The sequence below is a fragment of the Rana temporaria genome, chromosome 1 (genome assembly GCF_905171775.1).
Source record: "Rana temporaria chromosome 1, aRanTem1.1, whole genome shotgun sequence".
NCBI lineage: Eukaryota > Metazoa > Chordata > Amphibia > Anura > Ranidae > Rana > Rana temporaria.
The window spans coordinates 53,039,287-53,111,375 of NC_053489.1; the positions used below are offsets into that span (position 1 = coordinate 53,039,287).

General features: G+C 45.1%; 1 protein-coding gene across 1 annotated transcript; it reads right to left on the minus strand.

Moving 5' to 3' along the window:
- Positions 1–24,602: 24,602 nt before the first annotated feature.
- GOLPH3 (golgi phosphoprotein 3) lies at positions 24,603–55,670 on the minus strand. The gene is made up of 4 exons (XM_040337941.1): positions 55,277–55,670; positions 31,472–31,603; positions 27,745–27,859; positions 24,603–25,624 (listed from the first exon to the last, which is right to left on the minus strand). The coding sequence occupies exons 1-4, from the start codon at positions 55,469–55,471 to the stop codon at positions 25,200–25,202; spliced, it is 867 nt and encodes a 288-aa protein (XP_040193875.1). The 5' UTR covers positions 55,472–55,670; the 3' UTR covers positions 24,603–25,199.
- Between the last annotated feature and the right edge of the window lie 16,419 nt (positions 55,671–72,089).

The following is a 72,089-nucleotide window of genomic DNA, read 5'->3' on the forward strand; positions in this document are numbered from 1 at the left end:
ATCTGGCGGAACGGATCGGATGAATACGGACACACGGTCCGTATTCATTCGATTCCCCGTAGGGGAGAGCGGAGGAAAGACAGGGCGGTCTCTGCACAGTGTGCGGGGACCGCCCTGTCCGCCGACAGCTCAGCGGGGATTTACGGATGATCCCCGCTGAGCCGACAGACACACACGGGGCGGATCAATACGGATCCGCTCCGTGTGAAAGGGCCCTTATTGACAATTTGCATTTTTATTCTCGTGCGTGATTGTGTAGACAGGGCCCAGTGCACTATATTGCCCGGGGGCCTATAATGCTCTTAAGATGGCACTGGCTGGGAGAAAAGAAGAACTAGACCTTTGTATTCGTCAAAGTGTCAGGAAGGGAAGTGAGTCACACGCTCCTCCAATCAAAGAAGTACCATGGAAGTACCGCATTCTCAGCAGCTGAGTGGGAAGGAAAAACGAATACGTGCCATGAGATGACTTCTACAGGGCAGTGAAGAACAGGGGACCTACTCATTACACAGTGGTTTATCCAGCTGACACTAGAATCTGAAAAATGTATTTGGATAAAATAAATGTTTATATCGTTTTGGAAACTCTATGATTTTAATGAAAGTACCGTATTTATCGCGGTATAGCGCGCTCCCGCGTATACCGCGCACCCCTAAAGTTGCCCCGAATCCTGTGGAAAAAAAAGTTTTTTTTGTACTTACAGTTTTGGTGTCTTGCGCGGCGTCCATCGGCGGCCTCGTCTGGTCCGGCGTCCGTCTGCGGCTTCAGGTGTCCTCTTCGTCGGGTCCGGCGTCCTTCTGCGGCGTTTCCCGCGCCGAGTTTGAATACTGCGCCGACATATACAGAGCGCAGTACACTCGTGTATTGTCGGCAATGCGCTGCTACTCTCGCGCTGACGTCCAGGACGTCCAGGACGTCAGCGCAGAAGGAGCCGAGACTGCCCGACAATACACGATTGTACTGCGCTCGGTATATGTCGGCGCAGTATTCAAACTCGGCGCGGGAAAGCGGGTATCGGCGTATACCGCGCACCCACGATTTTGCCCTGATTTTCAGGGCAAAAAAGTGCGCGGTATACGCCGATAAATACGGTAATCAATAGGGAAATAGTTATTGAAATGCAGATTAGTGTAGTAGGAGGGCCCATTAATGGTTTTGCTCTGGCACCCTATAACACAAATGTATGGCTCTGGCTGCTGATATATGTGTGTGATTTGGTATATACAGTACTGTACATACCGCAAACAAATGAAATTCTAACTGAATGTGGTTTTCATTTGGGAAAAATCATACATATTGTAATGTGCATTTTCTAGGCACAATGAAACCTATTAATACATCTGAAATTCCATTTAAGGAGCAAGTCTGGATGAAAGCCCAAGGGGTTTCCATCAGAATGAGTTGACAGATCAAATGCAACAATGAACGATTTTTTTTTTTTTTAGAATTTCCGTATGAACAAAATTCCTATTTCTGCACATTTTTATTTTCAACGAGACTGAACTTCAGGGAAATACAAAACACACGTTTTAATCCAGCATTGTATTCATTAATAAATCATTGCATGTAGCTTGACCTGGCAGAGTGATTGTAAACTCCAAAACCACATTGAAGCCATTAATTTATCTACCAATGTTTGCCTTTCCTTTTGTTTTCCCAATCTGATTTTAAAGGAAAACACTTGTTGATTCTGCCAGTCACTCCATCTCCACAGTGGCATTGATCTCTGGGCTCTTGTATCCTTTGCAGCAGTGCCACCACATTGCACATACTCCATGGTGGCACTACTGCAGAGGGTACATGAGCAGAGTCTATCGCCTACATTGCATGACCCAGTTAGAGGGAGAGACCAAGCCACAGCACCCTGACTTTGCCACTGAACACTCCTACAGTCTGCCCTGCAGGTGATGGCAAAGACAGCAAAGCTCTATGAAGTCAATCAATGCCATTATTTGCCCCAATCAGGGGGTGCTGCTTGTGATGTAGGCAGCTGGGAACTGGATGGGTGATGTGCTGCTGGTTGGTCCTGCTGACCGTCTGGACCATGCAGAGCCTAGAGGGAGTGAAACGGTCACAGGACCATCAAAAAAAAAGAAGAAAGGAGCATTTCTTTACACAATGCTTTCATGTACATGGGGCTTTTAAAGTAGTTGTAAAGGCTGAAGGTTTTTTTTTTTTTTTTTTTACCTTCATGCATTATGCATGGAGGAAAAAAACATTCAGGCCCAGATTCACAAAGCACTTACGCCGACGTATAACACGTTACGCCAACGTAAGTGCCAATATGCGCCTGCGTATGTGTGCGGCAGACCCACGAACCAACATGCGCCTAAAAACAGGCTACACCCCGCCGACGTAGCTTGCACACGCCGGCGTAGGGTGGGCGCACATATGGGCTGGGCGCATGGTGCTGCTCCCATCGATTAGCCATTCAAACATGCAAATTAGAGAAATACGCAGATTCAGGAACGTGCGTGTGCCCGGCGCATGCTACGCGCGATGCGCGTAAGTTGTACGTCCGGGGTAAAGTTATTCCCCATAAATGAGGTGCAACCCGGCAACAGACATGCACAGGTCTGCACCAGGGAACACAAGCCGGTGTATTGTGCTTTGGACGTGTGTCTGGCTGGGCGTACGTTATGTTCACAGCGTACGCGGTGATCTGACATAGCTTAGGCAGTTGTGCCGGCGTGGTTGTGAGCAGGCGCAGGGGGGTGCTGTGTATGCGTCCACGTCATGGCGCATGCGCAGTTTGTGATACGTACCTGTCTGGCATTTGGCCCATCATTTGCATGGAGTCACGCCCACTTCCACCTACGCCGGCGTTTGCCTTCGAAACCTACGCCACGCTGGCGCAGCGTTGGGAGCACTGGCTGGCTGAATGCAATGCTTGCCTCTCTGCGCTACGTTGGCGTGGTGTACGATGTGTGCTCTACGGCGGCGTAATGTGCGCCTTGCTCTCTGTGAATCTGGGCCTCAGTGTGCAGCTGCCCCCCCCCCCCCCCCATGGAAAGCCATGGAAATAGCATGACAGCCAGGGAACTAGGATTTTTTTCAAAGTCAGCATTGGCACCCACATATTTGCATTATGACAGGAGCACTTTAAATGGTTTATAGACATTCTGAGATTTACCAGATTCCTTAGTATTTGGGAGCAGATCTGTTGCTAGGCAGCAAACGTGCATCGCTTTATATATATAACTTGTGAAACAGACCTTTCATCGACTAGTAATCAATATTTCAGTTGGATGTGACATTTACAGCTTTGGAACATCAAAGGAGAATGTCAAATGAATACTTTTTGCACTGGTCTAACATATCTGTCATGCTGCAGGACTGCAGAGGTCACATGGGGCAGAGAAGACCAATTCCAAGGCAGCGGCCCGTTTTCAAATGGGTCCCTAGTGTGCAATTCATCCTATATTTTGTTATATTAGAAAAAATATATTGTCATTGTTGAAACAATCAGTCCTCAACTTAAAAAACTGCAGATAAAAGCCTTTTATAGGCTTTCTTGTAACCCCCTCTTTTTTTTTTTTTTTATAAATAAATGTTTATTCATGTGCCTTTGAACTTACCAGAAGAATTGACAACTCCGGTGAAGTCACTTCCCAAGAAAAACCCTCCATTGTTACATCATACCCCTCTCCTCTTCTGGGAGTGTCTAATTATTCTCTGTGCTGACCCAGCTCCTTCGCCCTTTACCTATGTAATTGTTGGGGGAGGACTGAAACAAAAAAACTATAGAGCAACTTTTATCCAGCAGGGTTTCTCTGGAAGCCTGGGGATCCTCCATAGGCTGAACCTTTGATCACACTGATGTACACCAGTGCAAGACGTTACTTCTAAAACAGACCACGGCCACCACCAATGTAAGGGATCGCAATCATTTTCAGCTTTCTTCTCTCTGGGTCACAGGTCTGGATGTAGTTTTAACCGATTGCCGACCAGTGCACGATGATGTACGTCGGCACAATGCCACGGCTGCACAAATGGGCGTACCTATACATCCCCTATAAATCACAGGCCCGTGGACATGATGTCCGCCGGTGGCCCACGATCGTGACACGGAGAGGCAGAATGGGGAGATGCCTATGTAAACAAGGCATTTCCCTGTTCTGCCTAGCAACATGACAGGGATCTACTGCTCCCAGTGATCTCTGTCGTGTTCTAGTGAGACAATCCCCCCTAAAGTTAGAACACAGTGAGGGAACACGGTTAACCCCTTGATCGCCCCCCTTCCCTGCCAGTGACATTTACACAGTAATCAGTGCATTTTTAAAGCATTGATCGCTGTATAAATGTCACTGGTCCCAAAATAGTGTCAAAAGTGTCCGATATGTCTGCCGCAATGTTGCAGTCATGATAAAAATCACAGATCGCCGCCATTACTAATTAAAGCGGAGGTTCACCCTAATAACATGTATATCTGACCAACTTCCTTATATTCGTAACAAGTACAGTCCGCAATTTTTTTTTATGCTTTACGTACCTTGTAATCCATCTTTTCAATCTATTTCTCCCCGCGGGAGTAGGCGTTTCTATGCCTAGGGGGATTGTCATCTGGGAGGTCGCCCAGATGACGGACGTCTGTTCCCCCGGCGGATAAGGCCCTGCCCCCCGTATTGCGTAGGCGCGCACGAGTTGCAGGGTTTCCGAAAGAAGCCGAACATGCAGAGATGTGAGTCGGCTCTATACCGTGCCTGCGCTCTGAATGTTTGGCTTCTTTCGGAAACCCCGTAACTCGTGCGCGTCTACGCAATACGGGGGGCGGGGCCTTATCCGCCGAGGGGAACAGACGTCAGTCATCTGGGCGACCTCCCAGATGACAATCCTCCTAGGCATAGAAAGGCCTACTACTGCGGGGAGAAATAGATTAAAAAGATGGATTACAAGGTACGTAAAGCATAAAGAAAAAAAAAATAATTGCGGACTGTACTTGTTACGAATATAAGGAAGTTGGTCAGATATACATGTTATTAGGGTGAACCTCCGCTTTAAAAAAAAAGTTTAATAAAAATGACATAAATTGATCCCCTATTTTGTAGACGCGCTAACTTTTGCGCAAACCAATCGATATATGCTTATCGCGATTTTTTTTTTTACCAAAAATATGTAGAATACATATTGGCCTAAACTAAGGAAGAAATTTGTTTTTTTGTTATATTTTTTTGGGATATTTATTATAGCAAAAAATATTGTTTTTTTTTTTCCCAAATTGACTCTCTTTTTTTGTATATAGAGCAAAAAATAAAAACCGCAGAGGTGATCAAATACCACCAAAAGAAATCTCTATTTGTGGGGGGAAAAAAAAGAACATAAATTTTGTTTGGGTGCAACGTCACACGACCGCGCAATTGTCAGTTAAAACAACGCAGTGTCGAATCGCAAAAAGTGCTCTGGTCAGGAAGGGGGTAAATCCTTCCGGGGCTGAAGTGGTTAAAGGGGTGCAGAATAGGAGTTCAAAACTTCACCACCTTACCATTTTCTTCTCTCAAAACCAACCAAAAACTTGATTCATGAAATTTGAGCTGGGCAGATATATCTGTAGTGTTCTCTTCTCTCTCTTTAAAGCCCTTAGTCCTGTGGCTTTCTCCTGCTCCATTCTTCTGTTATCAGCATGATAACTTCTGACAAGTTCACAGTCAATTGTAATAAAACCAGCCTGAAATTTGTGTCAGGGTGGGTGCTAGAAATAGATTATCAGAAAGCTGGTCAATTCACAGCACAGCTCTGCAAGTCTCTGCCTATGAGGAGAGGGGTGTGTGCCTTCCTTCCAATCAGCTGTCTCACAGTGTATGGCAAGGCTCCCCTCCCCCTGCTGGAACAGGAAGAGAAATTTCTAACAGGTCATACACTTTCTAAACAGTATATAAAGCTGAAGACAGCAGATATACATATAAAACTTATGTAGGGAGATTTTTTTCATCTCTGTGTATAATACGAGGCTGTTCAGTTAACTGGGTATATGTGAGGGTTAACACCCCCCTTTAAAATTCAAAAATTTCACATGAAATCCACAAGGTCGGTAATTGGTTCCTGAGAGAGAATATCTTGTTTTCCATAGAGATCAAAGAAGCCAATCTGCATATTCTCAATTATCCACCTCATCAACGCTTCCTGTGCTTTGCAGTGGAAGGCAGACAATTACAGTTTATCGCACTGCACTTCAGCCTATCCTCTGCTTCCAAAGTACCTCTTCTTTTCCTTCTCCAGAACTCAAGGCATCCACAGCAAAGGTCATCTATACCAGCATTTCTTAACTCCAGTCCTCAAGGCGCCCCAACAGGTCATGTTTTCAGGCTCTCCATTATTTTGCACAGGTGATTTGACCAGTTTCACTGCCTTAGTAATTACCACAGCTGTTTCAGCTGAGGGAAATCCTGAAAACATGACCTGTTGGGGCGTCTTGAGGACTGGAGTTGAAAAACACTGTCCGATACAACCTCCTCCTAAAGGACTTATCACTCATTCAGCTGTCTACAGGACAAATCAAATGCACCAGACCATTGGTTGATCAGTTTCCAAAAATCTGTTATCCAGCCCTCTCTGCGCCTGGAACAGTCTGGTCCTGAACCTTCCTTCCAGAAGAGAAAATTCCCACGCTTGAAATTTGTAATCAAATGCATACCCCACAATGGAATTGTTCATGAGAGCCTCCATCAAGGCTATGCCATTCACCAAATTTCATTCAAGACCCCTTCAACACAACACCTTGTCAACCTAGAATAAACATGCGTCTTCTCTCAACCTACCCATGCTGCTGTCCAGTCATGCAAAACATTCCCTAACTTGGTGGATCTCCAGTTAAGGCCTTAAGGAAAGAAAAGACTTTCCTACTGTAATCAATGGAAAGTAAAAACAGAGGTCAGTCCGCCAGGTTGGGAAGGAGTGTTCTAGTTCTCAAAAAAAAAAATTAAAAACGATAATAATGTGGCTGTATAAGTGTGCACACACTCTTATAACTGGGGATGTAGCTGTTTTCAGAATTAAGAAATCACATTCAAACTCATGTTAAATAGGAGTCAGTCATCTAAAGTGCTTCTGATTAACCCCAAATAAAGTTCAGCTGTTCTAGTAGGTCTTTCCTGACATTTTCTTGGTTGCATCCTACAGCAAAAGCCATGGTCCACAGAGAGCTTCCAGATCAGAGGGATCTCACTGTTAGAAAGGTATCAGTCAGGAGAAGGGTACTAAAGAATTTCCAAGGCATTAGATATACCATGGAACATAGTGAGGACAGTCATCATCAAGTGGAGAAAATATGGCACAACAGTGACATTACCAAGAACTATACGTACCTCCAAAATTGATTAAAAGACAAGATAACTGGTCAGGGAGGCTGCCAAGAGGCCTACAGCAACATTAAAAGAGCTGCAGGAATATCTGGTAAGCACTGGCTGTGTGGTACATGTGACAACAATCTCCCAAATTCTTCATATGTCTGGGGTTATGGGGTAGAGTGGCAAGGTGGAAGCCTGTTCTTACGAAGAAAAACATCCAAGCCCGGCTAAATTTTGCAAAAACACATCTGAAGTCTTCCAAAACATATGGGAAACATGTTATGGTCTAATTAAACCAGTGTTTCTCAATTGCAGTCCTCAGGCCCCCGCAACAGGTCAGGTTTTCAGGATTTCCCTCAGATGAAAAGGCTGTGGTGATTACTAAGGCAATGAAACTGATCAAATCACCTGTGCAAAATAATGGAAATCCTGAAAACCTGACCTGTTGGGGGGGCCTGAAGACTGGAATTGAGAAACACCGAATTAAACCAAGGTTGAACTTTTTGGCCATAATTACAAAAGATATATGTTAGGCGCAATAACAACACTGCACATCACCAAAAGAACACCATACCCATTGTGAAGCATGGTGGTGGCAGTCTCATGCTTTGGGGCTGTTTTTCTTCAGCTGGAACAGGGGCCTTAGTCAAGGTAGAGGGAAGTATGAACAGTTCCAAATACCAATTAATATTGGTACAAAACCTTCAGGCTTTTCGCTTCTTATAGAAAGCTGAATATGAAGAGGAACTTCATATTTTAGAAGGGTTGCACCGATACTGGTATTGGTGCCGATACTAAGCATTTGCACGAGTATCGATATTCGTGCAAATGCACCGATACCTTCAGGTTCAGCTCCTTCATCTGTCGGAGTGAGCAAATATGTGCCATGCTGATAGACTCCTACCCAAAAAGACTGAGTGCTGTAATAAAATCAAAAGGTGCTTCTACAAAGCATTAGTTTAAGGGTGTGCACACTTATGCAACCATATTATTTTATTTTTACTTCCCTCCACCTAAAAGATTCCAGTTTGTTGTTCAATTGAGTTGCACAGTTTATAAGTCACATTAAAAGGTGGAAAAAGTTATGAAATGATTTATCTTTGTCTCATTTTTTACATCACAGAAACCTGACATTTTAACAGGAGTGTGTAGACTTGTCATGAGATTTGCAATTTCAAATCACACCAGTGTGCTTAAAGACAATCCAATTTGATCTTGTCAGCTAATAAAATTAACCTCTCATGAGAGATTTATATAAATAAAAAAATATATACCGTATAAATATATTTATATTATGCTTGACTTTTTAACCGCTTGCGGACCAGCCACTGCAGTTGTACTGCGGCAGGTTGGCTCCGCTGGGCGAACCACCGTAGAAAAAATTTGCAAAATTTAAAAAATAAAAAGCGTTCCTTTGTGTCGGCTGTAAAATTTTTCCAATAAGTAATATTTCTTCATACATTTTGACTAAAATTTATTCTGCTACATTTCTAGGGGGAAAATAACCCAAATCACTGCATATTATTTGGTCTGTGTGAACGTTACGCCTGGTACACACGAGTGTCGTCACATGCTCTAAGGTGAGCGCATATACGGAAGGAGGGGCACCAAGGTGGACACAATGACACGTTTTACTATTACCTGTTGCTTTGGATTGTTTTGAACTGTATATATTCTGCATGTAATTTTGTGAATCAAGCAAAATAGCACTTTGCACATAGCACTTTTGTATTGCATGGGAACACGTTTGTGAATATTTTGAGCACAAATATATTGGATGCATTTTATCACAGATGTTATTTGCGTATTAATTCATTTAATTTTTTTATTTGTCGCACAGAGTCACTTTATTTAACATTAACCACTTAAGACCCGGACCAAAATGCAGGTAAAGGACCCGGCCAGTTTTTGCGATTCGGCACTGCGTCGCTTTAACTGACAATTGCGTGGTCGTGCGACGTGGCTCCCAAACAAAATTGGTCTCCTTTTTTCCCACAAATAGAGCTTTTTTTTGGTGGTATTTGATCACCTCTGCGTTTTTTATTTTTTGCGCTATAAACAAAAATAGAGCGACAATTTTGAAAAAAATTCTATATTTTTTCCTTTTTGCTATAATAAATATCCCCCAAAAATATATAAAAAAACGTTTTTTTTCCCTCAGTTTAGGCCGATACGTATTCTACCCATTTTTGGTAAAAAAAAATTGCAATAAGCGTTAATCGATTGGTTTGAGCAAAATGTATAGTGTTTACAAAATAGGGGATAGTTTTATTCCATTTTTATTAATATATATTTTTTTTTACTACTAATGGCGGCGATCAGCGATTTTTTTCGTGACCGCGACATTATGGTGGACACAGACAATTCTGACACATTTTTGGGACAATTGTCATTTTCACAGCAAAAAAATGCTATAAAAATGCATTGTTTACTGTGAAAATGACAATTGCAGTTTGGGAGTTAACCACTAGGGGGCGATGAAGGGGTTAAGTGTGACCTTATATGTGTTTCTAACTGTAGGGGGGCGGGGCTGGACGTGTGACATCATTGATTGTGTTTCCCTATATCAGGGAACACACGATCAATGACAGCGCCACAGTAAAGAACAGGGAAGCTGTGTTTACACACAGCTCTCCTCGTTCTTCAGCTCCGGGGACCGATCGCGGGACTCCAGCGGCGATCGGGTCCCGCGGTCACAGAGCTTTGGACCGAGTCGCGGGCGCGCGCCCGTGAACCACGGCTGGGCACTTAAAGAGGACGTACAGGTACGTGCTTGTGCCCAGCCGTGCCATTCTGCCGACGTATATGTGCAGGAGGCGGTCCTTAAGTGGTTAAGTTGTGGCACTAATTAGCACTTTATGCATGTGATCTTCAAATCAGCAATTAATAGAGTGCGGATATATTGATAAGTAGAGAAACAAATTAATAGTTCACATGCTGCAGTAAAATTGAGCATAGTTACACTAATTTGAGTTAGTGGTGTCATTATATTGTTTCTTATGTGGTTTACTACAGACATAGTCTAACATGTGTAAAAGACACAAAGGCATTTTCTTTATCGTACACCATGGGACACAGAGCCTCTATTCATTACATAGTGGGTTGTATGGTCACCAGAGGCGATTGGACACTGGCACAACCAATAAAGACAAGTTGCCCTCCATATAACCCCTCCCCTACGGGAAGTACCGTATTTATCGCGGTATAACGCGCTCTGGCGTATACCGCGCACCCCCAAAGTGGCCCCCAATCCTGTGGAAAAAAAAGGTTTTTTGTTGTTTTGTACCTTCAGCTTTGATGTCTTGCGCGGCGTCCTTCTGCGGCCTCGTCGGGTGTCCTCTTCGGCGGGTCCGGCGTCCGTCTTCGGCGGGTCGGGCGTCCATCTTCGGCGGGTCGGGCGTCCATCTTCGGCGGGTCCGGTGTCCATCTTCGGCGGGTTCGGTGTCCATCTTAGGCGGGTCCGGCGTCCTTCGGCGGCGTCCTCCCGCTCGTTTCCCGCCACGACTTTGAATACTGTGCCCGCATATAGCGAGTGCAGTACACTCGTGAATCTTCGGGCAGGCTCGGGCGCCTCTCGCACTGACGTCCTGTACGCTCAGGACGTCAGGACGTCAGTACGAGAGGCGCCGAGACTGGCCGAAGATTCATGAGTGTACTGCGCTCGCTATATGCGGGCGCAGTATTCAAACTCATGGCGGGAAAGCGGGTATCGGCGTATATCGCGCACCCACGATTTTGCCCTGATTTTCAGGGCAAAATAGTGCGCGGTATACGCCGATAAATACGGTACCTCAGTTTTTTCACCAGTGTCTAAGGTATTGGACGAGAGTAGGATGTGCTTAAGGAAGCTCTGCCAAAGTAACCCTTGGGGGGGTAAAAGAGCTACACTTTCGGGTCCATCCAAGACGCCTACAATTTTAGGCCAAAACTGGATGGTTTCCGAGCCTCGTGGACGAGGTGTCGCCTGTAATGTCTCTATTCGGAGGACTGGACTCTAGGGTCCAGCACTTTCGCTACTATACGCTAAAAGTCCTGGCAGAGTCTTTTACAAGGCCCAGGGAAGAGGCCTCCTTTTAGTAGAAATCCATTTTCCTGAAGGTTGGCACACATACCCCGCCGTGATGTGGAAAGATTGGTTCTGCTTGGCAGAAAACCTGCGGCAGGTACAAGGTAAGCCAGGAAAGAGTCCTAAGTTTTAAACTTAGGGCCCTTACCTAATTTTGGAGTAGGTGTCATATTTCTGGTTACCACTGGAGGGAGTAAAGAGCTGAATTCCACTCACCATGCTCCAGAACGGTGTCAGTTTCTCCAGACAAGCACACTCCTTCAGTACATAGTTACTATGTAAGGCTGGGTTCACACTACGGTTTTCCCGTCCGTCAGCCGCATACGATTTCAGTATTGAAAACGTACGGGCCCGGACGGGAAAACGTATAGATAGAGAATGCATTGCAAATCGTATGCACTCAGATGCATCCGGGTGCGTACGATTTGCTGGCAAAACGTTTTTTAAACGTCCGCAAAACCGTGTTCAACCACGGTTTTGCGGTCGTTTTTAAAACAGTATGGCAAACGCATACGTTTTCCTTTAACATTAATGTTAATGGAAAACGCACATGTGTGCGGTTCCATACGTTCCCGTCCGTTTCAGCCGCATGCGGTTTTTCATATAAATCGTATGCGGCTGACGGACGGGAAAACCGTAGTGTGAACCCAGCCTAACTATGTAACTCCTTCCGCTGCTAAGCTCTGGCATGGATGGATGGATGCCTTTCACCTCCTCTCAGGCAAGTGTCTTCCTCATGTCTGAGCACCGCCATTACCCCTAGGTAGGGGGCGCGCTTTATGCTAGTTGGGGGGGGCGGCAGACGCCATTTTCCTATGGCAAATAATGCAGGAAGTAATAAAAAGAGCCTCACAGGCCTGGAGCTTCCTTGATAGGACACATCAGCGTAAGGGCACGCAAGATCTCCATGTGGTTGGCTGAGCACTCCCAAGATAGACACCTACTCTGGCATGAATATTCCTGCCAGAGCCAAAGATCAAGGTCAGGGCGAAAAAGTCCCAGTCACTTGGAAGGTGGTGTCTACGGCTACCAGCCTGTTAGGCTGGAGAGCAGTGTTAGAAGAAGCTTCAGCCCAGGGTACCTGGACCAGGGCCGAAGAGAGCCTGCCCATCAACATACTGGAGATTTGGGCAGTATACTTAGCCCTCAGAACCTGGACACACAGGTTACAGGGTCACCCCATTCGGATTGGATCCGACAACGCTACTGCAGTAGCTTATATGAATAACCAAGGAGGCATCCGGAGTCAGGGTGCCCAGAAGGAGGTGAATCGGATTTTGACAGGGGCAGAAGAACATTTTCCTTGTCTTTCTGCAATCTTCATTCCAGGGGTAGAGAACTGGCAAGCGGGCTATCTAAGTCACCAGCAACTGTCTCCAGGAGAGTGGTCTCTCCATCCAGATGTCTTTCAGGCAATATGCCAGAGATGGGGGACCCCAAGTGTAGACCTGTTAGCTTCCAGGCTCAACAGGAAGTTGGACAACTTTGTGTCTAGAATGAAAGATCTGTTGGCCTACGGAACGGATGCTCTGATAATTCCTTGGACTTCGTTTTCACTGGTCTGTGCATTCCCTCCGATCCCTCTCTTACAGAGATTGCTGTGCAAGATCAAGGAGGAGGGAATACCAGTACTCCTACTGGCCCCGGAGACCCTGGTACGCTGAGATCATAAAGATGGCAGTATGAAGACCTTGGGTTCTTCCACTAAGTCACGACCTGCTGTCACAGGGTCCAGTGTAGAGGTCGACCGATATGGGTTTTTCTCTGGCCGATGCCGATATTTAGAAATCTGGGCGGCCGATGGCCGATATATGATGCTGATTTTTGCGGTCGATATTTTAGGCCGATTTTTTTTTGTGGCACTGGATGGCACTAATTGGCACTGGAAGATGGCACTAGCAGAAGGCACCGATTGGCAGGTGGCACTTATTGGCACTGGCAGGGTGCACTGAAAGATGGTACTAGCAGATGGCACTGATTAGCAGGTGGCACTGATTGGAAGATGGCACTGGCAGATGGCACTAATTGGCAGGTGGCACTGACTGGCAGGTGGCACTAATTGGCACTGGCAGGTGGCACTGGATGGCAATAGTTAGCACTGGCAGATGGCACTGATGGCTTTAGTTGGCACTGGTAGGTGGCACTGGATGGAAGGTGGCACTAATTGGCACTGGCAGGTGGCACTGGATGGAAAAATGGCACTAATTGGCACTGGATGGTGGCACTGGTATTGGCACTGGATGGAAGGTGGCACTAATTGGCACTGGATGGCAAGTGGCACTGGTGCAAAAAAAAAATGGTGTCAGACCCCCTCTCCCTCCAGTATAGACATCCCCCCCTGCCCCCCGTAGTACAGACATCAGAGAGCAGTGTGTGTCCCACGAGCGCAAGCCCCTCCTCCTCTGTGGGTGTAAACAGAGAGGAGGGCCGCCACGCTGGGTGTACCAAGATGGCCACGGCTCCGGAGCTAGGCCGAAGCCGCGGCCTTTCCTGATGCTGTGACCGCGGCAGCAATCCATGTAAAATATCGGCCTAATTTGGATAAAAATCGGCCGATTCCGATTTCTCCAAAACCGCCAAATATCGGCCGATATATCAGTCGACCTCTAGTCCAGTGTTCCATCCTTCCTTACAAAGGCTAGATTTGACAGTCTGGCTACTGAGACCTACATCTTAAAGAAACAAGGCCTCTCAGGTCCAGTTCTTGCTACACTTATTAACGCTAGAAAGCCAGCATCCAGGCTTATCTACTACAGAGTCTGGAAGGCGTATGTTTCCTGGTGTGAATCCAGAGGGTGGAATTCTCAAAAGTATGCTATAAGTAGGATTCTCCCCTTTTGCCAATTAGGAATGGATATGAAATTAGCCCTGAGTACCATCAAGGGTCAAATATCCGCTCTATTAGTCTTTTTTCAGAGACCACTGGCATCTCATTCCCTAGTCCGGGCATTTATTCAGGAAGTACTGTGGATCAATCCACCAGTCAAATCACCCTTGTGTCCCTGGGATTTGAACTTCGTATTATCAGTCTTGCAAAAGCAACCTTTTGAACCTATCCGCCATATTCTTTTGAGCAGGAAATTGGCCTTTTTTGATTGCCATCTCTTCCGCTAGAAGAGTATCAGAGTTAGCAGCGCTTTCTTGTAAAGAGCCTAATTTTGTTTCTTCCAAAGGTGGTATCAGCATTTCATTTAAATCAAGACATTGTTTTTCCTTCCTTTTTTCCTGAGCCGCGGTCAGCGGGGGAGAAGTTATTGCACTCTTTAGATGTAGTGAGAGCAGTAAAAGTTTTTTTGCAGGCAACTGCCCAGATACGCAAAACAAATGTTTTGTTCATTGTGCCAGATGGTCCCAGGAAGGGCCAAGTGGCATCAAATTCCACAATTTCTCTCAAGATTCCTCCTTTTTCTGTTAAGGCGCACTCAACCAGGGCTATGAGTGCTTCATGGGCAGTGCATCACCAGGCTTCGATGACTCAGATCTGTAAAGCTGCTACTTGGTCTTTAGTTCATACATAACAAAAATGATATCAAATGTATGAGGATTCTGCCTTTGGGCGTAGCTTGCTACAGGCAGCAGTATAGGGCTTCTTGTCCGTGATCTGTGTCGCCCACCCTTCATTGAAGCATTGCTCTGGGACATCCCACTATATAATGAATAGAGGCTCTGTGTCCCATGGTGTACAATAAAGAAAATAGGAATTTTAACAACAGCTTACCTGTAAAAAAAAAAAAAAAAATCATTTTCTTGGAGTTCACCACAGATGCCCCCCTCCTTATGGGAACCTTACTGCTTTGCTACAAAACCCTTAGGGAAGGGGTTATATGGAGGGGAACTTGTCTTCATTGGTTATGCCAATCACCTCCGGTGACCATACAACCCACTATGTAATGAATAGAGGCTCTATGTCATGTGATGTACTCTAAGAAAGGGAGTATACAGGTAAGCAGTTATTAAAAATCCTATTTTTTTAGCGCAGCACTTTTTTCTATTAGTTTTATGCTGCATGCACAACCTTATGGGAAGAGATCAGTGCAAGCAGCTGATTATTTTAGCACTGACAATTTGTGTATGGTAGCTCGCAAGATCACCAGTGTTTAAACAGATGGCAATACCACATGTTAGAGCTGCACGATTCTGGCTAAAATGAGAATCATGATTTTTTTTTTTTTTTTCCGGTTTCATTTATTTTATTTTTAATTTGTTGAAGAGTATATTTTTCCCCAAAAATGTGTTTGAAAGACCGCTGGGCAAATGCAGTATGACATAAAATATTGCAACAATTGCTATTTTTATTCCCATGGGTCTCTGCTAAAATATATATAGTTTGGGGGTTCAGAGTAGTTTTGTAGCAAAAAAATAATATTGATTCTAACTTGAGAAACAAGTGTCAGAATTTTTTTTTAGACTTTAAGTGGATAAACTTCCTGCAATTACACACAGAAGTTAAAAAAACTTGACAGACTGCGTTTTTTGCGTTTTTTTTTTTTTTTACACACCTAAGGAGGAAGTGTTAGTGACAAGGTTTCCTGTTAAAAACTTGGCAGACTGCCCAGATATTTTCTTTTGACAGCTGAGTGAGCGGATAACTCTCCACTTGTTATATGAAAGAATTGGCAAACTCTGCCATAGAGATCTTTGTTTACAAAAATGTTTCACTTAGAACCCCCCAAACATACGTTTTTGTAGCAGAGGCCCTACCTAGAGAAGAAAATGCTGGGTTTTGCAAATTTCTATATCACACAGTATTTGCGCAGTAGTTTTTCAAAACGCAATTTTACACACCAATGCATAAATACTCTGTAACCACTCGCTGAATGCTCGCTGTCATTACACGGCGGCCATTTGAAGAGGAATACCCCAGTATCCTCTTCTTCAGTGGGCCGTTGATTAAAAGTGGTCTCGGTCACAGTTTCCCCATGAGATCACATTTTATTGCATTTAAGTGTAAATATGAGATCGGAGGTCTTTTTGACCCCAAATCTCCCATTAAATAGGTCCTGTCATGCAATTTTTTTTTTTTTTTAACATTCCTTGTAATAGGAATAAAAGTGACCAAATATTTTTTTTTAAACATAGTGTAAAAAAAAAAAAATTAAAGTAAAATAAGAAACAGCAAGAAGCTCACGCGAAGAAGCAAGCGCATATGCAAGTCACATCCCGCATATGAAAACTGTGTTTAAACCACACGTAAGGGTAGCACCGCATTTGTTGCAGCAAGAGAAATAATTCTAGCACTAGACGACCTCTGCAACTCAAAACTGGTAACCTGTAGACATTAACTACTTGTCCTGTCAGGGGGAGAAATGACTGTTCGCTGTTCATACAATGTATGAACAGCGATCTGTCATTTCCCCTAGTCAGTCCCAACCCCCCCCCCCTCCAGTTAGAACACACCAAGAAACATACTTGCCAGTGGCATTTTTATGGTAATCAATGCATTTTTATAGCACTGATCGCTATATAAATGCCAATGGTCCCAAAAATGTGTCAAAAGTGTCCGCCATAAAGTCGCAGTGCCGATAAAAATCGCTGATCCTCGCCATTACTAGTAAAAAAAAAAAATATTAAATAAAAATGCCATAAAACTATGCCCTATTTTGTAGACGCTATAACTTTTGCGAAATCCAATCAATAAACGCTTATTGCGATTTTTTTACGAAACATATGAAGAATACGTATCGGCCTAAACTGAGGTAAAAAAAAAATATATATTTTTGGGGATATTTATTAAGCAAAAAAATCTTTTTCGCTCTATTTTTGTTTATAGCGCAAAAAATAAAAACCGCATATGTGATCAAATACCACCAAAAGAAAGCTCTATTTGTGGGGAAAAAAAAGACGCCAATTTTGTTTGGAAGCCACGTCGCAGGACCGCGCAATTATCAGTTAAAGCGACGCAGTGCCGAATCCCAAAAAGTGGCCCGGTCATTGACCAGCAATATGGTCTGGGGCTGAAGTGGTTAAATGTCGCCTATGGAGATTTTAAAGGGCCAAAGTATGCCGCCATTGCACAAGCGGGCGAAATTTTGAAGCATGACATATTGGGCATCAATTTACTCAATGTAACATTATCTTTCACGATAAAAATAAAAAAAATAAAAAAAATTGGGCCAACTTTACTGTTGTCTTTTTTAATTAAAAAAAGTATCTTTTAAAAAAAAAAAAAGTGCTTGTGAGACGGCAGCGCAAATACGGTGTGACAAATTATTGCAATGGACGTAATCTTATTCTCTAGGGCAGGGGTGTCAAACTGGCGGCCCTCCAGCTGTTCCGAAACTACAAGTCCCATCATGTCTCTGCCTGTGGGAGTCATGCTTGTAACTGTTAGCCTTGCAATGCCTCATGGGACTTGTAGTTTTGCAACAGCTGGAGGGCCACCAGTTTGACACCCCTGCTCTAGGGTGTCTGAAAAAAAATGTGTGTATAATATATATATATATATATATATATATATATATATATATATATACACACACATATACATATACATATACACACACACACACACACACACACACACCCCGTGTTTCCCCGAAAATAAGACGTACTCCGAAAATAAGCCGTAGCGGGATTTCGACGCAGGTTCGAAATATAAGACATACCCCTCCGAAAATAAGACGTAGTGATGGCGTGTCGAATCCCCGATAATAAGACGTAGCGATGGCGTGTCGAATCCCCGAAAATAAGACGTAGCAATGGGCGTGTCGTATGCGGCACGGAGCGGTAAACAACACGTGATGCGGTAGTACTGTACTGGTGCGGATCTCAGAGCTGTAAAGTAGTGAGGAGAAGCTCTGTACCACCTCTGTCACCCCACACAAACACAAAAGCTGCTACTGAGCCCAAAGAGATCACCCCAGCTCCACTGTGCTCCACATCAGCTTTGCTGGCCTATCTTTCTGTACAGCCAAGATGAGTGCAAAAAGAAAGAGTTATTCTGTTGAGTACAAGAAAGGAATTGTGGAGGACTCCCGAGGCAAGAATCTTACGGCTTTTTGCAAAGAGAAGAAATTGGATATCCGAATGGTCCAAAAATGGCGTGCAGAATACGATAATCTCAGTCTACAGGTGGACAGAGGAAATTCCAAGAAGCGCAAGTGTGGTTCAGGTAGGCAACCTTTATTTTCTGAGCTGGAAGACATGATTAGTGAATGGGTTGCTGACAGGAGAGCAAAGGCTTTGGTTGTGCGCAGGGCTGATATTCAAACATTTGCCCGTGAAATGGCACCACAATTCGACATATCCCCAGAATTCAAAGCATCACAACATTGGCTAGATCGCTTCCTTCAGCGACATGAACTGTCTCTCAGAAAATCAACAACACTGTTTAAGTTGGAAGATGCTGAAGTTATTAAAGGGTCACTAAAGGAATTTTTTTTTTTTAGCTGAAATGACTGTTTACAGGGCATAGAGACATAATAGTTAACTGATTCCTTTTAAAAATTGATAAAAAAACAATCATATAATGTGCCTGCAGTGTAGTTTCGTTTTTGCTGTGGTTTGCTGGTTCTCTGATGTACAGAGAGCCACTAGAGGGCAGTCAGCCAATAGAGAGCAGTGATACTTTGTCTAAAACTCCTCAGCACCAATCCAGTTTCGTTTTACACACAGCTCCTTGATTAGTGACCACCGTGAGAAATCTCCCAGTACTGTGGTTATCAGGAAACAGGCAACCAGGAAGTGTCCAAAACAGAGAGGATTTACAGCAACATGAAAGCAAAAACGAACAATGAGGACATGAAACCAGGACTGCAGCAAGGTAAAGGAAGCTATTTAGCTAAAAAAAAAAATTCCTTTAGTGACCCTTTAAGCGAGCACTTGCATTCAAGTCCTTTGTTGATGGCATCGACTTTTCTAAATACCAACTTTGCAACATGATTGCTATGGATGAAATTGCAGTGTTTATGGGTCAAGGAGCCCAAACAACAATTGACCAGAGGGGTGCCTCCTCAATCTACGTTCCCTCCACTGGTTATGAAAGTGCACGTGTTACCTGTATCTTGGCAATTCGTCTTGATGGGACAAAAGTCACACCTGTTATCATCAGTAAGGGCAAGAAAGATAAGTTGGAACGTGTTTCTGGCATTTATGTTCTTGAAACCGAAAAAGTCTGGTGCACACAAGCAGTTATAAGGAAGTGGCTTGATTTAATGCTGCCACTTGTTTTGCGAGGTCTGCTTGTCTGGGATTCAGCCAGCACTCACCGTGCTAAAGACACGAAGAACTTCCTTGCAGAGAGAAGAATAAATCAAGTAATGATTCCTGCAGGAATGACTGCCTATCTGCAGACTCTTGATATTGCAATAAACAAGCCATTCAAAGACCATTTGCGTATGGAAATTAATGACTACATTGAAAATAGAATGACAAGAAATCAGCGTGGAAACTTTGTGAAACCTGGCCTGCAAGAGGTCGTGATTTGGGTGAAGAATTCATGGGAAAAAATCACTGACAGTGTTGTTGCCAATGCACTCCGAGCAGGTTACATGGATAAGAGCTGCTCATTTAATGAGAGCTCTATTGCTCGACATGAAAGATTGGGGCCAGAGGCGTAACTAGAAACTTCTGGGCCCGGGTGCAAGAAATCACAAAGGACCCCCCCCCCCCGAAAAAGCAGGATTTTGATACTTTTTTTTGAGGGGGTGGCAATGGCGGTAGTTGAGGGGGGGTGGCAGCTGTGTTACTTGAGGGGGAGGTGGCAGTGGTGGTGTTGAGGGGGGTGGCAGCAGTGGTACTTGAGGGGGGGTGGCTGTGGTGGTACTTGAGGGGGGGTGGCAGTGCCATCCTCTCCCTCCACCACCTGTGCCTCTTACTGATCCCATCCTCCCACGCACCACAGCCACCCCCCCCTCAAGTACCACCGCTACCACCCCTTTAAGTACCACAGCTGCCACCCCCCCCCCCCCCCTCAAGTATTACCGCTTCCACCCCCATCAAGTACCAGCGGTGGACTGGTAGTACTTGTTGGAGGTGGCAGCGGTGGTGCCATCCTCTCCCACCACCACCTGTGCCTCTTACTGAGCCCATCCCCCACCACTGATCTCATCCCTATCCCCCCATCACCTCTGTTGTAGAAGTAATGGGGGGATAGGGATGAGATCAGTGGTGGGGGGATGGGATCAGTAAGCGGCACAGCCAGGTGGTGGAGGAGGATTTTTATCAATTGCTGAGCTGAGTGATCTCTGAGACTCTGACTGTCACTTTTGATTGACTTACCGTCAGTCTATCCCCCACTTTCTGTTCTGTGGCCTGGGTCACTCTGTCACCTTCACTGTGCGCGGCTGTGCTGTGCCTTCTCCCGCCAGGATGCCTTGCCTCATGCCTGGGACACCGGGTAGGTACACGCGCGCACGCTGCTGCAGAGTCCGCCCCGCCTCCCTACATCTGTCTGTCTGTGTCTCTGGATAGGCGGGGGCGGGGACGGTCCACAATCTCAGTGAGACGCTGCCTCAGGCTCAGCGGCAAAAGCACGCCCCGCGGCTGAACGAACAGCACGCAGTGTGCATAGGGTTGCCACCTTTTCGTCAAGCCAAACCCGAACATTTTAGCGGCGTACAGCAATTTTTTTTGTAGTACACGCTATAGGATGGTAGGAGATTGGGGACACCTTTGAGGTACCCTAGGAGAGTAGTAAGGAGGCACGCATAGCGCAGTGGACGGTGTCAGCAGGGCAGTGGACGGTGTCAGCAGGGCAGTGGACGGTGTCAGCAGGGCAGTGGACTTTTAATTACCAAATAAAAACCCCAAAAAATCAAAGCAGATAGATAGATAAAGGCTACTGAGTGAGCACTGCACATACTGTGTGTGTCCGGGGCTCAGGCAGACGGATTCCCGTACACAGGATTCAAAACCCGTACCGTACGAGTGGCAACCCTGCGCACCGCATCAGCCAACAAACACTGTGAGTGACAGTCAGGTGGGCCCCCCGGACTTACAGGGCCCGGTCGCAGCTGCGACTATGAAAATTCCGCCACTGCCTGTAGGTATAAAGAATATCTCCTAAACCTGTAAGGTTTAGGAGATATTCCCCCCGCAATGCGCTGCTGACTGCAGCGGCACATGCGCAGCGGGGATCCTCGGCTAAAGGGCCGGCAGCCGCCGGACCTTGCCGGAGAGAAGTCTCGTGCGTGCGCGGGAGTGACGACATCGCCGCTCCAGCCAATCGCAGCGCTGGAGCGGCGATACCCGGAAGACACGCCTGAGGAAAGATGACATCTCCCTCGGCGTAGGCCAGGTTCGTTCCAAGGTAAGTATTTCATAATCAGCTAGTATGCGGTGCATACTAGCTGATTATGGCTTTTGCTTTTCAGGTTTAAAAAAAAAAAAAAAAGACAGTGGGTATACAACTGCTTTAACACACATACACACACACACATACAATAAATAGATAGTCATAAAAAAAAACGGCAGACATTTACCTTGGCTCTTCCTGCCGGGTACTGCACTCTAGGGGGAGACAAAGAGCACACACTACTTTCATGTGACGAGCTCCTTCCCTGCACAGTTCGGCTGACGATCGAGGAGCTCATCTCAGCCGCCCCTGCCGCTCATCTGCTGATCCTTCTATCGAAGAGTACAGGGGGCCCCTCAAGGGCCCCCTGCAGCAAGGGGCCCGGTCGCCATTGCGATCTCAGCGACCCCTATAATTCCGCCACTGATTGGGGCCAATGGTTCTAAAGGAACTGGAGTCGCAAGAAATTCAGGATGGAATTCCGAGTTTGGAAAGTTATGACGATGTTCCAGAAGAAGACGACTTAACTGTATTTGAATAAATGTACCGTAGATTGTTGTACCATACTGTTGTACCGTACCGGTAATAAATATAAGACACCCCCCGAAAATAAGCCATAGTGTGATTTTTTGAGGGAAAAAAAAATATAAGACGGTGTCTTATTTTCGGGGAAACACGCTATATATATCTATATATCTATCCTTAGCGCAAGCACCCGTTCTGAGCGACGTATGGGTATATCCACTCCGAACAGGAAAGCTCCCACCCGGCCAATGTAATGTACATAAATCGCCGAGTGGGAGCTTCCCCATTCTGAGTGGATGTACCAATACGTTGCTGAAAATGGGTGCCTGCGCACGGCTCCAAGGCCATGCAGTACGCCGATTTTTTGATGGCTGCACATCACAGATCGGAAACAGTTAAAGGGGTTGTAAAGAGAATAATTATATATATATATATATATATATATATATATATATATATATATATATATATATATATATATATATATATATATATATATATATATATATATATATATATATATATATATATATATATATAAAAAAATACACACAACATGTCATACTTGCCTCCACTGTGCAGTTCGTTTTGCACAGAGTGGCCCCCAATCCTGGTCTTCTGTGGCCGTCTCGGCTCTTCCCTGCAAGAGCTAACCGCTTTCTTGGGAAGCGCTCTCCCAAGGGGGTTAGCTTGCGGGCATACTCCCATGATACAGCCGGCGGCTATCACTCGGCCCCACCCCCTTAGTGCGCAGCGTCACTGATTTGATTGACGAGCCGCCTCAAGCTGGGGGAAACCATCACAGGAACAAGCCCACGGAGTTTCGTGGCTTAGGTAAGTAAAACGGGGGGGGGGGGGGGGGCTGGGGGGCCCGAGAGTGCAAGGTGTTTTTTCACCTTAATGCATCAAGGTGAAAAAACTAAAGCTTTACAACCCCTTTAAACAGAAATCAAAATACAGAATAGTCAGCAAGTAAAGCTGTGAAAGTCTACTTACAAATAACAAATTTATGTAATTGTTCATGGACATTTTGGAAACAAATTTAGCACAAGTTAAAACAAAAAAACTCCATGAACACCTATTTCAGGCACTTTAAAGATCATAGTTTATTAACCGTATAATAAAAAGCTAGTATACAGAGGGAATCTGATAACTGCAACGATTGTTACCACCTCATTTGTGTCGTTTTCATTTACCGTTCCACCTCTAACAAAGCTGCATGCCACGCCCCCTTACCTGCGCCGCTCCTGACACCATTGTGTGTACAGGTCTCACTTGCAGCAGGGGATGAGACTGCCCATAAAGCACCAATCCATTCTATGAACAACTATGGAAGCAATGTGAAAGGCAAACAGCGCTCAAACATTAATGTGCTTAGCCACATAATTTCACATACACATATTATAATTAAAAAAAGAAAGAAAAAAAGAAATTAGCGTTTTCCCGGTTTTGTTTCTTTGTTGCAGAAAACCTGTAGCTGCAAATGAGCACGTGCAACTATTGTTTTAGAGTGACAGTCTTAATTGCATTTAAGCCTATACAAAAGACAGTATCAGGGAAACGCGTTGACCTACGTGAAAACAAATTAATGGGTCGCTGCACCAAACACTGATATTTCGGTTACAGGTAGACTGATGGGCTTCATTGAATTTTGACCTCATCCTCCCTTGGGGGGGGGGGGGGGGGGGACTGCAGTGGCAACATTTTGTTGCTGAAGCTCCCACCTCCGTTGCGACAAGGTCTCCCCAAAAGGAGGAGCCCTCTCAATGCCTGTGCTTTACTTCCATAACGTATAGTTAGTAAATGAAAGATCAGGCAGCTTAAGGCTGGATTCACGCCTATGCAGCTTTAGTGCTTTTTGCATTACATTCCATTTTACATGGTTTCCTATGGAACACATTCTGTGGTGAAAATCTGAAAAATGCAAAAAGCACTAAAAATGCCTAGGTGTGAATCCAGCCTAACTGCAGAAATGTTTAATCCAGAGTTCCAGCATTAGTCCACACTGCCACAGTCTCACTCCTCCCGATTCAGAGGTAGAAATCCCTTTGCACTGCAGTCTCAATAACCCAAAAGGAAATAAATCGGGAAGAGTAAAACCCTCATTTCTTGCGGTAGTCGAGTGGAACTCTGAATTCATACAGAGAGCAAGCAGCCAAGAATTTTTGATTGAAGCAAACCTGCAGCAAAATGAAATATCAGTACTAGGTGAACTGATCCTTTAAGATAAATTATGTACCCAAGAATTGCAAAAAAATTTCACATAAAAAAAACAAAACAAAAAAACAAAAACACAATGGAGGACAACTGAGCCACGAGCACATGCCGAACATTTAAAAATAATGGTACATGTGCCACAACAAATGTGGGTCACAGTTCACTGCATGTTCTCACTTTTAGCCCTGAGAAAATCAGAGCCTGAAATGTGTTGGAGACCGGGGTTTGACGTCAGATATACCACCAAAATACTTAGGAATTTCTTCAACTATACAACTGGAACTATGTACACAATTTAATGGAATGTTTTCCCCATCCCAAAAATGGCTTCCAGAGACCATGGGATCATTTACACTAAATACGTAAAGATTTAAAATTTTGATTGACAAATTTACAAGAAAAAAAAAAAAGCATGAGCACAGCGGAATATTTTTTTTAAAATTAACAAAATTTCAGGTGTGTAAAAAGTAGAGAAATGGAGCTATTTGAACTTTGGTGACTGCAAGGCCCTTTCGTGACAATTCTAATTTGTAAACCATCTCGTGGGAATCTTCAGAGGAACTTGAGGCAAACCAAACCCAACGTACATCCCAGTGCGTCCATCTCCACCTCAACTGATCTAGGCCTTCTCCGTAACCTTAAGCCACGTTTTGAGATGCACAAATTTAAGGAGTAGTGTGATGCCAATATGGCAAGAAGTATTTGAAAACTCATCAAGCTGTCTTAAACCAGTCCAGGTCCTGCATACAATTCAACGTCTTTCTGCGACCAGTCAAAACAAGCAAAAAGGTAAAATTACTGAAAAAAAAAAAAGAAATGATGTCAAGCAGAGACAACTGGTTTGACGTAGAACGAACACTCCAGTCCACTAGGTTTATTTTGTGAAGGTGGCCACCACGGCCCATAGGATTTCATTAGCGTTTGGCTTTGCGGCCTCTACTTCTGGATCTAGGTCGAGCAGCTGCCGGACTCTCTTCATGGCCAGCTCGTACTGGTCGTCCAAGAGGGGGGCGAAGGCATTTTCGATGACGTCAGAAGAATGAGCTAAATAGATGAGGGCCAGCAAACGTTTATCCATGCGGTGAGGATCCTTCACCCACTTGTCAAGCACGGCTTCCTGTACCCTCTTGATAAGACGCTGCTTGATGTTGTTGTTGGTGAGTGGGTGCGTAGTCATGTCAAAAAGCAGGAAGTTTTGCTTCTCAGTTGTCAGGACACCCTTTTCTACAAGATTTTTAGCCAAGCGTTCTCGCACGTTTCGTAACTGGAAATGGAGCTTCAGGGGATTCCAGGTCTCACCTGAAATAAAAAAATATATATATATATATGCAAGATGAATCTTAAAAATCACAGGGCCATCCAATAGCATTCCCTTTCCTGCCTGACTGAAACCAAAATGGAATATTGTTGGAATAAAATGGGTACAAGCCTCTAAAACGAATAAAGCATATCCTTCTATAGTCCGTACTTCCAATTCAAAACACTTGATCGCGGTCTCCTCACTCATTCCTCGGCTATATGCATGAGGCACCCTGACAGGTGATGCAGACTACACTGGATCGAGGGAAAAAGGGCTCAAGCACACAGCATGTGTCTGAGAGCCACAGATATGCATGTTTCCTTACGAGAGGGAGTGTGCTCATTTCCTCCACTCGGGTCTCAGATTACATTCAGCTCTTCTCTCTGATGTACGTTCTGTGACATCAGATTTTCACTCCCCCGATTTTTGACAATTAGAAATACTTTGTAAAATATGTGCTTTAAAAAGGCTGTAGAGGAGAGAGAGGGCTGCAGATAAACAAGTGCAATTTACAGAGGAGGAATCGTTTTATTTCAGTGTATCACCTGAGGCCAGTCACTTTACTGTAAGGGCCCTTTCACACGGGCGGACCGTTTACGGACTTGTAATGTATCCCTATGGGATTGCAGACGTTAGCGGATGATGCATCCGCTAACGTCCGTAACGATCCGCGTCCGCAAATTTCCGCTTTTTCAGACGGAAGAAAACCCTATTTTTCTTCCGTCTGGCGGAACGGATCGGATGAATACAGACACACGGTCTGTATTCCTTCCGATTCCCCATAGGGGAGAGCAGAGCAAAGACAGGGCGGTCTCTGCACAGTGTGCAGGGACCGCCCTGTCCGCCGACAGCTCAGCGGGGATTAACAAAGGAATCCCCGCTGAGCCAAACGGGCTAACGGAGCAGATCAATACGGATCCGCTCTGTGTGAAAGAGCCCTAAGAGTTTACAACCACTTTGGTACAGGAATGTGTATTAAAGTGGATGTACACCCAAAATGTTTTATTTTATGTCACAATGTAGAGTATAAGATTTCCTATCATCTGTGCCCAGTCTTGCCACAGAGTTAATCCAGCTCTGAGCAATCCTCTTTTATTGTTCAGTGAAAATTAACAGACTTCCAGATAAAACCCTGTCTAAATAAAAAGTCCTTTCCTCTCTCCTTGCTTTGAGTGACAGGTTATTTACATATCTAGCTTGGATATGTTTATCATATGTTATGTTTATCATAATATGAGGTGATCCACAGTATAAAAAGTGAGAAATCCACCCTTCCCCCACATAACACATCCTGGTAACATACAATGACCTGTGATTCACCTCATATTATGATAAACATAACATAAGATACACATGTCCAAGCTAGATATGTAAATAACCTGTCACTCAAAGCAAGGAGAGAGGAAAGGACTTTTTATTTAGACAGGTTTTTATCTGGAAGTCTGTTAATTTTCACTGAACAATAAAAGAGGATTGCTCAGAGCTGGATTAACTCTGTGTGGCAAGACACCTTCCTAAATAAGCTGAGGGTAAAGGTGATGGACTGGCCAAGCATGTCTCCAGACCTAAAACCTATTGAGAATCCATGGGACATCCTTAAACAAAATGTGGAGGAGCGCAAGGTCTCTAACATCCATCAGCTCTGTGATGTCATCATGGAGGAGGGGAAGAGGACTCCAGTAGCAACCTGTGAAGCTCTGGTGAATTCCATGCCCAAGAGGGTTAAGGCAGTGCTGGAAAATAATGGTGGCCACACAAAATATTGACACTTTGTCCCAATTTGGACATTTTCACTTAGGGGTGTACTCGCTTTTGTTGCCAGCGGTTTAGACATTAATGGCTGTGTGTTGAGTTATTTTAAGGGGACAGCAAATTTACACTGATATACAAGCTGTACACTCACTACTTTACATTGTAGCAAAGTGTCATTTCTTCAGTGTCGTCACATGAAAAGATAGAATAAAATATTTACAAAAATGGGAGGGGTGTACTCACTTTTGTGAGATACTGTGTATATATTTTACACACGCGCACACATTCTTTATTCTAGGCTCACATTGGATTACAATGTGTTGTAGACATTTATTTAACCCCTGTAGGCGTGTTCAAACAAACATACCACTAAGAAGTTCAATCCAGCTCTGTACAGTCTCTGGGGTCGGCGTTTCCTTTATATGTTTTAAGGCTTCATCCAGCATGACATCCCCTGTCGGAGCATCAGATTTGTAAGTAACCTATTAAAATTAAGATGCATTTTGTTAACAGCCACAAGTACATCCCACAATATTTCCATTGCTTGTTTGATACCACTTTCTAAATGACAAATAAAAAAAGTCTTGTACCCTCTTTAATCCCCGGAAAAATGTACACACTTCCTGACCAGGCCATTTTTTGCGATACGGCACTGCGTTGCTTTAACCAACAATTGCGCGGTAATGCGACACTGTAGAAACACCAAAGTCATGTCCTTTCCCCCCCCCAAATAGAGCTTACTTTTGGTGGTATTTGATCACCTCTGCAGGTTTTATTTTATGCGCTATAAACAAAAGAACAGACCATTTTAAAAGAATATTTTTTACTTTTTACTATAATAAATATCCCAAAAATAAAATAAATGTCTTCATCAGCTTGAGCCAATATCTATTCTGCTACATATTTTAATCGTTTTAATAAAATCGCAGAAAGCATATATTGATTGGTTTGTGCAAAAAGTTATAGCATCTACAAAATAAGGGATATATTTATTTCATTTTTTTATGAGTAATGGCGGTGATCAGCAATCTTTAGCGGGACTGCGACATTGCGGCGGACAGATCGGACACTTATTTGGGACCATTGACATTTATACGGTGATCAAAGCTAAAAATAGCCACCGATTACTGTATAAATGTCACTGGCATGGAAGGGGTTTACACTAGGAGACGATCAAGGGGTTAAATGTGTCCTAGGGAGCGATTCTAGCTGCAGGGGCAGTGCCCGCTATAGCTCTTAAAGCGACCACCCTACAGCTACGGCGATTCGTGAAGCAGTGTCAACCTGGCAACCAGGGCTGTGGAGTCGGTAGATAAATGTTTTGACTCCTAAATGTTCCGATAATCTAAATTTAGGAGGAGTCGGTGCATTTTTTGCTGACTCCGAGTACCCAAAATTTCCTCTGACTCCACAGCCCTGCTGGCAACAGTGGCAAGCAGTTAATCACTTCAGCTCCAGGCCTTCTGACACTTTGTTAGAATCTGTGTTTTTTGCTTAGAACCCCCGAATGTGTGCGAATATATCTATCTATGTGTGTGTGTGTGTGTGTGTGTGTGTGTGTGTGTGTGTGTGTGTGTGTGTGTGTGTCTCTCTCTCTCTCTCTCTCTAAAAAAAAAAAAACAACACAATTTATTCTTAAATATCCATATGCAGTGGTAAATATAAATAACCGACTACAGTAATTGTAATGCCTTCCATTACCTCCACTTTCTCTGGGTTCAGATGCTGATCTTCCCTGCACAGAGTCTTTAAGGTGATTTTTTTTTTTTGGTAAACAAACTTGTTATACTTACCTGCTCTGTGTAATGGTTTTGCACAGAGCAGCCCAGATCCTCCACTTCTGGGGTCCCTCACTGATGCTTCTGGCTCCTCCTGCCTTCAGAGTGCCTCAATAGCAAGCTGCAAAGTATAGTATAGAGCGCCCGCTATAGCAAGGTAAAAAAAAACTTCTGCCTTTAGAACCACTAATTTCTGCCCAGGACTACATGTCCCATGAGGCATTGCTCCTCACGCTTTCACATTCACAAATTCTCAGGCACTTAGTGACATGTATGGATGGTGTACTGAGCTGTATGTGCTGCACTGTATTTCTGATATGTAAACAAATAATGCATTCTATATGCAGGCCAACTAATCAACTGGCCGATTAATCGATTATGAAAATAGTTGACAACTTTGCTGAAGAGGCTGCACTGATGCAGCGATCACAGAGCGCGAGAGTAACCTCCAAGTTCCCCAGATCTTAAATCGAACATCTGAGAGATGTGCTGGAAAAACACATTCGATTCATGGAGACAGGACTTAAAGTGTCTGTAAACCTCAGACATGAAATATAAACAAACAAAGCATACCCCTCTATAGTGTGTACTTGTCTCAATTAAGAGCACCAAGTGTAATTCCTGGTTGCTGCTTCGTTCCTTTGCTCATCACGCTTAATCACTTCTGACAAGTTTTCCTGCCAGCAACTAAAATGTAGGTGACAGGGGAGGGACCTCCAGCATATTGAAAGCCTCAGCTCTGTTCAAATGTGCGGGGGTCTTTTCACTTCAAGCAGCTTCCAGAGCTCTCCTCACTGAACTCTGCAGTGTTTAAATTCAGCTCTCTGCCCGCTTTATTTTTTTAAACTCTCAAACAAGCTTTACTAATTCAGCACTTTGAAAGGATGAAGAAGGGAGAAGACTGCAGATAACTTATATAACAACTTATGTAGGAGGATTTGTTTAATCTCTGTACCACCTGAGCCCAGTCACTTCACTGGGGATATGTAATGAATTACAACAAGTTTAACCGCTTCCGCCCTGGAAGATTTTACTCCCTCTTCCTGACCAGAGCACTTTTTACAAATCGGCACTACGTCGCTTTAACTGACAATTGCGCGGTCATGCGACGCTGTACCCAAACACAATTTGCGTCCTTTTTTCCCCCACAAATAGAGCTTTCTTTTGGTGGTATTTCATTACCTCTTCATTTTTTTGTTTTGTTTTTACACAAAACAAAAAGGACAATTTTGAAGAAAAAAAAATCCCAAATCACAATTAGGTAGATTCAGAGAGATTGCCGCAATTTTGCGGCGGCGTAGCTTAGCGTGTTTAGGCTACGCCGCCGTAAGTTAGCGAGGCAAGTACTTGATTCTCAAAGTACTTGCCTGCTAAGTTACGGCGGCGTAGCCTAAAGCAGGCGGGCCGTAAGGGCGCCCAATTCAAATTCGTCTGAGGGGGCGTGTTTTATGATAATGAGGCTTGACCCGACGTGATTGATGTTTTGTTTGAACTGCGCATGGCGCCTACATTTCCTAGTGTGCATTGCGGCTAAGTCCGCCGCACGGGCCTATTGATTTTGACGTGGACGTAAACGACGTAAATCCCTATTCACGAACGACTTACGCAAACGACGTAAAATTTTCGAATTTCGAAGCGGGAACGGCGGCCATACTTTAACATTGGCTACGCCACCTACGCCGGCCTAACTCCCTCTGAATCTAGCTAAATATCTTTTACTTTTTGTTAAAATAAATATCTTATAAAAAAATAAACAGTTTCCTCAGTTTACACCGCTGTGTATTCTACATGTTTTGGGTAAAAAATAAATAAAATTGATCACAATAAGTGTATATTAATTGGTTTGCGCAAAAGTTATAGCATCTACAAAATAGGGGATGGAATTATGAAATTTTTATTATTCTTAATTTTCTTTTACTAGTAATGGCGATGATCTGTGCTGCATTGATAACTTTAAAAATGTCACTGGCAGGGAAGGGGGTCAACACTAGGGGGCGCTCAAGGGGTTAACTGTGTTCCCTCTGCACGTTCTAACTGAAGGGGGGGGGGGTGAGACTTGTTAGGGGAAATGACAGATCGCTGTTCATACATTGCATGATCAGTCATTTCTTCCCTAAGAGAACCGGATCTATGCGTTTACACACAGATCCCGCTTCTCGCCACGAGTGATCGCGGCTGCCCGGCAGTTATCGCGCATCGGCTCCGGGGGAGAGCACTGCACTATAAAGATGTAGAATTAGAATTGCTTAGGGCTTGTTGGGAAAAGAAATACGGCTAATACACTATAAGAGTTTAAAACAGAAAAGTATTTTATACCTTCCTTGACAAGAGACTTTTACGCCTCATTCCACCGGCTTCCAGGGAAATTCTACCTCGAAAGGCTAGTTCAATTAGCATGCACCCACGCAGCCCAGCAGAGATGCAGTCATTCCAGAAGGACGTGTAACCCTGAAAAAAAATAAAAGGTTACAAATTATGGTCATTTTCTCTTGAAAGTGAAGGAGATCATGCAATGTTCAGCAGTAGCCAACGATTGACTATAGCAGATTAACAGGTTACAATTTTTCTTTTATAACCAATGTCACTCGGCTATAAAAAACAAAAAAACACTTCACAAATCTGAATCATTTAAAAGTGAGGGGTCCTTGAGCACATATTCAACTCGAATATATATATATATATATATATATATATATATATATATATATATATATATATATATATATATATATATATATATAATTCTTAATTTTCTGTCATCGCTGGCTGTAGTACCACCCGACCTAAAGCCTAAAAATATGGGTGTTCCCATGATTGGGGGGGGGGGGGGGGGAGCAGTTACAGTCAGCACCGAGCTGCACCCCCTCTCCATTCTGCAGCATCTGCCTCCTCAGTACACAGAGTCTGAACCTGCGTTGTGTTATTCAGGGTGCAGACTGTGGATATGGTCAGATTGTGTAGTAAAATGACTACAACTCTTTCATTCACAAAAACACAAGCTGACAACAGTACACTCCAGCTACTACACTAGTCCAAGATAGCCTAGGGTAGTACCAGTGGGCACTTTTATGGTAAATGAAAGCGCTCTTTGGGAGCTGCAATCAAACAAGCAGAGCGTTTCCACTCTCTTGAGCCCTGAACAGGCTGCAAGTCTGGATTCTGTGCAAACAAGTGGCATCACTAGGGTTGGTGTCAATCAGTGTGGTAAAACACGGCGTCACCCCCGCCAACTATAGTCGCTCCTCAGTACAGACCCCCCCCCCCCCCAAAAACCTCAGTTCAGACCCTCCACCAAGTATAGTCTCCCTGTAGGTAAAATTAATTTCTCCTAAACCTCTAAGGTTTAGGAGATAATCACGTTGCATGCAGCTGATGTCAGCATTGCATGTGCGGTTAATGCCCAGCAGACGCTCCCGGGAAGAAGATCCCCGTGCGCATGCGCGGTAGTGACATCACCGCGGCTCCGGCCACTCACAGAGCCGAAGCTGCGACCCTGGAAGACACACCGAGGGCAAAATGTCAGCTCCCTCGGCGTGGACCGGGATTAGATACTGACGCCTTGTTCTAAGGCAAGTATTTCATAATGAGCTGCATACTAGCTGTGCCCTTGCCTTACAGGTTTTTTTACATTTTTTTTTCTGCGGGTATACAACCGCTTTAAGTGGTGAGGGAGGGCAAGTTCAAACACCACTATTTCTGCAGTCTATAAATTCGTTTTTTTTTTTCTTCATTCAGCCAGCAGGTTTAAATAAATAAAAAGGAATAAAAAAAAAAAAAAAAATCCTCCCTGCTGAGCCATTATATTTCGCCACCATTACATACTGATACCAACTACCAGCGATGGGTTCAGGTGTGTTCGGATCGAACCCACCACTGAACACTGCCAATCATAGACAGTGTGTGTATGGGCAGCTGCGGGCTGGGAAATGCCTCACTGCCTATGATTGGTGGTGTGCGTTTGATCTGAAAACGCCCAAACCCATCTTTACTGACTAGTATTCCAGCATTTCTCCTCTCCCTCAATTTCTAAGTGTGCTAAGAGGGGAAGGGGAGGGGAGGGGCATTTTGCCAAGGCCCCCCCACCAAGAAACCTGACGGTACCCTGGTTGGAAAAGGCTGTTCTAAGCTGACAGAATGTTGCCGTTTCCTCATTTCTTCTCTGTAGTTTACACCAGTGGCGTCGCTAGAGGGGGGGGGGGGGGGGGGGTGCAGCCCACACCTGGGTGACACCATCCCGAGGGTGGCGGAGGGTCCTGGGTCCCTCTTTTCAGCTGGAACATGCTGGGGCCACACTAGCCCTGAGTGAGACTCAGGTTCTGAAAATCTGCAAAGCAAGCTTTTAAACCAGAGCAAGTTTTGCACACACCATCTACATGACATTACAGTAAAATGGAAGTTGTTCATTATAAATCAGTATTGTCAGGTTTTCAGGTAAGGCCCGCTTTATTAATTTCCTCTGGGAGCACGCCGCAAATACCTGGCAGAGCCCTGTGGTGCATCTGCACTGGATTTGTAAAGATGGCGCCGCAGAAGAAGGGAAGAGAGGCGATAGTAAAGTTCTGCTTGAAGCCCAGTCCCAAAGTTACCATGAATATGAAGAGAGAAACTCACCAAGGCTGCATTTACACCTGAGCATTCCATGAACGGGCATCAATTGCGGGTGTCATTCATTGGTAGAAAGAAAAAAAAAAGCAACAGATGTGTTTTTATGCGCAACAATCTGGAGTTAAAAAATAAAATATAAAATGTGCAAAGCTCAACATCCAAAATAGCACATGAGCTTCTTTGGTGAGTTTGCAACGCATAGGACAGCCCACGGATAACGAGGACAGCCTTATGTGCAAAAATGCACACTCACGAGGGCACTAGGTTATATTGAAGTAATTGTCATCAGAGCACAGCGACACTTGTCACAATAGCCTGGTGCCTTGACAACCCAATCTGCCATTAAGTGTCATTATACTTGGTCATGCTGACCCTGTATGACTAGTGATCTACCATAGGACATGCTGTAGCCAAAATATGTGGATGTGTTGTGTAAGATTCCTGCAGGAGACAAATTATTGCTAAATAACATAGTGAAAGATACAAAGTTTGTATTTAAAAATAATCCATTGTTTATGCCCAGCATTCCAGCTTGTTCAATGGCCGCTTATTCTCATGGGGGCCGAATACACTTCTGCATCTATTTACGTATACAGTGGGGAAAATTAGGGGTGCACCGAATGGAAATTTTGGTGGCGAAAACCGAAACCAAAAATGCAGCATGTACTTTGCTGAAAACCGTAACCAAAAATATATATTTTTATACATAAAACTATTCTATTCGACTTAATATCAATTTCAATTAATATGAATTTATTCTTGCCCATTATTGACACCACCCCCATTTTCGGCTCCATTATCAGATTTTTTCTCCTTTCGGCTGCATGCCAAAAACAGTTTACGCCCAATGATTTTCGGTGGCCGAAATTTCATGTACCAGTAAAAAAAATTATTTATTCCCCTGTGGATTTGGTAAGTTTGCCCACTTACAAAGAAATGAAGGGTCTATCAATTTTTATCATAAGTGTTTTTTTTTTTTTTAACTGATAGAATATCAATCAAAAATCCAAATAAAAAACAACACATGATAGAAAGGTTATAATTGGAGTTGCAATTCAGCGAGTAAAATAAATATTTGATCCCCTACCAACTAACAATCAATTATTGCTCCCACAGACTGGCTACCGTCCCGTTCTATTCAATAGAACCGTTCTAATAGGAGCGACGCAAGTCGTTCCGACTTAGAAAAAGGTTCTTGTACGACTTTGGGGGCGACTTGCATTGACTTCTATACAGAAGTCATTTTGCAAGTCGCCTCTGAAATTGTCTTCAGGTCGCCTTGCCGAGTCGCCCCCAAAGTCGTGCCGCCCCAGTGTGAACCGGGTCTTAAGAAGGTGCTCCCAACAACAACTCATGTGTATAAACAAAACAAAAAAAAAACACACACACACACACACACACACACACACACCTGTCCACAGAATCTCTACCACTTAAACCTACCATGATGGGCAAAACAAAAAAATGCTTTTAAAAGGATGTCAGAGACAAGACTGTAGACATGCACAAGGCTGAAATGGGTTATAAAACAATCAAGAAGCTTGCATCACTTTCCCCGCTGCACTGTCTGTGATGCAAATTAATGCCCGTCGAGCCCAGGTGAATGATGCATGCGGGCAGAACACGGGAACATTCAGCGGGCGGGACAGTCCCCAGATGAGCGGGCTTGCTGGCCAATCAGCAGGCGGGGGAGCAGAGATGACATCACTGCCCGCCCTGCATGACTGCAGTTCCGCCCCCACTGCGCGGGCAGCAGAGAGATTACATTCATCTCTCTACTGCCTGCCTTTACCCTGGTACACAGCAAGTGGAAATTCGCTTTGTGTGGCAGGTGACGTCATGGCAAGTGACAATCCACAATGTGTGACAGGCGACGTGGCAAGTGACAATCCGCTATGTGTGGCAAGTTACAATCTGCTACGTGTGACATCGTGGCAAGTGACAATCCGCAATGTGTGGCAGGTGACAATCCGCATCTAGTGACAGGTGACGTGGCAAGTGACAATCCGCATCTGACGTTGGCAAGTGACACGCTCGGGGCTCCCACTGATTCTGCATTATGGCGAGTTGAACCATTTTATTTTGTATAACAATGTAATAATATAAATAATGCACTTCAAGCATTATTATTATTTTTTTTTTTTACTAGTAATGGCAGTGATCTGCGATTTTTTTTGCGAGACTGCGACATTGCGGTGGACAAGTCGGACACATTTTGATTGTCCGATTGGCCTAGTGAGTGTAAGCTTACCTGGGTCCAATCCTGGTAAGCCTCTTAATTTTTTCAGAGGTGGATCTTCTATAAATCTTCTTCATATAGCCACTTTAATATGGGTCTATTCACCTAAAGTTTGGAATGTTCCACGGACTTTTTGTTAGATGTTCATATTTTTGTTATCAGTCACTAGATACACTTTGGATGAAGGAACACATGGGGCACCTTTGGACAGCAGCAGTAAGCACTATAAGCTTATGGTCATTGGTTGCCATGCACAGCTGCTCCACATTCTGGTTGCTCCAGTTTTGATCAATTTCCCGTTACAGCCTAAAGTACATTTTCACCATTTCTCTATTTTTTTTTTTTTTTTAACAAGTATTTTCGAATGGCAACTATGACAACATTCTGGTCATTTCCTGCAGTCTTAAGAACAGCTGCACACCAGACAAACACAGAAGCCGAAGACCCCGAGGTTACATAGCTAAATAAAAACATCAGGACTTGTTCAGACAATAAGGATAGATCTGGAGGGGTGTCTAAATCTGCCTCTCCTCTGACGCCTGATCTGCGCTCGGATCGAGCCTCAGAAGTGACTGGCAGGCAGTGAGGTGGCAATGCAAAGCCTCCCCCCCCCAGCTGTTTTTATCCAATTTTGGCCAACAAATGCAGGGCGTTTGTGACACATGTAGGTGAACGGGGATCTGTGCATTCGGCGGACATGTCACCTGCTGATCACTAGATTTTGGGTAGATTTTGCTATGAAGAAAAACATTGCAACATTAACATGTAAAAACCCCTGCCTACTGCAGCTTAATGGGGCTCAACCATGTTTTGTTTTTACCACCCCTGTCCCCCAAACGCATGTCTAAATTTAGCCAAATTAAAGGGTCACTAAAAGAAAAAATTTATTTTGCTGAAATGACTGTTTATTTGGTATAGAGACATAAAAGTTAACAGATTCCTTTTAAAAATGATTAAAAATTGAATTTAATCTATCATATAATGTGCCTCTAGTTTCACTTTCGGTTTTAAAGGTACATACATGAAGTTCCGGGTGAGAGGTGAGTCGGGAAGACTCACAGAACAAAAACAAACAAATCCAGGGCAGTGTTTTGTTTTTAAAATGAATCTGATTGGTTCTGAGGAGTTTTAGACACACAGTAATGACAGCTTAGACCACCGTGAAAATCTCCCAGTGTGATGGTTATAAGGAAACAGACAAGCAGGAAGTGTGGAGATCACAGCAGAATTACAGCTACTTCAAAGCAAAAACGAGCAATGAGGACATGAAACCAGTACTGCAGTAAGGTAAAGGAAGCTATTTAGCTAAAAAAAAAAAAAATTCCTTTAGTGATCCTTTAAGTTTTCACCAAGCTGAGCACAGGGGGGAAATGTCAAACGGGAAATGGAGAGGGAAGATTATCAAATATTTCTCTTTGTAACTAAATTTAAAATTAGTGGATTTTAATTACAGGCTCAAACACTCCTAACTTCCTAAAATAGAGCAGCCTTGAAATGTTTATTATATCTATAACAAAGAAAATGTGTGATCCTAGTCCTAAACTGTCTGAATGGGAGAGAGGTGGTCATATTGATTTTATTTTTTCTGCAGGCTGAACAAAAACATCTCCATCCACGCTATACAGTCCGGATGGACAAACCTCCTGCAGTGAAAATACGGCCCGGACTCCCGGAAGTGGGAAAGGATACCTGTCCCTCCTCCCCCAGAAACCAAAAATACACACACACACACACACACACACACCCGTGTAGAAGAAAAAATGAAGCGGTATTGAACCCAACCCAAAAATGTTATATTGTTTTATATTTGTAGTCTTATGTTTTCACCCGGTGATATGGCCAGTAACACACCTCCTGTATTGGGAGTGCCTACACTTTGGATGAAGGAACACAGGGGGCACCTTTGGACAGCAGCAGTATGGGGGGGGGGGGGGGGGGCTGACAATGCTCCTGGGATGTAGAACATAATTTGCTCAGGCCTGGGAGTAACTTAAGAATTGTAGTTAAAAAAAAAAAACATACTTTCCTGTATTTACCAATGTTGGAAGCGTAGGGATATAATATTTATTGTTGTTTATTTTCTAAAATGTTGTTCTATCTAAAGTGGAACTCCCGCTGATCGGAACCCTCCCCCCCTCCGGTGTCACATTTGACACCTTTCAGGGGGAGGGGGGTGCAGATACCTGTCTAAAGACAAGTATTTGCACCCACTTCCGGCCACACAGTTTCGGGTTTTCTGCGGGCAGAACGTCACCTCCCGTTGTATGCTGGGAACACTCGGCTCCCAGAGCACAGCGGGAGCCAATCAGCGGCGCAGCGCAACTCGCGCATGCGCCGTAGGGAACCGCGTAGTGAAGCGGGAGCGCTTTACTTCCTGCTTCCCTCACTGAGGATGGCGGGGGGAGCAGCAGAGTGACGAGCGATCGCTTGTCCTCTGCTGCGGACGGCGCAGGACTCCAGGACAGGTAAGTGTCCTAATATTAAAAGTCAGCAGCTGCAGTATTTGTAGCTGCTGGCTTTTAATATTTTTTTTTTAGTGGCACATCCGCTTTAACAGCATTCTGTTGATTTACAAGCAGTTTTAAGTTACCAGGACCTCCCTGGATTTTGTATGTGGTTTTATAATCTCCAGATGCTTATTTAGCATCCCTAGTTTGCTCAATACTTTAACGCTTAAAGCTGTGTTATTAAAATTAAAGTCAGCAGCTACATATACTGCAGCTGGGGGGTTGTATCCGATGAGCGGAAGTTCTACTTTTGGGTGGAACTCCGCTTTAACTTACACACATACTGCACGACCCTCTTCTCTGCATTAAAGTCATTGTAAAGTCTGCTCCCCCCCCCCCCCCAATAAAAATAACAAACATGTTATACTTACCTGCTCTGTTGCAGTGGATTTTCACAGAGAAGCCCGGATCCTCCTTTTCTCAGGTCCCTCTTTGGCTCTCTTGCCCCCCCCCTCCTGTTCAGTGCCCCCACAGCAAGCAGCTTGCTCTTTGTTCCCTGCAAAGTAAAAGCATAATGGGCTAGTATGCATCCCATTATGGGCCACTTACCTGCAGAAGATCGCGATGTCAGCGATGTCCCCTCTCTCTCATCCATCTTATATCACTCTTCCTTCCGGGGCCGTGGACTCTGCTACTGGCCAGAGTCGCGGGAGCAGGCGGTCACGGCACAAGCACTATAGAAACGACACGTGCCCTTTCTTCAGTGCGCATGAGCCGATTATGTCGGCGCTGGCTTCTATGGCGAAAATCTCCTAAACCATAGAGGTTTAGGAGATATTTCCAGTACATACAGGTAAGCCTTATTATAGGCTTACCTGAAGGGAAAAGTGGTTGTACAGGGTGTACAGACACTTTTAGTACCAATTACTTCATCGGTTTTTTGTTGCCCTATCCCAATTCTTTTGCGAAGTATTGCAGCCATCATTTTCAAAATGATCTTATTTTTTCGTCAGTTGAAACATTTGATAGGTTTTCTAGTATGAATAAAACATTGGTTTATGACAATTGCAAATCATTCCATTCTGTTTTTGTGTAGATTTTATACCGCGTCCCAACTTTTTTGGAATTGGGGTTGTACTTTGAAGCTGAACTCTATTGCATAGTTGCATTGGTCCAGCATTAACCAATGTAAGTGTGCATATCTCATACTTGAGCGATCGCTGTAGAAGCTGCCAATACAGGGATAGCAGCAATCTATAGGGTCCCATGTCAATCTGCTTTCCTCTTGCATAGTTACCACAAAAAGTTGCTCATTTGGCAGAGCCATTTTTCTGAATGGATGAAGAGGTAGAGATTGCGCCTTTCCACCTTATCCAATAAGAGAATGACTTGCTTTCAATAAAATACAAAAACACAACTTAAAGTGGTTGTAAACTCCACTAAAGCACTTTCACCTAGAGGTAAGCCTAGATTAAGGCTTACCTGTAGGTGTTTGCAATATCTCCTAAACCTCCACGGTTTAGAAGATATATGCAGAAAGGAAGGCGCCGTAGAGAATGGCGCAGGCACACTGACCGTGCAGGGCTTGTGGCCTGTAGATGCCGGGAATAATGCCGGAATCCCGCGCATGCACTGGGATCTGCCGGTCCGGCGCGCATGCGCGGGAGTGACGTCATCGCCACTCCGGCCAATCACAGCGCCGGAGCAGGTAGGAAGCTCAGAGAGGACATGGCGGCGGTGGTGGACGGGACCGAGGAGGACTTTGGGGGCTTCGTTCTCAGGTAAGTGACACATAATGAGCTAGTATGCTGTGCATACTAGCTCATTATGCCTTTCTCTTGCAGGGGCTTTTAAAAAAAAAAAAAAATTGTGAGGGTTTACTTCCTCTTTAAGGCATTTTGTGAATGATGGTAATGCCGAATGCCAAGTTAGCAAATTACAGCCATATTTAGCAACCCATCCAAAAGGTCTGTGGGTGAGAATGTAGTCAATAGTCACATAATGACATGCTATAAAAACAAAATGTGTTTTACCCAAGTGGGAGTAAAAACATGGCCTATAATTTAAAAAAAACTAAAAAAAGAGAATGTTCTAGCTTTATAAAGTTTTTTTTTTTTTTTTTTTGCTGTGCCTTTTGCTTGGGAACTTTCCCTATACTTACTGTGTGGTCTATAAAACAGTAAACAAGCAAAATCTCTAAAATTAAAGGGGTGTTTCAGTCATTTTTAATGTTTATGAAAAGTCAGCAGCTACAAAAAGTGTAGCTGCTGGCTTTTAATAAACATACACTCACCTGCTCCACGTTCCAGCGGTGCGAAGGCCGGGGCTCCGCTCTTCTTCCCCCTCTCCGGCCCGCGTCTTCATTCTAAGTGTGGGCACCCGGCCGTGACAGCTTTCGGCTTCACGGCCAGGCACCCACTGCGCATGCGCAAGTGGCGCAGCGCCATCCGATTGGACAGGCGATCGCCTGGGACCTGTCACGTCTCCCAGGCGATCGCCTACAGGGAGGGGCTGCCAAAAGGCGATTAGACTCCTTCCGCCTTAGCAGCCCCTCGGCGGAAGGAGGAAGTCCCACTCCTCCTGAAGCCCTCACTCCCCCCTAAAAAAATTACTACGGCCGCCAGCTGTATCACGGGAGCGAGCCCGCAAGAACTAACCCCTATGGGAGAGAGCTCACATGAAGGGGTTAGTTCTTGTGTGAAGGAGCCGAGACAGCCCCCGAGGGACACCAGAAGACCAGGTTCGGGGCCACTCTGTGTAAAACAAGCTGCAAAGTGGAGGTAAGTTTTTTTTTTTTTTAAATAGTTATCTTTAGAGCCGGTTCACACTGGGGCGACTCGTCAGGCGTCCCATTCAATGCAATAGAACCGTTCTAATAGGAGCGACGCAAGTCGCTCCGACTTAGAAAAAGGTTCTTGTACGACATTGGGGGTGATTTGCATTGACTTCTATACAGAAGTAATTTTGCTAATCGCCTCTGAAGTCGTGTTCAGGACGAAATGCAGAGTTGCCCCCGAAGTCGTGCCGCCGCAGTGTGAACCGGCTCTGACAACCCCTTTGACTTCCTATCTTGTGGATCCAATAGAAAATATTTTTCTATTGTGAGAGAAATCCCCATTTAGACAATTATTACAGGAGCAATTGGATTCCCTCTAGTCTTGTTCTAGTGGCAACTCACAGTTTTGGATTTACCCATCACTTTCATTCCCAGAGACTTAAAGGGTCACTAAAGGAATTTTTTTTTTTTGCTGAAATGACTGTTTACAGGGTATAGAGACATAAAAGTTAACTGATTCCTTTTAAAAATGATTACAAATAGATAAAAAAAATCAATCCTATAATGTGCCTGTAGGTTAGTTTCACTTTTAAACTGTTTTCATGTTCCTGTGAACTAGAGAGACACACAGAACAAAAACAAACAAATCCAGGACAGTGTTTTGTTTTTAAAATGAATCTGATTGGTTCTGTTAAGTTTTAGACACACAGTAATGACAGCTTAGACCTACAGTGAAAAGCTCCCAGTACGATGGTTATAAGGAAACAGGCAACCAGGAAGTGTGGAGATCACAGCAGAATTATAGCAACTTCAAAGCAAAAACGAACAATAAGGACATGAAACCAGTACTGCAGTAAGGTAAAGGAAGCTATTTAGCTAAAAAAAAAAATCCTTTAGTGATCCTTTAAAGGTTTAAGACAATTAGACAGAATGATTCACTCCAATTGGCGATTTTCCATATTCCATCATACACATTCCTGCAATAGACTTTAAAGTAATGAGTGCTGCAGCAAACACCAGCTGGAGACTGGAACATGCATAGTACAGTAAATATCTGCCAGCACACCACAAATCTTCAGAATAAGTCAGGTTGTTTTTTTATTGAAGAAAGATCACAAACAGAAGAGTGCAACATTCCAGAGCCGTGCAGGACTTTTGTCACACGCCTGTCAAACTCTATGAGAAGCGGACAGCTGCTATGCCTGGACTTTGCCCATAGCGGTATGGATGTTAAAGTGTTACTAATCGCAGGACTCTGCATTCACTATATCTGGTCTCCCACAGTACACAGAACATGGAAATGCCATAGTTTTAATAAATATAAACTGTTAAAATACCCCCTCTCATCAGCAGTATATAGCAGTCTTGTGAATTTAATATTATGAAAGATAATGTTACGCCGAGTAAATTGATACCCAACATGTCACGCTTCAAAATTACGTCCGCTCGTGGAATGCCGACAAACTTTTACCCTTTAAAATCTTCATAGGCAACGTTTAAAAAAATCTACAGGTTGCATGTTTTGAGTTACAGAGGAGGTCTAGGGCTAGAATTATTGCTCTCGCTCTACCAATCGCGGCGATATCTCATATCTGTGGTTTGAACACCGTTTTCATATGCGGGCGCTGCTCACGTACGTGTTCGTTTCTGCGCGCAAGCTCGTCGGGACAGGGCGCGTTTTCTGGCTCCTAACTTTTTTAGCTGGCTCCTAGATTCCAAGCAAATTTGTCAAACCCTGGTCTACACATACTCAGTTTGGTGTGTATTGCTAGAGTGCCCACAAGGCTTTGTACTGTCAGGAGATGGATTGTGGCCTGTGGAAAAAGGGGAGGATTAGAGAGGACAGGATCAAACAGCCTTTTTACACAATGCAGAGGGTTCCACATGCAGTATAACAAGCATGTTCTACTGCATATACAGATTGATTGTACGGTTTTGGGTTTAGTAACACTTTAAAGGGCAGTATGTACCCAGGAACCAATGCCTAGAAGGTGCCATAGGCACTGTGGCCAAACTCCCAGTGTGAATGAGGCCTCAAACAGTGAAAGCAAAAATGACTAAAATCTATATTCATTCCCACAATCTTCTGCACATAAAAAAATAAATCAAGCCAATACTGTGAGCCAGCTGGGCTCTATTACAAGTGATGGCAATCTAAAAACATGTCAGCCACTAAGGAATAGAAGGGGGTGTTAGTTACAAAAGGGAATAGGAGAGAGGACGGCACTTTGAGATATGCATCCAAAAGGCAGACTTTACGTCACCAGGAAGCTACAGGTGAGGTCCGTGTGGCTCCATAATGTGGCTCAACATAACAGAATAACTTTAGGCATATATGAATTTCAACTAGATCTTTAAATATTTTTTCAGAGCTCTATTTTAAGCACGCAAGGCGATGACAAGGTACACAAGGTACATGTATTTCTATTTTTAAAGGTCTGAAGGTTAGGCGCTGAATGCATTGTGTGTACATTGCCTACACATTTCTTCATCCATATTATGGGATTATTTATAGAAAATCGAAATATTCAATGTGTGTGTTTTTTTTTTGCTGTCTATGTCCGTTAGGTGACATTTCCCTTCACATCTTGCCCCTAAGGCTGTATTCACACCTGAGCGTTTTGTCGCCTGAAGCTCAAATACGCTAGAGGGGAAAAAATACATTACTCCCTATGGAGATGGTTCACATCTGCACGCCAATACGCCTGACACCGAACGCCTGAAGCTCAAACAAGTTCCGGACCCTTTTTTGTCGCGCGTATCGGGCCGTTTGGGCGTATTTGAGCGTTTCCATTTCCCATAGAAAGTAATGGAAACGCTGGATTCAAGCGGCTAGCGCGACAACGAGCCTTTGCTACGGGCGTTTCGTCGCTTTAATCAATAGAACATTTCACCCAGGCAGAAGATTAAAAATATCTACCAACATAGCAACAAGTGATGAAAAGATGATAATTTTTCCTATTGGCTAAAATAAAAAACGTTGAAGTACAAAAACGTCGGACGACGCTGTATGCAAACGCGCAAATAAGCATGTATACGCACGACAAATGCCGGAAAAAAACGACCGACGCTCAGGTGTGAATGCAGCCTAAGACAACAGCAAATGAGAAAAAAAATCACTTCAAACTATTTGATTTCCCATTTTTTGCTGGTCACAAAGATGACTGAACAGGTAAGCATTGTGCGTATGGAAATACTTTCACATTTGTAAAATGAAAAGCAGGAGGATGTTACTGTGTAGGTAGACAAATGGCAGGAATCAGCATGCCTAAACAAATTAAAGCAACCAATTGTAGCAGAACTTGTTTTGCTGAGCTTCTCCTATGGGTCACAGAAGTTCAATTCGTATTGCACTCCTGTGATCCAGTTGTTAGTAGAGAGCAGACTGAAGTCCACTCTCTGGAATCAGTCCAGGCAATACATCATTGCGACAATGAAAGTCGGGATCTGCCAGGTGCCTGCACTGACATCCGTCTCAGCCTCTTAGCGAGCCACCGAGAGCCTGAGACGGCCGCTCCCCACCCCTCCACAGTCCCTTACCCCTGTGAGCAGCACTCGGGGAGCTGTGAGAACCGAGTGATCGGCCATGTTCGACCGCTCAGTTCTCAGTGCAGAGCTGCTGGGGGACAGATGCAGCATCAGACCGATGCTGCATTCACCCAGATAAGTATGATGGGGGGGGGACCCCAACACCATACTACTCTTTTAAAGCAGAACTTCACCTAACCTTAGGTTCACACCTATGCAGTTCTGTGAGCTGCGTGTAGCACGAGCACAGCAGCCCATTCAGGTCCACACACCATTTATGGAGTCGCAGCCCACTCAAGAACAACAAGTGCACTACAGTTCCCAGTGCGTGCAATTAGGATTAATGGCACTTGCAAGCATCTCCTGCGTTTCACGGTGTGTGGTTGCAGGTAAGAGGCAGAGAATAGCAGAAGTTGCCCCACCCCACAAACTCCCTGCCTGCAACCTCCTGGAATACCACCACACATTCTAGGAGGCTGCGGGACCAATCTGAAATCGCAGCATGTCTTTCACAGCTGGCTCCCCACTACACATGTGTAATAGACTGCACTGGAAATGGCTGCCAGCATAACCCCCAACACATCTGGTGGAACAAGCTCTCTTACACTGGACTGCCCAGCTCTCGAGTTCTGCGGAAATTTCTCCTGTGCATACAAGTCACGTACACAACTATGATTTTCCACCAATATAGGACAAGGGTGCATAAAATGTAAAGCTGCGGATGGGTGAGAAAAAGCATGAAATTTGCATATGGAAACATTAAGTTAACTGCTTGCCGACCAGCCGCCGTCGTTTAACGGCGGCAAGTCGGCTCCCCTGTGTGAGAGCCCGAAGCTATACGTCGGCTCTTGCGCAGGCCACTAGGGGCTCCCGTGCCCGGCGGGCGTGATCGCCGCCGGGCACACGTGATCGCTCGTTACAGAGCGAGGACCGGGATCCTGTCAGGGAGAGAAATGCTGATCTTCTGTTCATACAATGTATGAACAGAAGATCAGTCATTTCCCCATGTCAGTCCACCCCCCCCCCTACAGTTAGAACACACCCAGGGAACATACTTAACCCCTTCCCCGCCCCCTAGTGTTAACCCCTTCCCTGCCAGTGGCATTTTTATAGTAATCCAATGCATTTTTATAGCACTGATCGCTATAAAAATGCCAATGGTCCCAAAAATGTGTCAAAAGTGTCCGAAGTGTCCGCCATAATGTTGCAGTACCAAAAAAAAAAAAAAAAACGCTGATCGCCGCCATTACTAGTAAAAAAAAAATTAAAAAAAGCCATAAAAATACCCCCTATTTTGTAAACGCTATAACTTTTGCGCAAACCAAACGCTTATTGCGATTTTTTTTTTTACGAAAAATATGTAGAAGAATACATATCGGCCTAAACTGAGGAAAAAATATGTTTTTTTATATATTTTTGGGGGAAATTTATTATAGCAAAAAGTAAAAAAACATTGATTTTTTTCAAAATTGTCGCTCTATTTTTGTTTATAGCGCAAAAACTAAAAACCAGAGGTGATCAAATACCTCCAAAAGAAAGCTCTATTTGTGGGGAAAAAAAGACGCCAATTTTGATTGGGAGCCACGTCGCATGACCGCGCAATTGTCAGTTAAAGCGACACAGTGCTGAATCGCAAAAAGTGCTCTGGTCTTTGACCAGCAATATGGTCCGGGGATTAAGTGGTTAAAAAGTCATTAAAAAAAACGTTATAACAATTCAATAGGAAACAAATATTTGTCAACCGCTCAAATGTGTATTCATCCATAATACTAGGTGACCTTGCATCCTGGTAGTATGGAAAGTTAGGCAATACTACAGAAACAAGCCGAGACTGAATTCTTGCATATTCATACAGTACATACGGCACTAAAAGCAAATAGAAAAGAGAATGAATAGCAAAAATAGCAGCAAGTTAAAAAAAAAATCCAAAAGAAAAAGAAAAAGTTTAGCAATACCCACTGGAGGACTGTTTTTTACTAAAGCAAAATGAACGTAGGTTTTCTGACTAGAGCTACTTTGGCGACGGTGCAAATTTAACTGCTCAATGGCAACCAATTCATTTCCAGTACACAGACTTTTAGGGGCACCTGGTTTTTTTTTTTCCCTGCCTCTAAATGTCCCTGCATGTGTCCATTCACACATCAGCTTGTAGTAGCTAAACGTGCATTTAGCGCTTGAGTGTTATTTCACTGGCCAGAATACATTTTTATTCTGGCCAATTATATGAATTACCGTCCAAGCTTTTGACAACTTTATGCACGCCTAAATGAGTTGCATGCTTTCACAAGCGTTAGGCATTTTTTATTTTCTACCAAAACACTGCTGCCAGCAGGAAAGCCTTTTAGAAGCATTTGCAAAAGGCCCTGTTATTGTTATTTTTTTACCTTAATACATTCACCCCCTTATACTTGGCGAGTCCAACCTTGATCCAGCGATGTGCCCGAGTGCTCTCTCTTTCTCACAGGACTCAGCGAGAGCAGTGGAAGCCACTGACTCCTGCTGCTGTCAATAAAATCCTGTGAAGAGGAAGCAGTGGGCAGAGCAGTGGGCAGAGCTGTGCCACAGGTCCGTCTATGAATGCACACAGCCAGGCATGGGCACGAGGCTACAGGTGTGCCACCATAGGAAGTGGCTTCCTATGGTGGTACATGGCGAAGAGAAGAAGCCGAGAACGCAGGCAGGGACCCAAGAGAAAGTTCAGGGTGAGTATGTGTGTTATTTAAAAATTAAAGCCTCCCCCACCTTAATTTTCTTACGCTTGCTTAACGTGGATTGTATGTCTCTCACCTGTTGTATTTAAACTAGGAATGCACCGAAATTTCGGCTACCGAAACATATATCGGCCGAAAATTGCGTTTTCGGCACATTGCCAAAAGAAAAACTCAGATAATGGAGCCGATAATGGGAAGTGCACCGCATGGACATTTTTCCAATACTATTAGCAATGTGTTATATAAAAAATGTATACATTTTATTTAAAATATTAAAAAAAATTATATATATATATATATATATACACACACACACAACAGTCATTACCGGTATCGGTTTTTGGTCTATTCTTAGTTTTCGGTACCAAAATATCCATTCGTTGCACTCCCAATTTAAAAACTTTATTTTTCTAAAACTTAAATGCAATACTGGCAATCTTTAACTTATTTTTTGTCCTACATCAGGGGTAGCCAACCAGTGGCCCGCGGAGCCCTCTGATGTGGCCCTCGACCTCCTGCTCTGGAATGGCAGGATGGCAAGCCCAGGTTGCAGACCCGCCATACCGCAGCATCAGTGTTGTAAATGAAGTTGGTGGTAGAGGAAGAAAGCAGCTGCGGAGCCCCATAAGCCGATGTATCCTCTACAGCGCCGGCTTTTGCCACAGGCGGAGTCTATGGCAAAGTTCAGCTAACCCGCAGTATAGACACAGGTGCACTACGCTGCACCCGCGGTGTGGGTAAACCACAGCACATCGGTGTGAAAGCAGTCTTAGGCCCTTTTCACACGATCAGCCCAACCAAATGGGATCCTCAAAAGGAAGAGAATTCGTCCCCTTCCATCTGGGCGGTTCAGATGGCCAGATGGAAGGGGATTTGAACTGCGGTTCAGATGGCCTATAGCAGTGATGGCGAACCTTTTTGAGCCCGAGTGCCCAAACCGCGACGCAAAACCAACGTATTTCTTTCAAAGTGCCAACACAGAATTAAACCCACCAGCGGCTCTGTACAGAGGATGGGACTGATTATCCTTCTCTGAATGAGCCCTAAGAGGTAAAAAACTTAAGATTCTGCCAGATTCGCTCAGAATGCAGGATTCAGGAATGCATTGTGCTTAGAATGCACTGTGCAACATACACTGACCTACCTTACACATGCACTGACCTACCTAATGAGGCACAATGTTTCCCAATGACACCAATAATGAGGCACAATGACACCAATGAGGGGGGTAAAATGTTTCCCAATTACACGAATAATGAGGCCAAATAACAGCAATGATGGGGCACAAGGTTTCCAAATGAGGCACAATGACACCAATGAGGGGGTAAAATGTTTCCCAATGACACTAAGAATGAGGCCAAATAACAGCAATGATGGGGCACACGGTTTCCAAATGAGGCACAATGACACCAATGAGGGGGTAAAATGTTTCCCAATGACACTAAGAATGAGGCCAAATAACAGCAATGATGGGGCATATGGTTTCCAAATGAGGCACAATGACACCAATGAGGGGGGTAAAATGTTTCCCAATTACACTAATAATGAGGCCAAATAACAGCAATGATGGGGCACAAGGTTTCCAAATGACACCTATAATAAGGCACAATGTCCCAATGACACGAAGAATGAGTCCAAATAACAGCAATGATGGGGCACAAGGTTTCCAAATGAGGCACAATGACACCAATGAGGGGGGTAAAATGTTTCCCAATTACACTAATAATGAGGCCCAATGATGGGGTACAAGGTTTCCCAATGATACCAATAATGAGGCCCAATGACATCAATGATGGGGTACAAGGATTCACAATGATACCAATAATAACGGGGCACAATTCCCAGGGCTGCTGTTTAAAAATGTATATATATATATATATATATTTTTTCCAATGAAGAAAAACGATAATTTCACCCAACAAAGTGTATGACAAGCAAGTGTATTGGCAAAGAGAAAATCTGCAAAGGCACTTTCTGGAGAGATTCCCAGGAAATCTTTTATTTTGGGGGTTAATCTGGATCCTAGACACAGGGCCAGGATGAAGGAGGTGAAACCAGACAGGAAGGAGTTGAAGTTGAAGGGGAAGGTACCTCCAGCAGTTGGTATGGTTAGCATGGCTCCGGTCAGCAGGATGTACATTAGGAGCTTAAACCTCGGCCTCTAAGAAGCAGGACTCCACAAACAGAACTGATCTACACATGATGTCCACATCTCACCTGTCTCCAGTGTCTGTGTCTCCCAATCCGACAGCGCGTTCCCGCCCGCACATCACCCCTGATTCCAGCCGCATGGGAGCCATGTTCTCTGTCACACCCACCCCAGACACATCACCGCTGGCCCCAGAGACTTGTGGGAGCCGGGTCTTATCATTCACGCCCACCTCAGACACGTCATTGCTTGCCCTAGAGACCTGTGGGATGTGTAGTTTGATGGGGGCCGAATAAGTTTCTATTGTCCGAGGATTTTTTACAACACCGGTCGGTGTTTGCTTTTCTCCTGGCGTGCCCACAGAGAGGGCTTGACGTGCCAGGTGTGGCACACGTGCCACGCGTTCGCCATCACTGGCCTATAGAGTAGCTGTGACCTGTCACCTGCCCACTCCGCTCATTGTGGCCCACGTGGTTACCAAGTTGCTTAAAGCGGTTGTAAACCGCATAAACTTTTTTTTTTTCCCCCCCAAACCTGCAATGCAAAAGGCATAATAGGCTAGTATGCATCGCATACTAGCCTATTATGAAATACTTACCTCGGAACGAGGTGTGTACCACTTACCTGGTCCACGCCGAGCAGGATGTCATCTTGCTCCGGCGTGTCTTCCGGGTAACGCCGCTCCAGCGCTGTGATTGGCTGGAGCGGCGATGACGTCACTCCCGCGCGTGCGCGCGGGAGATTTAAAATCGGCAGGGTCCGGCGATGCCGGTCCTTCAGCCGTGGAGTCCCCCCTGCGCATGCGCCGCCCGCATTGCGGGGGTAATATCTCCTAAACCGTGCAGGTTTAGGAGATATTATCCTTACCTACAGGTAAGCCATGTTGTAGGCTTACCTGTAGGTAAAAGTCCAAATAGTGGGTTTACAACCACTTTAAGTGGCCCTCGCTCTTCAAAAGGTTGGGCACCCCTGTCCTACATTGTATGTGGTAATGTAGAGGGAATGTCTAATGCTGGGACCAATGTAATTTATACAGAAGCCCTTATCGGCTATATTCTTTTCTCAAAAAAAAAAAAAAGATAAAACGGCTTATGATTAAATCATGTGATCAGCTGTCATTGGCTGAGAGCTGATCACATGGCAAACAGTGATTGGCCCTTTACCCCGATCTGGGACTCTGCGATGAGAGCGCCCCGCAGGGGGCGGGCAGCACAAGGACATCCATGGACAGCATGAATTGGTTAAGGGAGCTCTATATCTCAATACAAACAGCAGTGATATTTGACAATCCAATATAAGCGTAAGTCTCACAGGTTGCAGGAAAGAAATTCGCTTGATTTTCCCCATCAACACTGAGCAGTGATAACTGCAAGAGAATCTGTCAGGCTGGTTGTACCCAAGTTGATTGATCAACTTGGTACATTCAGCCTGCCCATTAATAGTTCGAACCTTGCAAGCAATTCAGTCATTAAATGCTGTGGGTTAGATCCTACCCCTCTGTACTTAATAGATATTTTCTTACACTTTTTATACATCAGAATTGGAATATTGGCAGAATGTCTAAATATGAGGTTTCAAGTTTAGCACTTAGGCTTTAGTCTTGTGCAGAGGAATATTATATTCTGTGCTCAGGTTCAAGTGTGCAGCTGACACTTCAACAAATTCCTTACACAAAGAAGAGCCTGTTGCCTCTCCATACTTTATTCATAACATGACATCCATATAAGCCATCTTGTTGCCAACAACTCTACACTGGTTCTTGTTCTACAATTCTACCTGAAAGATCTGCCAAGTCTGTGGTGTACATTAAAAAAACCTACTTTGTTCTATAAAACCGAGAACATGCTTAAACCGGCTTATAGCGAAATGACGTTTGACATAAAAAGTACTGCAGACGCAAAGCCAAAATGCATTCAAATGAAATCTTTTAAATGTTCGAATAGAGGGTAAAGAGTGGAATGCCCGCAGGGCTTAAAGAGGTGGTCCAGGCCCCCACAATTAAAAGTCAGCAGCTACTGACTTAATATCAGCCGATCTTTGGATCCGCCGTCAGGGACAGCCATTCCTGGTAAGGGACCACAGCAGTGTAGCCTTTCGGCTTCACCGCCAGTTCCCTACTGTGCATGTGCGAAGCGTGCCGTGTTTTCTAATTGGTCCAACAGCAGAGGAAGGCCGAACTTTCAAGAGACAGGGCCCCGTCTCCAGGAAAGGAAGAACGGGTACCTGTCAAAAACAGGTACCCTTTCCCCCCTCCTCCATTAACCACTTCCATACCAGGCACTTACGCACCTTCCTGCCCAAGCCAATTTTCAGCTTTCAGCACTGTCGCAATTTGAATGACAATTGCGCAGTCATGCTACGCTGTACCCAAATGAAATTTTCATCATTTTGTTCCCACAAATAGAGCTTTCTTTTGGTGGTATTTGATCACCTCTGCGATTTTTATTTCTTGCGCAACAACTAAAAAAAGACCGACATTTTTGAAAAAAATTACGTTTTTATTTTTTTCTATCATTTTTTTTGTAAATAAGTACGTTTTCTTCTTCAATTATGGGCATTGATATGGCGGCACTGATGGGCACTGATGAGGTGGCACAGATGGGCACTGGGCATAGATGGGCACTAATGGACACTGGGTGGCATCATTTCAGCCAGTGCCCATGTTGCCAGTCAGTGCCCATTTGTGGGCACTGATTGGCATCGATGGTGTTTTTTTGCACTGGGGGACACTCCCTGGTGGTCCAGTGTTGGCATCCGAGGGGGGGCTGCGCTGATAAACAATCAGTGCGAACCCCCCGTCAGGAGAGCCGCCGATCGGCTCTCCTCTACTCGCGTCTGTCAGACGCTAGTGAGGAAGAGCTGATCAACGGCTCTTCCTGTTTACATCGTGATCAGCCGTGGTTGGACACGACTGATCACATGGTAAAGAGCATCTGCCGGAGGCTCTTTACCAAGATCGGAGATGTAGGGTGTCAGACTGACACCCCGCATCACCGATCGCCGGCATGAAATCCTGCAGGACGTCAATTGACTATTGAAATAAGTGGTTAAAGGTGCCGAATGTAGCACCGGACGGACGGGGCATGGGACTTATAAGCAGAAGTAAGCACTTTTCAGTGAAACTTCGTTTTAAGGCCCATTCACGAGCATTGCATTGACATGGACTGCGGTAAGGCAGTCCATTCATTTTTAATGGGCACCCATGTGTCTCTGTAACTCATAAAACTTGACTTTAAATGCCCAATGCTACGTCACTTCTGCAATTTGTCTACTGACGGCCCCACATCCTCAACCTGGTATAATGATAGGCAGGTCTCCTGGTCATACATTCCTGGCCTGGTATATAGTGCACACGTAGGTCTCCCTTCTTCAACTCAATAAAAACACAGACAAGCTACACTTTTGCTCATAAAAGCTAGGCTTATCCATATCATCAATCTGCACTGGAAAAAATAAATTGGCAATTGAGCCCCCACTTTCCAACATCTCAAATCTATAATAAAAATACTGCAATCGTCGCTGACCTCTCAACACCCCCTTCTATTCTGTAAATGAAAGGTAGGTCCTGCCTGATAAAATAAGACTATGGGGTCCTACCCCTCACCTCCAAGTCCTGGTATACGAGGTCCCCATCACACGGGGCAGATACTGTTCTTATCGGCAGGGGATCAGCTCACAGATCCCTGCTGGATGGAGCAGAGCAGGCAGATGACACATACGTGTCTGCTCAGTTCCTGCAGAGCGAACAAAGCCCACTCTGCTCTATGGGCAACTGGGACTAAACAGACTCCGCTGTCGTTTACACCCGACTAGCTCCAATCTGAGCGACCTAAACGGAAGGGGACAGAGCGGACCCAGAGGTAGGCAGGTGTAAACAGACAAGTCCGTTTACAACTGCCTGTCCATAGGGATGGATAGACCTTCCGATCAGGTCTGCCTAGAAAGAATAAAGGCCAACCTGATCAGAACACTCATGTAAAAAGTAATGTTAGTCCTCACCTCCCCGTCCTGGAATATTAATAACATCCAGCCCCCTTCCCTTCTCACCTCCCCGCCCTGGAATATTAATAAGGTCCAGCCCCCTTCTCACCTCCCCGTCCTGGAATATTAATAATGTCCAGCCCCCTTCTCACCTCCCCGTCCTGGAATATTAACCACATCCCGCCCGCCACACAGCAGAATGACGGCCGGAAAGTGGTTGTATTATCCTGAATAGGCGTCATATGATGTGCAGCAGGATAAGCCGCGGGGGCGCATAGCACAGGGCGATTGGTGGTGTATCTCCGATCCCTGTAAAGAGCCTATGATGTTCCCACAAATAGAGCTTTCTTTTGGTGCTATTTGATCATCTCTGCGATTTTTTTTTTTGCGCTATTAACAAAAAAAAAAAAAAAAAAAAAAAAGACAGAAAATTTGGAAAAAAAATACAAAAATAAAAAAAAACACAATATTTTTTTCTTTTTGTTATAATAATATCCCATTTTTTTTCCTCGGTTTAGGCCGATACCAATTAGTCTACATATTTTTATTATAAAAAAAAAAAAAAAAAAAAAAAAAAAAAAATAAAAAAATAAATCGCAATAAGCGTATATTTATTGGTTTGCGCAACAGTTATAGCGCCTACAAAATAGGTGATAGATTTATGATTTTTTTTTTTACTAGTAATGGCGGCGATCTGCGATTTTTTTTTTTGTCAGGCCTGCGATATTGTGGCAGACATATCAGACACTTTTGACACAATTTTGGGACCATTGACATTTATACAGCGATCAGTGCTATAAAAATGCACTAATTACTGTATAAATGTGACTGGCAGGGAAGGGGTTAACACTAGGGGGCGATCAAGGGGTTAAATGTATTCCCTGGGTGTGTTCTAACTATGTGTGGAGGGGGGTGACTGGGGGAGGTGACCGATCTGTGTCTCTATGTACAAGAGACACAGCATCGGTCTCCTCTCTCCCCTGACAGGACGTGGAGCTCTGTGTTTACACACAGAGCTCCACGTCCCTGCTGTCACAGACGATCGCGGGCACCTGGCAGACATCGCGGCAGCCAGGCACGCGCATCGGCATCTCATCGATGCGCCATGGCACAGCTTTTCCCCGCTGCGCGCCCCCAGCGGCGTGGAGTGCAAATGAAAGGATGTCCACCCAGCAGTTGAGAGCCACGCTGTGGACGTCTTTCGTCTATAGCGCGGCTCTCAAGTGGTTAAGAATAATAATAATAATAATAATAAATTAATTATTACCGGTACTACCAGTTCTGAAATATTTATATCATACCTAGGAGGGGATATTTTCTTAATATCAACCCCTTCTGGAATAAATATATATTTTTTCATTATTTTACCAGTAGTATATGATATGATGATTATTATATGAGTAGTGGGGGTGATATTATTATTATACCAGTTCTGAAATATCATCACCCCCTCCTAATATAATAAAATACTACTACATAATATCACCCCCTTTTGGTATAACAACAAAAACATTGGTATAATAAATATATCTCCCTCTCCTCTGGTATAATAATATCACCCCTCTCCTCTGGTATAAAACAAATACAATGATTGGTCTAATATTAGATCCCCCCCCCCCCCATATAATAATAATATCCGGTGTAATAATAATAACAATTACCCCCCCCCCCCCTCTCTCTCTCACCTCCCTGTCCTTCAGGCCCAGTAGTAGGACCTCCTCCATGAGGGTGAGTCTGGCCTCCTTGTCCCCGGCCCGCTCCTCGCCCTCCTCCTCCTCCCGGTCCCTCTCCGGGTCCTCGGTCGCCCTCTCTCGGTCGCTGCGGGAGGCCTCGGTCCGGCGCTGTACCAGGCCGGAGTTGCGCTGGGTGATGGTACTCATGGTGAAGGACTCTCCTATGGACACGGCAGACGGGCGGGGGAGGGCTATCTGGCGGCCCGGTCTCCGCTCATCAGGCCGCGCTCTCCCCCCGGGTCTCGCACTCTCCGCTCCGCCGGCTCCGGGTGAGGAGAACACAGCTGGTGAAAGGAGCTGCCTCCTGCTCCGCCAAGATGGCGACTGCCGGTGACGTCGGCGAAGGATGTGGCACTGACACGGCGAGGGGGAGGCGACTGGGCGGATAGCGGGGTGACATCACGGCTGAGGAGAGCGGCAGACATAGACTGTGAGGGAGGGCGCCACCTAGTGTGTGTACATGACCTCTACATCACACTTCATCACTGTGCCAGATTCAGAAAGAGATACGACGGCGTATCTCCTGATACGCCGTCGTATCTCTGAGTTCGGCCAGTCGGATCTATGCGACTGATTCATAGGGCCAGATTCAAATAGATCAGTGGATCTTTAGATCCACGTGATCTATGCGATTTAAGATCCGCTGCCGCAAGTTTGAGAGGCAAGTGGGTAATTCACAAAACACTTACCTCCAAACTTGCGGCGGCGGATCGTAAATCCCCCGGCGGAATTTAAATTCCGCGGCTAGAGGGAGTGTACTATTTAAATCAGGCGCGTCCCCGCGCCGATTTAAATGCGCATGCGCCGTCCGCGATTTTCCCAGCGTGCATTGCTTCCACTGACGTCGCTAGGACGTCAGTGGTTTCGGCGTGAGCGTAACTTGCGACGAGCGGGTTCGAGAATCGGCGTACGCAAACGACGTAAAAAACAAACAAACGACGGCTATACTTAACATTGGCTGCGCCTCATAGAAGCAGGGGTAAGTATACGCCGGGAAAACCGCTACGTAAACGTCGTAAAAACACTGCGTCAGGCCCGCGTACGTTAGTGAATTGGCGTATCTCGCTGATTTACATATTTCTAAACGTAAATCAGCGAGAACGCCCCCCCGCAGCCATTTTTAAATTGCAGTTAAGATCCGACGGTGTAACACAGTTACACCTGTCGGATCTTAGGCATATCTATGCGTATCTGATGCTATGAATCAGTCGCATATATACGACCGGCCTAAGTAAGAGATACGACGGCGTATCAGGAGATACACCGTCGTATCTCTTTGTGAATCTGGCCCATAGAATCAGGTTACGCATAGATCTTCGTAAGATCCGCCAGGTGTAAGTGACTTAAACCGTCGGATCTTAGGCTGCAATCTCCCGCTGGCCGCTAGGTGTCGTTTCGTTTTTTACTTGCGACGAATATGCAAATGAGGAGATTCAGAAACTAACGCCCGCACGTCGCTTTTTTTTTACGTCGCTTGCGTTTGGCTTTTTCCGGCGTATAGTTACCCCTGCTATGTGAGGGGTATCCTATATTAAGTATGGCCGTCGTTCCCGCGCCGAGTTTTGAATTTTTACATAGTTTGCGTAAGTCGATTCAGAATACGGCCGTACGCAAGTTACGCTCACGCCAAAACCAATGACGTCCTTGCGGCGTAAATTCGAGCATGCGCACTGGGAAAAATCGGGGACGGCGCATGCGCCGTTCGATCGGCGCGGGGTCGCGCCTGATTTAGATACTACACTCCCCCTAGCCGCGGAATTTGAATTCCGCCGGGGGATTTACGATACGCCGCCGCAAGTTTTGAGGTAAGTGCTTTCTGAATACAGCACTAGCCTCTCAAACTTGCGCCGGCGGATCGTAAATCAGATAGATTACGCGGATCTAAAGATCCGCTAATCTATCTGAATCTACCCCACTGTGCCCAGACCAATTCCCGGTGTGATCTCACCTCTGTACTAATCACCATTATTCTGTGTGATAGGACACCGCTCATCCTAATGTCACATATATGTGACAGGGTTAGGTATATCGCAAGGATTATAGCTAGGGTTAATCTAGGGTTAGGGTTATGGCTAGGTTTAGGCTAGGGTTAGGGTTATGTCTAGGGTTAGGGTTATGGCTAGGTTTAGGCTAGGGTTAGGGTTATGTCTAGGGTTAGGGTTATGGCTAGGATTATAGCTAGGGTTAGTCTGGGATTAGGGTTAGGGTTATCGCTGGGTTTAGGCTAGGCTTATAGCTAGGGTTAGGATTATGGCTAGGGTTAAAGTTATGGCTAGGATTATTCTGTTGGTATGGCTAGGAATATGCCTAGGGATATTGTTAGGGTTTGTCTAGGATTAGGGTTAGTTTAGGGTTATGGCTAGGGTTACAGTTATAGCTAGGGATAGTCTAGGGTTAAGGTTATGGCTAGGGATAGTCTAGAGCAGTGGTTCTCAACTTGGGGTCAAACGATGATTTGCCAGGGGTCACCAAATCCTGGGCTGTTCCTGAAGCCTGCACCCCTCTCCCAGCCTTTTTGCGTCTGCACAGCTGGGCTGTTCCTGGAGCCCACGGCTGCCCACTCAGACTAGAGGTCCACTGACTGCTGATGATTGTGAGGTGGGAGGGGCTGGAGGAGACCCCATCTCCTGATTTCCGCATAGGTGTCACTGCTACGAGAAACCACAAAGTCAGAAACAGTGGGTAACACTACCTGTGATTCTAGTTGCCATTAAAAGGCCCCACTACAGTTCTCGAATCAGCAGATGACCATGATCAAGAGCACCTAAGGGTGATCAGAACAACCCCCAAGCATTGCCACTCATCCCATCTCCCCCCCCCCTCCCACCAAGGAGTAAGAGAAGGAATAAAAATAGAGAATACATGGACGGGAGAGGAAAATAGGGGAGGAAGAAAGAAAAAGGGAGATAAAGAATAAGAGAAAAAAAAGATGGCTAGAGAGAGATGGGGAAAGACAAGAAATTTGGATAGCGAGAGATAAAAGGGAAAGAAAGGAGAACAAAGAGAAAGAGTGGTATATCCTAAAATGTACCATATGAGGTTTTAATAGTGTACGAGTGGAGGGGCTCAGGACCGCTAAATTTCCATGGGTTAGGGGTGCAAATTACTTGTCTTGCCTTGGGCGCTGACAACCCAGGCTACGAATTTTTTTTTACTGTTAGGGGTCCCCACAACTTGGGAAATTTTATCAAGGGGTCACGGCACTAAAAGGTTGAGAACCACTGGTCTAGAGTTAAGGTTAGGGCTGGGTTTTGGCTAGGGTTTGAGTTATGGCTAGGTTTAGGCTAGGGTTATGGCTAGGGTTAGGGTTATGGCTAGGATTACAGTTATGGCTAGGGATAGTCTGGGTTTAGGGTTATGGTTGGGTTTAGGTTAGGATAATGGCTAGGTTTAGGTTAGGGTTAGTCTAGGGTTTTGGCTAGGTTTAAGCTAGGGTTATGGCTTGGTTTAGGTTAGGGTTAAGGCTAGGGTTAGGATTAGGGTTAGGGTTATGGCTTGGGTTAGTCTAGGGTTAGGGTTATGGCTAGGTTTAGGCTAGGGTTATGGCTTGGGTTAGTCTAGGGTTAGGGTTATAGCTAGGGTTATGGTTATGGCTAGGGATAGTCTGGGTTTAGGGTTATGGCTGGGTTTAGGCTAGTATTATGGCTAGGTTTAGGTTAGGGTTATGGCTAGGGTTAGGGTTTGGGTTAGTCTTGGGTTTTGGCTAGGTTTAAGCTAGGGTTATGGCTTGGGTTATGGCTTGGCTTAGGTTAGGGTTATGGCTAGGGTTATGGTTTGGGATAGTATAGGGCTAGGGTTATGGCTAGGGTTAGAGCCAATTTCTCTTGCAGAAAGGCACCAGGAACAGAGATGGATGGACAATTTGTTTGGGAGGGGCTTTTCAGCAGAAGGTATGGGCTAAAACAGTGGCCAAAAAGCAGACTATGTGATTGTTTGCTCTTTACACCGGACCGCGCATGCGCACATACTCTGAGTTAGCACGCATGCGTGGGCATCCGGTGCCATCTTCAAAAGGGATTCAGGGAGCGCTGGTTAGCAGGCACCACTAAGAGGGGAAACGCCATCCACACAGAGGGATTTATACATCTAGGTAAGTACTCTTTAACCCTGGGGCACTAGAAACACTGGACACTTGTCAGATAAGGTGATCATTAGAGATGGCCTGGCGGTTCGCCCGGTGGTCGTTTCGCGGCGAACTTTGCTCGTTCGCAGTCCGCCAAACAGTCGGACATCTGGCAATGTTCGCGGCGGTCCGCCATTTTTAATTGAGAATGACTTTGACCTATGACACATCCATCAGGTGGTTCAGGACAGCCGATTGAGACATTTCAGCACATGGACATACCCCCTACCTTATAAATAGACCTGATCTGGCGGCCATCTTTCATTCTGCTTTTTGTCAGTGTAGGGAGAGGTTGGTGTTTTGGAGCAGGGACAGGCTGTATTCAATCAAATGGCTATCTAAAAGGTCCACAAAATACCTTTTAAGGAGTGTTATAGGTGTACTACTTGCTGTGCAGTATATAGGTGTAATATATTCATATACTTTTTGTCAGTGTAGGAACAGGTTGCTGTTTCGAGCAGGGACAGACTGTGATGTTAAAATCTTCTGTGAAAACCACCAAAGGACCCCCAAGGGTGTATGCTCACTATACTGACGGGCCCTGATATTTAGGGCAATAGAAGCCTCAGTGGATTTGACAGTCAGAATGACACAAGTCAAAAAGAGAAAAACAGCTTCATATTATTTTGCACAGAGTGGCCCCGATCCTTGTCTTCTGGGGTCCCTCGGCGGCTGTCTCGGCTCCTCCCCGCATCAGCTAACCCCCTTCTCGGAAGCACTCTCCCGGGGTGGTTGGATTGCGCGTGCACTCCCGTGTGATACAGTGGCGGCCATAGCCACCAAGTGTATCACTCGGCCCCGCCCCCGGCATGCCGCATCATTGATTTGATTGACAGCAGCGGGAGCCAATGGCTGCGCTTGCTATCAATCTCCAATGAAGAGCCGCCTCAAGCTGGGGGAAACCATCGCAGGATTGTGCCCACAGAGTTTTCGTGGCTCAGGTAAGTAAAACAGGGGGGCTGGGGGGCCCAAAAATGCAAGGTGTTTTTTTACCTCAATGCATAGGATGCATTAAGGTGAAAAAACATGAAGCTTTACAACCCCTTTAAAGCGGAGGTTCACCCTAAAAAACATCTATGTACCATCCCATCCAGCATACTAGTGTCAGCTACAGTATGGCTTTTTTTTTTGCGCTGTATTTACCGTTTAATCCTTCACTTTCTTTTCAGACTCCCGTGGGGAGTAGGCGTTTCTATGAAGAGGGGAACATGATTGAGGTCCGGCTATGGTGCGTCACGAAAATAGCCGGACTAGGTCTCGGCTCTTCACGGCGCTATACGGCGCCTGCGCACGGACTAGGAGCTGACTGCGCAGGCGCCGTATACAGCCGAGTCCTATTTCGGCTATTTTCGGAACGCGTTTTCATGTTCCCCTCTTCATAGGAACGCCTACTCCCCGCGGGAGTCTGAAAAGAAAGTGAAGGATTAAACGGTAAATACAACGCAAAAAAAAAAAAAGGCATACTGTAGCTGATGCTAGTATGCTGGACGGGATGGTATATAATTCTTTTAGGGTGAACCTCCGCTTTAAGTCTCACACTCTCTCTCCTGTATCCATGTAGCTCCGCCCCACATGTTTAGTCTCATCAACATCATCTGGTACATAATGTAGTTATTGATTTACAATTTTTGATGGTTATTAGAATGTGTTATTTGTAGCTATACAGTATATATAAAAGTTTTTTTGAAACATGTATTATAGTAGGGGTGTCCAGCCAGTGGCCCAACACAAGTTTACGATTTTATTTAAAAATTTCCATTTTTTTTTTCTGAACTTTTTGTAAAAATGTGTTTACACTTAGTGAACACATGTAGCCAAAGAAAAATTGGACAGTGTCTCTTTACTGGACTTTTATAGGTTTTATAATCCCAAAGAAAAATATCCCACTCACCATCACGCCTTATTCATGTCATCATTTTTCGGCAATACCTACTGTATATTTCTGACCAACTGTTTTCAAGGATGAAGCACACGAAGGGAAAGATTAGAACCAAAGTATCGGATGAGCAACTTTAGAATTAATGAAGAATTGCTACTACTGTACATCCATCCAACCAGATAGTGATGTGTTTGTGTATCAAAAAACGTGTCAAATATCGCACTAGTTATATCATATCTCCCAACTGTCCCTGAGTTCGAGGGACTGTCCCTGGTTTGGAGCAATGTCCCTCATTCTTCCGCATTTGTCCCTCATTTTGGTGTGATCTATAGAGATGTATATAAAATGCACTTTTTATCTTTCAAAAAGTGTTTACCAGCGCTAAACCTTTCATCTGATTTTCAAATTGCTGCATTTGCAAATTCCAAAAGCTAATATAAAGGAATAGTAGTGGTAAAAAAAGCAGTTGTGGGTTTAACCAATCATGTTTTTTCGTACAATTCTCCTTTAAGGGGGAGTGGCAAGGGGTGTGTCCTATGCCTGCATACTTTTGCTGATGGGTGTCCCTCGGTTTCATCTCAAAAAGTTGGGAGGTATGGTTTTATGTTGCCCTCTTTTATTTTTATAATAACAAATATTAGAAAGAAAATACTCAGACAGGTACATTATCTATAACGCTAAATTGTGATCTGTGTTGGAACATTCCCTCATCTTTTTACATGCGTCAGCAAGAAGGTGGCATGATAATGGAGCAGACCACGCTTGCTGCTTTCACCCATACCAGACTTTGGGACCTGTTGCAGGCACCACCAAGACTAGCATACAGTATCAGCATTTCCTTTGGATGGCATGTATATTTACCAAAGGTTTGGCTGTAGCCGAAAACATAGATGCGGATTGTATGGCTATGTGTAATCGGAGCCATAGAAAAGGGGGTACCACCAGTCCTCCTGTACAGGGCCTGGGCTAGCAGGGTGAATCAGATATGGGCAGGACAGGTGATTGTTACAGCGGGGGGGGGGCAATTACTGGAACTGGCTCTCTCTGCAGTAGCTGAAAGCTGGCTTCTCCTCCTCTCCCTCTTGTTAGCTTTCAACTGCTGCAGAAAGAGCCATACAAAGGATCGGTTCTAGTAATTGCCCCCCCCCCCCATTAACCATACTGATCACCCTGCCTGTGCACCATACATTTCCCCCTGCTGCTCAGGGCCCCCCCCCCCCTTTCCCCCTGTGTGCCCTCCCTGCCCCTGCAGTGCTGCTGGCTTCTCTCCTCTTCTTCCCACTGGCAGTGGCAAGCACACAATAGGATTCGGGCAACACACACAAGCAAAGCTACTCCAGGTGACTCAGCCATCCATCTACTGGCCATTTGAGGCGAAGGTGCTAGCATAGCTCATCTGTAAGCTGCATAAAATAAAAAAGAATCCGGAATCTGCTGCACTGCTTCAACCTTTATTGCATGTTCCATAAAATCATCACAGACAGTGTGGGGTACAGCTGAAAGTTAACGCATTTCGCGCTAAAGCTATCGCTTACTCATTTCCTAAAATAAACACGATAAGTGATCGGCACCAATCACACATTGTGTTCATTCATAACTGAAGCATTGAGTGTATGGGGACCTGTGGTTTCTAACAGCAGCCCTGTGTGTTATAAAGAGATATCCAGCTGGAATGTCGAGGATGATTTATATGTGCTCCTCCGTAAGAGCTGACGCTGTTTAAATATGAATTACAAGCCTTCGCCTGGCACCAACTTTTGCCTAGGACATTTACCGATATTTACCTAAGGAACATTCTCTTGGATCATCACAAATATTTGATCTCTGTTTTTCTAAGGATCACTGGAAGCAGCTGAGTGACTTATGATGATAGCATAATCTGAGTGTAGTGCCTGTGTACTTTCGGTACAGGTGCTATTTTAAATTTAAAGGGGGATGAGAGAGTTAGTTAGCTCTCATCCAGTTGATTTGTTTAAATTGGGTCTCTGCTTCAGCTGGGCTGTACTGTGGGCTAATTTTGTTGTTCCCGGGGTGCTATACCACCCCGGGGTGACAGGTGGCGCCAGTGAAGTTCAGGCTGGGGTGCCTCTTGCCAGCAGCCAATCGGGAGGAGTTTCCCCTCGCGGGGCATTCTGGGAGAGGGTACTTTTGGAGCAGACGCCATTGGGCGGGGTCTTGTTCCTGGTGTGGCGCCCACCTTCAGGGTGACCACACATCACGGCTCCTTGGCGAGATGGCCTACCAGGCCGGGGTGCGCGTGCCACGGGGTGTTCCTGGTTCCGGGACCATGTTAGCCCAGAGCAACTGAAGCTGTGGTGGGGCCCAGTGCTCGGCTGGGTCCCCAAATTCTGAGGAAAGATCACAAGCGAGATGGCTGTTCGGTGGGGAGGCGGCCTGAGGAGAGCCAAGAGAGGCAGGAAATCCAATAGGGCCTCAACAATCCATCGGGGATCAAGGTAACCGGACACTGAAAAGTTGGATGTCAGCCACCTGTCAGTCGGGGACCCAATTGAGAACTACCTGAGGGAGATTCAGGCACAAATACTACTGAGGAGGATTTTCTTCCATGATCCATGTTCTAGGGAAGGGTCTGTGGCAGAGACTTGTTTTCCCTCAAGGTTCTGAGTGATACTCTGGCTGCCAGGTCGGTGTGAGAGGCCTGTCCAGGTACACTATACCCACTCCAGGCGGAGTGGCGACGAAAGTAAAGTGTCGTTGGAAGCAGGACTGCTTTCATACTGTTGAGCCTGAATCTGCTATTTCTCCACCTCTTAAATCTCTGCTATCTACCTCAAGTTTTACCGTTTACCATGTTGTGTAAAATAAAAGCACAAGAAAAAAAGACACCTGCTGTTTGCACATTCCATTTGTTGAGGCTCTCATCATCTACGTGTTTCCCCGAAAAATAAGACCTACCCCGAAAATAAGCCCTAGCGTCATTTTCCAGGAGAGATGCAATAACAGCCCTACCCCGAAAATAAGCCCTAGTTTAAAATGCTTGTAAAATTCTAAAATCCACTCTATTACAGTAGTATATAATGTACAATGTGTGTGTTTCTGTAATATAAATGCAGGGAAGAGAGCTCCAGTGGGTCAGAGAAGCGCAGAGCGGCGCTATAACGAAGGTATTTGGGACAATTATATTACAGAAACACACATTGTACATTATATATTACTGTAATAGAGTGGATTATAGGATTTTACAAGCATTTTAACTCGCACTATGGATTCCTGACTGGCAGGGAGAGGGGGAGAGAGGACATCACATTACATGGTAAGACCTACCCTGAAAATAAGCCCTACTGTGTCTTTTGTTGCCAAAATAATTATAAGACCCGGCTTATTTTCGGGGAAACACGGTACCCTAGACGCTCACAGAGGTGACACGCCATCCCAATCTATAACCAGCGGCTCCTTCGGGGGTGAGCGCTAAATGAGGAATTTGTTGTTTATTGTACAGAACTTGCACAATTCATTAAGGACATTTTTTCTGTATTTTAGGCAACTGTCATGTTGGGTAGGTGCAGGGTGGTGTGGCAGGCAGAAAACACACAGACCCGATTTGCAAAGAACGTTGTTTTGAACAGTAAGGCTTCATTTCCACTGGCGTTTTTACAGCCACTTGTGTTAGCCTTTTTTACAGCTTAAAAACGCCTGTACATGTTTGTTTTGTAAAAAAAGAGGTAGCGTTTTTGAGCGTTTTTTAACGTCTGGCGTTTTTACAGCTCTACTCTGGAGCTTCAGAACGCCCTGGTCCTGCGTTTTTTTTACAGCTCAAAACGCCTATGCCATTTGAAGCTCAAAAACGCCTATGTGGGCATGATGCCATAGAATAACATGGACAGGCGTTTTTAAGCTGTAAAAAACGCTCAGAAAAGTGGCTGTAAAAACGTCAGTGGAAATGAAGCCTAACTCAACAGCACAGCAAGCCTGGCGGGGAGCTAATCAATCCACAGCATGCAGAGGATGACAATGGTCAGAAGACGAGGGGATGTCAACAGCATCTGCTACGAGGAGTGAAGTGTGGCCTGGCCAGTCCACAGCTTCCTGAAGAGGTAGATGTAAGCCATGCTCTCTTCCTACTCCACCGGAACATTTCCCTATAGCTACCACTGTTCCTGTCAGACGGGGAACCTGTTCTTAACCTGTCCACTCGCATAAAGCGTATCAAACACAGGCAAAAGTGTCTTAAATAGACTCTGCCTGACCTAAAATGGCTGTCAGGGTCACATGGGGCATGTGCATCAAACAAGATCACTGCCCAAGTGACAGGAAATCATAGAAAAAGATAGCTTCTCTTGACTTCCTCTCCCATCTACAGTTGCTGTCCTCGGCAGCGAACAGAGCAAAGAACAATGTAGCATAAACACAATACGGTCACAGCAGAGAAACTTCAAACATCATCATCAAAACAATTTGCAGGGAACTCCCTGCCCATGGACAGAAGACCCCACCATTCCTTGCGTGGTCACCATCAGAGTCCTTGTTTTCCGCAGGTCACTCTACAGACTCAGGCTGTTGGAGGATAATAGTGTCAGCAATACCCCCCTCACCCAGGGTAGGAGCCGAGTCCTCAGAAGAGTCCAGAAAATAAGCAGGACCCAAAGGGGCCTCTGGACTGTCCACAGGCACTGTGATAGGGCTTCCTTCTTCCAGCTCTGCAGGGACCAGAGGCTCTGGTACAAGAAGAGGCAAGTACCATTTGGCGGGGATATCTTGTACTGGTGGAACATTTATGGAGTTTTGTTCTTCTCTATCTCCAGCAGGCTTGGTGGAGCAATCAGAGTCGCCTTCTAAGTTCTGCTTCTCTACCCAATAGGGGGTGTGCTCCCACTTGGGCTCCAGTTTGCTGCTTCTTTCGTACTTTGTGTGCTTAACCACTTAAGACCCAGACCAAAATGCAGCTAAAGGACCCGGCCAGGTTTTGTGATTCGGCACTGCGTCGCTTTAACAGACAATTGCACGGTCGTGCGACGTGGCTCCCAAACAAAATTGGCATTCTTTTTCCCCCACAAATAGAGCTTTATTTTGGTGGTATTTGATCACCTCTGCGGTTTTTATTTTTTTGCGCTATAAACAAAAATAGAGCGACAATTTGGAAAAAAAATCAATATTTTTGACTTTTTGCTATATTTTTGGGAACGCCAATCCCCCAAAAATATATAAAAAATATTTATTTTCCTCAGTTTAGGCCGATACGTATTCTTCTACCTATTTTTAGTAAAAAAAAAAACGCAATAAGCGTTTATCGGTTGGTTTGCGCAAAATTTATAGCGTTTACAAAATAGCATTTTTATTATTTTTTTTTTTACTACTTATGGTGGCGATCAGCGATTTTTTTCGTGACTGCGACATTATGGCGGACACTTCGGACAATTTTGACACATTTTTGGGACCATTGTCATTTTCACAGCAACAAATGCATTTAAAAAAAAAAAAATGCATTGTTTATTGTGAAACTGACAGTTGCAGTTTGGGAGTTAACCACAGGGGGCGCTGATGGGGTTATGTGTGACCTCATGTGTGTTTACAACTGTAGGGGGGTGTGGCTGTAGGTGTGACGCCACAGTCAAGAACGGAGAAGCCGCGTTTACACGCGGCTCTCCCCGTTCTTCAGCTCCGGGGGGCGATCGCTGGACTCCAGCGGCGATCAGATCACGGAGCTTCGGACCGCGACCCACGGCTGGACAATAGCACAGCACGTACCTGTACGTGCATGTGCCCAGCTGTGCCATTCTGCCGACGTAAATGTGCAGGAGGCGGTCCTTAAGTGGTTAACCAACACCTGGTCCAAATGTTAGATATGGTCCACAAATATTTTGTAAAAAATTATGATATATTTAAGGTAGACTAAAGCCTCGTACACACGATCGGACATCAAACAAACTTTCCCTTGGATTTTTGTCCGAAGGGAGTTGTCCGGTCACACCCATATCATACACACGCTCAGACTTTTTCGGCAACAAACACGAACGTAGTGACGTTTCAGCGTACTGACGAGAGTTTAAAAGAGGAAGTTCAATTCTCCGGCGTCACCCTTTGGGCGCCTTCTGCTAATCGAGAGTTAGTAGAGGTTTCGCCTGTGTGCATTCGCGATTTTCAGTTTCGTGCAATTTTGTTTGTTTCTGAACGCCCGTTCGTCAAGCAGACATGTTGCGCAATGGGGTTGTGCTAACTTGACCCACAAAATAATATAGAAATATGTTTGATTCATAGAACCAAAATACACTAATCCAAAGTAAAGATATTTGTTTTTACTCCGTCAGTATCACCAGCAAAGCAGCGTTTAGTATTATCACATTATAAAGAAGAAGAGAATGTGCGCTGCTTTTCTTGATTTCAGAACTTGCCGCGTCACGAATGTGCTCTTTCAAATATGAGCGCTAGTTCTACCAGACAGAACGCTTCCGGCTGGTCTTTGCTTCTGAGCATGCACGTTTGTACTTTGTACAAAAGTCCGATTGCTTGCTGTACACACGGTCGGACTAGGCACCATCGGACTCTTGTTGACGTAAAGTTTGTCCGTTTGCAGACCGAACTTTTTGTCCGATGAAACCCGAAAAAGTTTGTCCGATGGAGTGTACACACGGTCGGACTATTTTGAAAACGTACTCATTTTGAAGTTTGTTGGCAAAAAGTCCGACCGTGTGTACGGGCCTTAACACAGTCTCTAAAATTGAAATCTTGCAAACACCTTCCCATCAAGCGCTGAAACTTACTGGGGGGCATTGCTCAGTCTGAAGAACATACCATTAAATTCAAATAGTTTTAGGGGCGTAATAAAGGCAGCCTTTTCTAGGTCTTTTTTGCTTACTGGAACTTGCCAGTAGCCGCTCGCCAGATTGAGTGTAGAGAAAAACTTGGCTTGGGCTCGCCCAAGTGTCATAAGTGACTTCTCCACCCTGGGCAACAGGTAGGCATCCCAATGGACGCAGGCTTTTAGGTTGTGATAGTCCACACAAAATCACAGGCTCTCATCCTTCTTTCATATCAGGACAACAGGGGCAGCCCATGGGTTGGCACAAGGTTGGGGGAATATGTTGGTACCACTCCCAGATGGGTGGAGCGCCCCCTGTATGAATTGGGCAGTTTATTCCCTCTGTGCAGCCGTAGTTCTCGGAGCTGGATGCGAAGACCAGTAAGTGCTTCTTCAGTCGTTGATGAAGAAGTCGCTGTTGTGGTAGAGGATAGTGCTGGAAAAGAACGCCCAGCTGTTTCAGCAGTAATTTGTATGCATCTCATTCAGGGAAGTGATGGCTGCCTGTAGCGGGGCACAGACTGTTTCCACTTCTGGCTGGGCGTCAGAGATGCAATGACCGGGCACCACATAGAGGTCTGTGATAGTGGTGGGGTTAGGGAGCGGGATTCGAGGTCCCAAGGTTCATAAGATGAACCAGCACCACCTTTCCTTTGTGGCCTTTAGGACAAGTTGTGGGCAATCAGCCACTCCCCTGTACTATTAGGTTCTTGCGGGGTGCACAAGTGTCCATCTGCAGCCAGTGTGCCCAAGTGTCCATCTGCAGCCAGCATTCTCAAGTGTCCATCTGCAGCCAGCTTTTAAATTTTGCCGCCAAGATGTCCTGTGTATTTGGCTCCTCTCGCAGTCCTGCCCAGTCCCGCCCCTTGGCCCAGCTTCTATGATGGACATAACACACGCCCAATGGCGGGACTGGGCGTGACTACGAGCGGAACCGAGCATACAATATACTCGGCTCGGGCTATTTTGGCGGCACTCACTCCTCCTCACCCACAAGCAGCAGGGATCTGGCGATAAAAACAGTATATCTTTTGTGGCCCCGGCGCTGGGAGATCGCCGGGGGCCACAAAAGATATACATGTGTGTAGATAACCATGCGGGCCGTTCAAAACCGGGCCGGACTTTGGACATGCCTGGTATAGAGTGATGTAATAGAAAAGGAGATCAGCAGCCGGGCATATCAAGGGGTGGTCAGGTGGTAACTTAAATCTGGGGGGGCAAAGCCATGCGACACAAAATCTGGAGCCTGCAGTCCCTCAGGGGCTGTTAAGGGATTTAGTTTAGCAATTTCTAAAGGTTTCTCTGTCAGTGTTGACAGGTGTTGGGGAAAGGTCACCTCCTGGAGGAGTGTGTCTTTTCCCAAGTTGTCAGGGAAGTGGGGTAAGCGGACATCCCCAGGTGTGGGGGGGGGGGGGGGTAACAGAAAATCCCAGCTGGTGACTAGGAGACACTGAGCGGTGTCTTACCTCACCAGTGACAGCGGTCCCATCGTGGGTACAGGACGGCACTCTCCTTCTCCATGCTGGGCTGTTCTCACCCCGTGCACCTCTCCAGTCAGGAAATGGTTCACAGCTTCTTCCAAGAAAATTAGAATGGAGAGGTGTTGACTGTGGAAGGCAAAGTGGAAGCCCAGTAATGGAACATGGCTGTGGGGCCCTAGAGCAGTTCAGAGCTGGACTTTGTGGAGGATATGATAATATCACAGGGGGGCTGCAGGGGATCCCTGGAGCTAGGGGCGTGGTTGCGATTGTGACCCCTGCAACCCCTTATGCTACGCCCATGCTATGGGGGCTCTAATGCGTGCTCACACCAGATCTGGTCCTGTGTGTCCATACAACACACAGGATGAAGCTTGGCACCACCCGCTTCTCTCTTCTCACTGGCTGGGATTGACAACAGCAGGAGCAAATGGCTCCCGCTGCTGTATCTAAGCCAATGAGGAGTGAGAAAGCCTCAGGTCTCATGCACATCGCTGGCTCGAGGTCGAGCCAAAAGATGGCTTACAGCGCAGCTCTCTTGTTCTGGGTGTCCATGGACATCCTCCCAGAACATGCCTCCCTTGCACCCCCTGGGTCTTGCATCAGACGCGCTCTGTGATCGCTGTGTCTTTTGGACACAGCTGATCACAGATTGAGGTAAAGGGCCAATCACAGTGGCCCTTTACCATGTGATCACCGTGCATCCAATCACAGCTGATCACATGTAAACAAACTTGTCAGTTATTGGCATTCCTTTCCTCATGCCTGTCACTGTATGAGGAGAGGAGAGCCGATTAGCAGCAAGGGCTGACAGGGCACGTTTACAGAGATAATTAGGGCACTGATTATCAGTGCAGCCCCATCAGTGCCTCTCAGTGCTGCCTCACCAGTGCCCATCGGTGCAGCCTCATTAGCGTACATCAGTGAAGAAGAAACAATACAGAAACCAAGAAAAACTTTATATTTTTCATGCGTTTAGCAAAAAACAGGAGTGATTAAATACTACCAAAAAAAAAGCTCTATTTGTCTAAAAAAATAAAAAATAAAAAAACACATTTCATATGAGTACATTGTTGCAGCCTGGCCAAAACCAGGTTCTGAAGATCTTCTTTAAGGAACTCATTTCATATTTAGATAGTACTATAGTGATGACCTTAGATTTAGGATTTTCTATGGTTGTTTCCATTGGTTCAATCCAATTCGAATAGAATTCATATTTTCTTCCCCCTGAGCCAATAAGCCCTCAGAATAAAGATCAGTTGAAGTAATGTCATGCACATTTAGGTGAAATGTCAATGCCTACGTACAGTGACCCAGATTCTCAGAGGACTTACGACGGCGTAGCGCCATGTACGCCGTCGTAAGTCCGAATCCGACCCGTCGTATCTATGCGCCCGATTCTTAGAATCAGTTACGCATAGATATCCATTAGATCCGACAAGCGCAAGTCTCTTACGCCGTCGGATCTAAACTGCATTTTTTTTGACCGCTAGGTGGCGCTTCCGTCGAATTCCGCGTAGAGTATGCAAATTAGCTAGATACGCGAATTCCCGAACGTACGCGCGGCCGATGCAGTAAAGTTACGACGTTTACGTTAGGCTTTTCCCGGCGTATAGTTGCCCCTGCTATATGAGGCGCAGTCAATGTTAAGTATGGCCATCGTTCCCGCATCGAAATTTGAAAAAGTTACGTCGTTTGCGCAAGTTGTCCGTGAATGGGGCTGGACGTCATTTACGTTCACGTCGAAACCAATGACGTCCTTGCGGCGTACTTTGGAGCAATGCACACTGGGAAATTCCACGGACGGCGCATGCGCCGCTCCGCAAAACCGTCAATCACGTCGGATCACAGTAGTTTAACATAAAACACGCCCCCCCCCTTCCACATTTGAATTAGGCGGGCTTACGCCGGCCGATTTACGCTACGCCGCCGCAACTTACGGAGCAAGTGCTTTGAGAATACAGCACTTGCCCGTGTAAGTTGCGGCGGCGTAACGTAAATCGGATATGTTACGCCGCCGCAGAGATACGCGGATGTACAAGAATCTGGGCTAGTATGTAATGATTGCTCTGAAAAACAGTTGTCTTAAGATCACCATCTCAGTTTACCAAGAACCTTTGAACGAAGACGGTAAAGTACGTTTTTGAAGAGGTTGAATTAGTACGGAACAGACAGAAGAATACAAAGATGCATGCTTACACTGCCGCGCTCACACAAACAGGATCAGAATTGTTTGCCGTGTTTGAACAATGTTGACACAACCAAATTCAGGTGTGCAGCGGCAGAACTGAAAAAGACAACGTATACAACCAGAAGAATTCCAAATTTGGCTCTAGGTAAAGTGGATCCAGAGTGGGCAACCATTGGTACATAGGATACTTTGAAATCAACAGAAATGTAAAGTACTGGTATGTATGGTACTGTGAAAAAGTATTTGCCCCCTTCCAGATTATTTAATTTTTTTTGACTGCCGACTCCTGCACTCCTTTGGGCAAAACTACAATTAGAAATGCCATGAGTACACTTGA

Excerpts from the sequence above, each read along its gene's own strand:
- GOLPH3 (XM_040337941.1), bottom strand. The coding sequence starts at position 55,471 with ATGAGTACCATCACCCAGCGCAACTCCGGCCTGGTACAGCGCCGGACC. Across the intron at positions 27,860-31,471 it reads AAAGTCTCTTGTCAAGGAAG|GTTACTTACAAATCTGATGC; the intron begins GTATAAAATACT and ends TAATTTTAATAG. Across the intron at positions 25,625-27,744 it reads CTGGATTGAACTTCTTAGTG|GTGAGACCTGGAATCCCCTG; the intron begins GTATGTTTGTTT and ends TTTTTATTTCAG.